We start from the raw sequence: 72,089 nt of genomic DNA on the forward strand, positions 1-72,089 counted from the left end.
CTACAGATAATTGTTGGGATGCTATAAAAGAAGTCCCAAACTTGGATAATTATACTTGTTACAAGGCGCTTGACTGGCTTAATGCCAGAGCAAAGAAGGTAACTTTCTTGAAATTGACAATTGAAGAGCGTTTGGAGTGGATAGATTTTAAAATGAGTGAATAAGTAGTTTTTGGGGACATAAATTAGTAATTAATTTTAGAATTTTAATTTATATTATTAACTAGTAGCGAATTATTAGCTCTTGAATTTTTTCTAGTTCTACAAGTTTTAGATTGTTTATTGAACGCATCTTAATTTTGGTTATAAATGGTATGTTTTTTCATGAATTCATAGATGTTCTTTCATTTTAATTGCTTGTTTAATGTCAGACATTTAAATGTCAAATATCAATATGTATTAAGTAGATGAACAAATGGAAGAAGAAGAATTGCAAAAAGAGTTGCATGAAACCATTGAATATTTGTTGATGGAAATTTCCAAGACCCTCTATGTGCTATATCAGTATATAGCTAACATACATGACAAATGTGTTCATTGTCCCTTAAATAGACAACCAATAAGTACAAGTAGATATGATTATATTCATAGAATATTAAAAGAGAATCCAATAAATTTTCAAGAAATTTATAGAATGTATCTTGACATATTTTTAAAATTATGCAAGATCATTAGAGAAAGAACCTCCTTACAAAATACAAGACACATCTGCATTGAAGAAATGCTTGCCATGTTTTTATTTGTTGTTGGTCATAATACTCGGTGTTGCTTGATTCGTAAAACATTTGGACGACCACATTACAATACTAGCCAAAACTTCGACAAGATGTTGAAAGCATTGAAGAGCATTGCAATAGATACGATGGTCAAACTTGGATCTGCAATGCCAGAAAAAATAAGAGAGAGTACAGGATTTTACCCTTACTTTAAAGTAAGTATGAAATTATTATTATTATTGTTGTTGTTGTTGTTGTTATTATTATTATTATTATTATTATTATTATTGGTGACGGTGGTGGTGGTTGTTATGTTATTGTTATTGTAGGATTGTATTAGAGCTATTGATGACACTCACATTCCAGCTATGGTGTCTGGGTAAGCTAGTAACAGTTATCGTAACTGTCATGGAGAAATTTCTCAAAATACTTTAGTAGTTTGTAACTTTGATTTAGAATTTATATATATACTCAGTGCGTGGGAGGGGTTTGCTCATGATTCACTTGTGTTGACAGATGCTTTATCAAGAAATAATGGACTTAAAGTACCCGGAGGTATTTTTTGTTCTATATGTTTCTTAACTATTTATATTTTTGTAATTTTAAAGAATGTATATGTTACTCATTGGTTACTTGATACTACAAATATGGTTTGATATGTAAATATTTTTTAGTGGATGACGGGTATCCAAATCGATGTCAATTCTTGGATCCTTTTGGAGGTGTACGTTATCATTTTCAAGAATTCACTGGTCAAGGTCGTCATCCTGAAAATGCAAAAGAGTTGTTCAATCTTCGTCATATTTCTTTGAGGAACGCCATTGAAAGGATATTTGGTATATTTAAATCACAGTTCAAAATATTCAAAATAGCTCTGCCATTTTCATATACAACACAAGTAGCGCTTGTATTGGCTTGTGCCGAATTACTCAATTTTCTTCGCAAGGAGTGTCATTCTGATGAATTTTCAATTGAACTAGATAATGAAATCTCATCATCTTCATCATAACAAGTTTATAAAGATGACAACTTTGATCAATTATTTTCTCAAGAACAACAACGAGCGAATGTTAACTCATGGAGAGTATAGCTAATCAAATATGGAGTGATGTTGATCATGTTATCAATAACAATTAGGTTTTTCTTCCATACAAAGACTAATGAAAAATATTAAATTTTCTCAATATTTTGATTATTGTTTATTTAATTTTGATATATATATATATATATTTATTGAATCGACTTGAACAATTGAAATTTAATTTTAATAAATTGAATAATGGTTTATTCATCATTTTTCTTAAATTAAAGTGAAGCTAAGTAGAATTCATTTTTACAAATAAGTAAAAAAAAAAAGCTGAAGATGTTATCCATGTTCAATTACTCGTTCAAAGAAATCAATAAAAAAAAATAACACAATTATACAAGTTATAAAATTCACAAAACTATATGAAAAATATTACAAATACTTACAAAAAGTTCACAAGAATCTATGAAATCTTATTTATAAGTCTGTAAAATTTTATTAAAAATTAATAAAAATCTATAACTTAAATCCATCAAAAGTTACTATAAATCTAGAATGAATACATACTTGTAAGTCACTAGTGGTTTTTTTTTTAAAAATTTCGATCCGCCGTGACTTCCCTTTCGGGGCCGTCGATAGCGGCAGCATCACGCCGTTAAAAGGAATTCACAAGTCAAAAAGCGAATCTCTTTCTTTCTCCTTTGCTCTCGATCGAAACGCATCTCCCCCTTCTCCACCTCCCCACTTCCCTCCTCGCCTGCTCGCCGTGGCTTCGGCCACTGAAATTCAAGCTTAGATCTCGAAGAAGCTTCGATGGAGCTGGAGAAGCCGAGCTCAGAAGTGGAGGAGAATGCCTGCGGAGAAGCGGCGTCGGAGCCTCCTCCCTCCACCTCCTCCTCCGTGGTGGAGGAGGAGATTCCGACCGTGGATCGAGGACACTGGGGAGTGGAGAAGGGTGGGCCGCCGCTACTCGATCCTTCCTCTGCGAGTACTGACGGTCGGTTGTGCTCGCGGGACCTGGCGGGGGCCGCGGCGTCATCGGAAGAAAATCCCCGCTCAGCGCCTATCGTGACAGTCCCTGTGGTCTCCGTTCCTTGCATCTTGGCCCCGGTCTCTTTGGCCGAGTCTCATGAGTCCCAGGGGTTCGTGGTTGGTGATCCTGATCTTTCTTCCTTCTTTTTGTACAGTTTGTATTGCTCAACTCGCTAGGGCTTATAGTTACCTTGTTACCTGATTGTTGATGAGGATTTCCTTGTTTCATTGATCGCATCTCTCTGAGTGATACTTCTGTTAGTTGAGCTGTGATATTGGCGCTTATTGTTTTTTTAGCTATTAATTAGGTCAAAGATCTGACCTTTGTTAATGTAGAATGCCTGATTTTTAACCTTAATCATTGTGGGATTTAATTTGTTTTATTCATTCATCTGGGGGGAACTGATCAATCTGTAGTTTGGAACACCACAAAATTTAAATTAGAATCCTAGTAAAGGATGATTGATTGCTTAATCTATGTGAAGGGAAAACATTCCCAATTAGTACTACCTAGTAGCCCCTCACTATCTTTATATATTTTATTAATAAAGGTGAGATATTACAATTACACCTCATAAAGTCTACATATTTACATGAGTGGCTCATAATAACATAATTTTAAATCTTACATTGTACCCATCTGGCTAATCAAAATGTATCGTTCCGATAAATTACCGAAATTCCATACATCTTGGCACAACTAATTTATCAAGTGTTGTTGTCTCAATTATGTTGATAAGTATCATGTCATACTAATGTTTGACACTCGTTGACATACTATAACATGTGTTAAGATGAATTAAAATAATGTTTGCTATACTTTTAGCTTTTGTCCATGCAATACAATGTCAAAAATATAAAATTGCATATAACCAATAGCATTCCTTATGACAATTAGGTATATAGTTGTGTTCTTTTCTTATTATTCCTTTTCATCTCGTATTACCTTCCTCATTCAATTCTCCATTGATACCATACATCAAAATATCGATATGATACTAAAAAATATCATTCTAGTTGAATGTTTATTTCATCAGGTTTTACCTTTATCCAAAAAAATATCATTCTAATCGATGGTCGAAACTTCGACACGACTTGAGATTTTGAACCTTTTTTAATTCTCCCCTCAAACTAGTTTAAATGTATTAGAGGCCCTAAACTTATTACAAATATATTTAACTTTAAGCCCCATTAGCAATTTGTTCAGCAGATTTACCAATTGATTGTTATAACTAACAAAAGAAATAATAATCTAACTAGATTACTCTTTCTCTCTAATAAAGACAATCAAGCCCTCGGGGCTATGGTGCACGGAATGGCGCCAAGTTGTTACCCAGGCACCGCAGTTCAATCCCCATCTACGACGCATTTGCAGGGATTTTTCCTCCAAATGGGGCGCACAATTATGAGATGTTGGGCTTCTGGCCGCCCGTCGCCAGTGCTTCCCGATTTACTTTTGCGGCGGATGGGAAACTTCCATGGGGCTTGGCCGGTCGCCCCAGGTTTGGTGTTACCTGGTTTAATATTTTTTTTTTCTAATAAAGACAATCAATCTCAATATAATGTCTTAGATTTGAGGCGATATGCATTGTACTTTGTTTGTCACATTAACTTCATAGGCTGTGCTATGGTTTATCCTATTTTCGTCATCAAATGCTTAACCTAAATAAGTTCACATGTTGCTAATACTATGACTTTATATTTGCTTTTGCATTGGACTTTACCACCACGGGTTACTTTATTTCTTTCTTAAGAAATGAGATTACCTCCTAAGAGAACACAATAACCAAATTAAATTAAATTGTTTATTTGTAGAGGAGGCTGCCCAATTGGTAGAGATAACCGAATGATGAGATTCAGCATAGTACTAATGATAGTCTTTCTAGAGGCATTTTTGGAGGCATGAATAGCCAAGAAAGGTGCTTTGTGGTGATAACTTATCACAATCAAGCCACTTGAGATGAGCAAAGCAAGTGCACTTAAAGACCTAGGTGTAACAGAAATATTGAAAGGAGAATAATAAAGGAACTCAATCTCAAATAATGGATGACATGTAATTAATCAGATAGCATGTAGTGAGAATAACATTACTCTATAATGAAAGGGGCACATACATATTCAAGGGCAAGGTTGAAGTGGTTTTTTCGTTCAGCCACACTATTTGGTTGAGATGTACAAGGACATGAAGATGAATGGAAAATGCTAGGGTGTAATAAGAAAGGCTAGGAGGAATGAGCGAAATACTCTTTTAGTACTGGCATTGCATCGAATCTTGACAGAGATGTCAAATTCATTTTTGGTTTCAACATAAAAAGATGAAAAGAAATTAAATAGTTCAATATGGTATTTCATGAAAAATACTATATCTTTCTTGAATAATTATCAGAAAGCTAGAAAGGATTTAAAATATAAAGTTGGGTTTCAGTACTCGAGCTTTAAACATCTTAATGAACCAACATAAAAGGTCCAGGGGCACATTTATTGATGCTCCTAAGGGGACCTAACATGTATTGCCCTGATAAGATTCACACTCAGGAGATTAAAAATTAGAAAGACAAGGTACCATCTTCATCACATGTTGAAGGGAAGGATGACCAAGATGACTGTCTAGCTAGAGATAATAAAGTGTAGCCAAAAGAGCCAACAACAATAAAGACACCTTGAACTATTAAAGTCCATATGAGATATCTTTGATGCACTCACCTTGCCCACTCTTGAAGTTTGGGTAGTAAAATATAATAGAAACATTTGAGGATCTAATAAGTTGACTAATTAACAATAATTTTAATGGGTATATAGGAACATAGAAGACAAAAGACAAATGAAGCAAGGGCTAAGTGGAACATCTCTAATGCCCTTAACCAGCGAGTGTGACCCACAGGCTATCATGACATTAGTAAGAGGCCGAATGTGATGCTAGAGGAGGAGGAAAAAGGGGGGGGGGGATAGCACAATAAAAATAATTTTCAGTTATAAGCACAACAAAAATAATGATGCATTAAAACAGTAAAGAAATAACTCGGAGATTTACGTGCTTCAGAACCTCCTGTTCCTACTCCATGACACCATGACATATAGACTTGTAAGTTGAGTAAGCTCTTGTAGTACTACTACTTTTCGCTTCTCGTTGACCTTCTTGAGCAAGAGAAACCTTTTTACAAAATTTTTACAAAACATAGGAGATGAAATATGATAAAAAGATTTGCAAATTATGGAGCTTGAAGGTAAAGACCTTAAGCTCAAGAAACAAAAGAAAATAAAAAATATTGAAACAATTAGGAGCACTAGGAGGTTGAAACAATTTGACTCACTTCATTACACCTATAATGTAAGTGCCAAATAACCTGTTTTTGCACCCTTGACGCATAGCATTGAGTAACACAATATGAACTTAATTTGAACCTTTGCCAAACACAATAAAATCATATAGTTGGGTTCAACCATTTGGGGTATGATTGCAGCAACTACTAGTAGGACACGTGGGAAATATGAGAATAGAGAAAAAAGATGCATTACCAAAAATGTGTTAAAAATTATTGAGTTTAGGGTCTAGAAGCGTGATTGTGACCTGGAGGTATGTGAGAGGCATGTAGTAGAGGTACCTCTATGGGTGAATGATATAAGAAGCATTAGCAGTTGCTTGGAGCTAAAGAAGCCAAGAGTACTCCTCTATAGGAACTATAATAGTGGAGATGGATGAGAAGTATCAGAATAAGCTGTATGAGTAGTGAAATCCATGAAGTAATTAACATGTATCTTTGATGTGCTTGAACCTTCCACAATAAGTGTATTTTGAGATGTTTTGTCCTCTCCGATCAACTTGTTGGCCTCCATGACCACTTTGTGATCCTTTAGGTGATGAATTAGCTGCGGAGGCAAAATAATCTACCACAGAATTAGAGGAGCGCGAAGCAGAGTCTGAGGCATGCAACATCCACATGTACACATTGAATAAAGGAGGATCCGCCGAGCATTTAGATCACTTATTCAAACTTAGGTTAGATAGCATGAAGAAACATGATGACTAGCTTGTGAATGTGATCCTATATCTCTTGGATATCAAGAGAGATTGAAAGGATATCTTTAAATTTAATCGTGATAGTTTGGAAGCAATCTCCATGAGTGGTCATTTATGTGCCACTCTAGTGTAAAAAAAATAGGTTGCCAATTACACCATCGGTCTATAGATGCCACTCATGTAGATAACCTTTTTTTGGTCTTGTAGCAAAAGAGATAGCAATAGAAGATGCTTATAAGACTACAATAAATTGATTGTGTAATAGAAAAGCAAGAAATTGTGCATCCATGCCCTCACATGTGGACGATTAGACCCCACGACGGACTATTAAACTGAGTGATCTCCAGAACTCAAATAGTTAGGTGTTCTAGTTGATCTTGATCCATAAACTATATGTGAATGGTGACAAAGTAGAAGACAATTCTTTCTTTTGAATTTCTCAGTTGTGATGGTCATAGGTCCTAAAATAGCTAGAATATCCTCCACAAAAGGCATCAAGGAGGTTGAGGAAGAGTTTGACATTTAAGAGTGCAACCAACACAACAAAATAGATTCATGACCATAGTTCTTTTTGTAGGATTGTTGATGGTTTGGCTTTAACCCAACTAGAGGTGGACAGATGTATAGCCGATTCACCTAATTTGATTTTCTTTTTTACACAAACACAATGAAGTAATTGAATACGTGAGTGCTTATGTGTTGTTCGTGTTAAGAGTATGTAATGGAAATATATAAAAGAATTAACAATCAAAGCTAATAAAGTTTGTTTAATGTGGCTTAGAAACCCCGTTCCTAATCCATAACCTATGATTCATCTTATGAGTCACCACATAATGAACCCATTAACAAGAGGTAATGGGGTAAACCTCTTTCAATCCCATGTTAGCTTGGATGTTGTATAATTAATTCATTCTTTGCAACTAGAATGAAAGGCAAAGCTAAAATAAAAGAGAATACTAAGGTGCTTGAGTTGAGCCTTCCACCTTATCTATGCCTTTGGAAAAAAAAATGTAGATCCGCTACATTAACGACCCTTGTAGTGTTGACCCAATGGATATGGAGGGAGGTATATGCAGGTACACAGGCGTCAGACGCATGGTAGGGTAAGAATCGACTCCTGACCATTACGCCAGAGATGCCATGCACCCATCGTCTGCGCTACGCCCTGGGGGCTTATCTATGCCTTTGGAAGCTTTTAGCATAGATGACACAAGATCAGTGGAGCTTTTAGGATGTCTTCATGCATTCCATGCACAACTTAAAACTCTCCAAAAAGCTTTTATAAGTGGGACATATTTTGTCTGCTTCTAATTGACCAAAGGTACTTACTTCACTACTATGGTGGAGGAGGAATGAGATATCCATGGTGTAACATATAGAGAGGTTGTGCCGTGTCTGGAGAAGACACATATGGTTTCGTCGAAGGCAGAAGGGCGAGATGACATGAAGTTTGTGAGAGTGTACCATGTCTGAAGAGACCACATCATGTTTGGAGAAGAAATGGATGGGTGAGTGACAATTAGAAGAAGTCACATCTAGCATAATAGTTTGGAGGTGAGGCGTGCTGGATTCACCTCAAGTGAAGAGAGAAGAGCCGACGCGGATGATTGGCCTAGTTGGGCTATGACTCTGATACATTATATATATATGTTATTAATAAAGGTGAGATGTTACATGTTACAAATGTATCCTATAATTTCCATATTCACATGGTTGGCCCACAATAATCTAATATGCTCCACATCTTAAGTTTGAACCCTTTTAGTATTGTATAAAAGTAGATAGTTTGCAAAGCCTTAACTTTAATATATTTGGAAATATAACATTTTGTTGACTATTTGATCAAAGTACTCATCTCATTACAATTCATAAAAGGATTTCTAGGAGCTTTCACTAGTACTCTTAGAGAAGAGGAGCTTTGGCGTAACAGTGTAAGTAAAGTTGTTATCGTGTGACCTTGTGGTCATGGATTCGAGTCGCATAAATAATTTCTTGCAATGCAAGGTAAAACTGTGTACAATCCAATGTGGTTCAACCCTTCTCTAAGACCTTGCATTCAAGAGCTTTATGCACCAGGTTGCCCCTTTTTTACCACTAGTACCCTCAGACCATGTTATTTGCGGATCAGTAAGATATGAATAATGTCAAATTTTGTTTATCATGCGAAAACTTTCCGCAAGCTTCATTTAGGATATTCCTTGTGTTGGTCTTCTTTTAATTTCAAATTTTATTGAATTATTAATAGGTCAGAAATAATACTGTGATTTCAGATTATTTTGGGAAATAATACTAGAGATGTCATTGTGTACTTTAATCTCTATATTGATACCGATATGTCTTTTCTTTTGTGTCCATTGTTCAACTACAGCGGCAGCTTGCAATGGCCCATCCAAATGTTTTGGCTACTGTCACAGTGCAAAAACAGATGGAACTACAAGTACCATGGCCATCTGCATTGAACTCATCTACAACTATGCTATCTACTTTTGTCAACCCCATGCCATTACAACAAGTGCCCCCACCAACACCCAAGGTAAAAATTTGTTAAGCCTCAACTCATTTTCTTCTCTGATTTGCACTAAAATGGATCTTCTGTGTTGTGAAGAATTGTTATGGAGATGCTTATAACTGGAGAAAATATGGGCAGAAGCAAGTGAAGAGTAGTGAGAATGCAAGAAGCTATTATCGATGCACAGATTCCAATTGCTCAGTTAAGAAGAAGGTTGTACATTGCCCGGATGGTGCTATTATTGAAGTAATATATAGAGGTAAACACAACCATGACCCACCTCAAAAGCATAGGTACATAAGAGATAGAGGACTTCAATCTGGTGAAATCCCTTTTGAAAGTCAAAATTTTGAAAAACCAAACACTGAACCTGGCAAACCAGATCCTCCTTCTATGACTGAACAGAATCTTAGCACTGAAACTTCTAAACAACAGCTGTACTGCTCTAGTGATTGTGAATTTGATGCTGGGACTAAGAGTGAAGAAGATATTTATGATGAATCAGATCCAAAGCGAAGGCAAGCATTTCATCAATATTTGTGTAGTTCTCTTGTGTTGGTTACTTGGTTTTGATTTTTCTTTTGCTTGTTCTGCAGGCTTAGTGAAAATTCTAACTGTTCATCCACACCAATTCAAAAAACAATTCGTGAATACGTCGTACAGACAGAGATTGATGCAAGACATTTGAATGATGGATATAGGTGGCGCAAATATGGACAAAAGTTTGTAAAGGGAAATAGTAATCCAAGGTACAAGTATACAACACTTTACAAGGCCTGTTTTGATATGTTAAATTCCAGCAAAAAAAACAGTTATTTGATCTTTCAAAAACATTTTTTTTTTGCCACCCAACATTTTTGTATCATTCATGGAGTTTTTTTTTCTCCTCGACTTGTTCCAATGTATGCTTTCATTAGTCGTTACACTTTTTTTTTTTAGCATGCCTAATTTAGTGTGTATCATATAATGAGAACTATGAGACTGGTGTTTCAAAGGGAGATACTGGTGAACTGGGCTTTATATTGTTAAGACTTAGAGACAACAATTGCCAGCCTATTCTTGATCTTGATGCCAATCACAACTATTACATTCCGAATATTGTATTCATTTATAGTTGTGTAAATACTATTTTTATACAAGATGAAATTTATATAATGATATCAGCATTTCCCTCTAAGGTGGTGGATTCCAATTCTCTCGTTCTCATTTGGTACTATTCTAGGGGTTGACTTATTTTGCTAAATCTGCTACTTTGTTGATGATTCTACGGACTTTGATCCTTTGTCTATAAATATAGCCTCTCTCAGTGCACTCATACTATGCTTGCTCCCCATGCCACTCGTCTACTCCTCTGGCAATTGCCCCAGGTGCTACTCAGCTTCTCCCATGCCTGCTCTATGCCTCTCCTACACTATTTATGTCTTCTAATTGATCCTACTGTAGTTGCTTGGAATCTCGCAGTTGCTGCTTCCTCACTGATAGAATCTGTCAGCTACCATGAAGGCAATTCTATTCTGTGCTCAGCTATTTCCTCTTCTTTTCACTTTTAAAGCCTACAATTTCAACAATAGGAGGCCACCAATAGCCTCATTAGCTTTGAAGCCACTTTGGCCAGATTGTTGGCGCCCCTGTCCACCCTGACAGCTTCCTCTCTAATCTTGAGGATTGTTGCCTCTGGTTGCCATCACCTTCTACGTTCCTCGCGATTGATTAGATCCTAAATTTTTTTGCTTTCCTGATCCATGTCTTGTTCGCCATATAGATCCACTTATCTTCTAAACTTCTTCATTTGCTCTACTGTCTTTTGCTGAACTTCTTCAGATGTCTAATCATTTTGTCTCCAGTGCGAATATATCATGATTCAGGTGGATGATGACAAAGTCAACATGTCTTCAATGATTAAAATATGAGAAATGATATTCATCTAGAATTTTCATCTAGAAAATTCATCTAGATAGACACATAAATGATGGGCCTACAAAAAGTGAAATGGTAGGTCCCATCATTTATGTGTCTATCTAGATGAATTTTCTAGATGAAAATTCTAGATGAGTATCACAGCTCTTAAAATATACATTTGATTGGCCCAGTTACACTTCAATCCAAGCTTCTATAATTATTTAATGGGGTCCTCCCCATGCAGAATTAGAGAGGTTAAGAAATTCAGACAAAATGAAGGGAGAACTTATACAGAAATATAGGGCCACCTCATCAAGATTATTAAAACAATTTGGTTTTATCATGCATCCATCCCTCAAAATTTATTGCTTAATATTTATTTCTATCATTACATGTTCCTTGTACATTTCGCCATTACATAAAAATGTATAGATCATCCATAGGTCAAGGTGAGCTGTCTGATCTGGCTATAGCTGGTAATCCAAATTTTTTAATTTTGTTGGCCCTGTCACAGATATTTTGTCATTCGAAGTATCTGCAGATCATCCTTGGGGCTATGTGTGCTCTCTTATCCGCTTAAGTCGGTAATTAGAATTTTTTGCAATGTCTAATGATCCATCTTGACAGATAGTTGAGGTATCTTCAACATATTTTTGTCAACCACAGCTATTACATTTCAAATATGTTATCAATTACAGCTGTGAAATACTAATCTACACAATGACACCATATCAGTGAATAATTCCCATCATCTAATTGTTTTACATATGTAATGATTTACTGGGTTCTGATGGTTTCTCTGAACATGTTTTGGCCAATAAACAATAGGAATTTAATATAGATGATGGAAGAGTAATCTTTCTTAGTTAGTAGCAATGACTATTGTAGTACCTCAATGAAACCTCCATGCATGCTAATATGCATCTTGGTTCCGTATTACATCACTTGGACTAGGGCCCTTAGTTATAGATAATCTGATTAAAAATCTATGATTTAGTTTATCAGGTCTTTATTGACAGAACCTAGGGTTCCACACTATTCCTGCATTGTAACTTGGAAAATGACAACAGGTTGAATCTGCATTACTCTATTACTAGTAAATTGTGTTCAGGCATGTTATATGTTTGATCAGTTCTATTCAATAGATTTAAATCTAAGTTTAAAGTTCGAACTTGATCAAGCATTTTGATGGACCTTCCTTGTCAGCTAATATATATTGAGATGGGTAACCTTTACAATGTTTCTTTATCAGAGCACGTAGGGTGTATTCATGCAATATCATAAGTTAGGTTCCAACAGTGTCAAAGGTCAAATGATGTAAATAGAATTTTAAATTGTTGAGGACAACAGTATGTTTGGCAACATCTATGCCTCCATTGATAACTTGTACTTGCCACATTAAGTTATGTGGATAAGTCGCCTTTACTCAGTACAATGTTGTCAATAGTTCAGTGAAATTGAATTATGAGTTGGTATCATATTTATGCAACTAAGCCTTGGGAACAGAGGCAGTTGAGATGATGCATAGATTTACTCAGCTTGGGACAGTGCCTTTGTCCAAGCATCCTGTATCTAGCTGCTAGGATATTCTCTGTGGACCTCAGAAATCTTGAGTGAGGATGACTGTGATGTCCTTATTAGATTCAATGGATACAAAATAGAGGTCTGGATGACAGTAAAAAATTGTCCACTCTCAAGGAGGGTCATTTGATCTTTATTAGGGCAAGGAAACATGTTGTTTCTCGAACCAATAATGGAGAAAAACATGTTGCAAAAATATCTTCCTTTTCGATGACAAGTAAGAAGTTTCTTTTTATGTGGCAACAACTATCATAATGGAGTATGGGGATAAAATATTAAAGCAATTTGGAGGGATGAACTATAATGGTGTATTGTTATTAAAGAGGACAAATAGATCCTGTTATATATATATACACTGATAGGATTCATACATAATTATTCTATGATTAAAGTAGGAACTAAGCTTAATGACACACAACTATTAGTTTAAATAATTAACTCCCTCTTATGTTGGACCATAGATATTATGTATATTTAGTTTGATTTGTTAGAATATAAAAGTCCTGTAATATAGTCACATGAAAATGAGCAAACATTCGATGAGTATGATGAAAAGGCAATATTGTTGCAACAATTGAGAAGCTTGATCGTATGATGCTTTGGACTTATCTATCCAGATTAAGTTTTAGGTGTCGATATTAGTGTTGGTTTTGATATTAGCTCCAATCCATACTTTCTTGGTGCTGAGCCATGTTAACTATCGGCACAGATTGACATGGTTGAGATGGTTAGAATTGTGTGGACATGGTTTTTTCATTGGCTCCACTCTTTTAATGTTATCTTCTCCGGCTTATTTACTTCTATAAATAAGAATATAATTAACTCTATAGTAAGTTGAATAGAAATTTCATAAACAACTCAATTTTTTTTTTTCATAACTATGAACTTCAAACATACCATAGTAATTAGTAAGAGTGTCTCCCCTAATATCTTGTTACTAGGAGACTTATACTAGAATGTGTGTCTTGCATCGATGAGAGAATTAGTTCTTGCAACACCCAATGAGGTCAAACTCAGATATTTTTTTATTGCTCTAATTAATTATGTAGTACCCTAATTTAATCTTTATGAACTAATAGAGGTGCTTTATAAGCTTGGATGAGTTACTTACTATTAAGTTGTCTTAAGCATTATGGGCTAGTAGTTGAGTTGATAAGTTAATGAAACAACTTTCTTATCTAACTGGGCAATAACAATCAGGCCCCTACGAGTTGACATAGTTGGTATCTGCATGGATGGTTGTTTGGTCCTAACCATTTGTATCAGAGTGAACCTAATTCAAGGCATGCCAAGAAATCGGAAAGGGTTGCTTGCGTGATGGTGGAGCACCATTGGACTTCACATGATAATGGTTGGGAATGATTTTGGGCAGGCTATGAATTAAAATTGGGATGGAGATGGGGATACCAATGTTATAGCATCCCAATTTAGTTTGACATGGTGAGTTATGGACTAATAGAGGAGCATTATAAGCTTACATAAATTAGCTACTATTAACTCAGTTTAAGCATTTTGGGGTAGTAGTTGGGTCAGATAAATTCTCTTATCTAAGCGAGGCTTGACAATATTATGACACTCTAATTTAGTTTATATGATGAGTTGTAGGGGTGCTTTATAAGATTAGGTGAATTAACTAGCATTAACTTGACTTAAAAATCTAAACATCTTGGGTAGTAGTTGAATTTGATAAGTTATTGGGTCAATTCTCTTATGTAAGCGGGTTGTGACAATATTGTAACACCCTAGTTTAATCTCATCTGATGTGTGGATTAACAGAGAAGCTTTATAAGCTTAGATGAGGTAGCTTTTATTAATTTTGCTTAAGAATTTTGGGCTATTAATAGGATTTGATAACTTAATGAATCAATTTTCTCATTTAAGTGGATCATGATAATTAGTGTCAGAGCGAACTTGATTCAAGGCATGGTAAGACTGTCAAAGGGTTACCTGCATGATGCAAAAACCACCAATGTATTCGCATGATGATTAGGATGATTCTACGTTATTAGTTAAAGTTTGTTTGACAGGATGCTATACCTTATGTTAGGGATATTGTATCACATCAATTTAGTTCTACATGGTGAGTTATGGGCTAATAGAGTAGCTTTATAAGTTTAAATGAGCTAGCTAATTAACTTGGTCTTAAACATTTTAGGCTAGTGGTTGGGCCTTACAGTCTGTTTGGGAGAAGGTGAGGGAAGGGAAAATAAGGAGAAGAGAAACTTTGAACCTTGTTTGGGAATGAGTGAAGGAAGGGAAGGAAAGGTAAGGAAGGGTAAGCTTTAACCTTCGTTACCCATGGAAAGAGAGATTTTCTTACACCCCGAATTGGGGTGTAAGAAAGGGGAAGAGAAAATAAAAGATTTTTTATTCCAATTTTATCCTTGTTCTTAATAGTTTAAGAAAATTTTCAATTTCTAATTTTGATATGTCGTCGGAGTCCAATTTCCTCGCCTTCTTCACAACTCACTTGTTGCCAAATCATAAGAGGAGGGGATCCGACACGCCTTCTAACTGAATTGAAGGGAGAAATCATTTTTGCCATTAAAATTTAAGAGGATATCTACTATTTTTTAATTTTGCCATAAAAATTTAATAAGTTTTTAAAGAATAGGAATTTTCATTATCAGCGTTATCTTTCAAATTTTTTTATTTAAGGTTTCTAAAATCATTATTTTCATTTTTCTCATTTAATTACTTGATTATCGGTAATTCATTGTTTTATTATCAATAGTATAAAAAAATTAATTTTTTATTAAAAAAAACTAATTTAAATGATAATATAAAAATTAATTTTATCATTAAAAATATCTAATTTATATTTATTAAATAAATATTAATATTATGAAAAATGTGTAATTTAAAAAGTAAAGGTATTTTTGTAACTTTATCTATTTAACCTTCAATCCCCTTCTTTTCCTCCCAAACAAAGTAATACGTTAATGAACCTTCCCTCCCTCCCAAATAAGGAGAAGTTAAATACTTTACTTCCTCTCACTTCCCCTTCCTTTCCCCCCCTTCCCCTTCCGTTAATGAACCTTCCCTCACTCCATCCAAACAGAGGGTTAGGAGTTAATGAGTTAGTGTTCTTATCTAAGTGGATATATTGTGGTTTGTTCTTTATATTAATCTAAAATATCTAAATCTTTATAAATTGTCACTTTACTCTATATACAATTTAGATGTCAAATAAAAATTTGACTCATTTACTTCATCTTTAAAAACAATTTTTTTGCCTTTGCTATGTTAAAAATGTTTTGATATTTTTATATTCAATTAACTAATGTACTCTTATGATTTGAAATTGTTTAACCTTTTGTAAGAGTATTTTAGTCATTTGTGATTGTTCACAGTGGCTTCATCACAAGTGAAACTCAGTTGTGCCTAAGGGTGTCAAAAAGATAGGCAACCTTAACCCTTCTTGTTGGGACACTCCGGAGTTAGAGGGGGAGGGGGTTGAATAGCTTGTCTCGCTCGCTTCGTAGATATTGTTGCACGGATAAACTTGAAGCAAAGCTCCCTAATGTTAACACAAAGAATTTACTTGGTATCGACCTTAAGATGAGATGTCTAATTGAAGGATCCACATACGAGCACACTCTATTATCAAAAACAGTTCTCGGAATAATCCGAAGGTGGAGAAACCTCGTACAAACTTACATAAGCATACAACTCAAAACAAGAAGTAAATACACAAAAATACAAACGAAAACCTTCCTACTTGATCTCTTTAGCTTGTAGATGCCTTGGACCAGTTGGAAAGTACAACAACACTTGTGTTGCTCGAAGTCCGGTGAATAGTAGTGGAGAAGAATTGTGTAAGCGTTGCAGAGAAGAGATACGGTGTTTGAACTCGCCGACGACTTTATCTCTGCGCTTTTATGGTTCCCAATCGATTAAGCCTGCTCCCAATCGATTGCCACATCAGATCTATGCAATCCCAGTTGTCCAAAGCTCGCAACCTGCGCAACAGTCATATCCCAATCAATTGATGAATTGATTGGGGAGGCTTCGATTAATCAACTGATCGATTCAGAGCGCCTCTGTGCTTTCACAGGAGACCTGGAATCGATTGACCAATCGATTCAGGCTGTCTCGTAAAATTACGAGAAAATCTTCCCCAATTGATCAACTGATCCATTGGGAAGCCTTCCGCGCTCACGCGATTTCCTCTCAATCGATCACTTGATCGATTAACCTCGTGTCAAAAAACACGGTGATCGATTAAACTTTGGTTCAATTGATTACCTGATCGATTGACCAACCTAAACTTGCTCAAACTCAAGTCTAAGGTTCCCACATCCAACATCCGGTTAACCATGATCTTTGGAACTTCGTCACTAAGTGTCCGGTCAATCTTTTGACCCACTTGGACTTTTCTCCTCTGCCAAGTGTCCGATCAATTTTTGATCCACTTGGACTTCCAAACGCCAGTCTAGTCAACCTTAACCCACTTGAATTTCCACCGCCTAACTTCACTCACTAGGACTTTCCTTCTGCCTAGCTTTGCTCACTAGGACTTGTTTCATTCACCACTACGGTTTTTCACTTGGCTTCACTCACTAGAATTTTTCATTATCTAGCTTCACTCACCGGGACTTTCCCAAACTACTTAGCTTCACTCACTAGGACTTTTCATCATCTAGCTTCACTCACTAGGATTTTCCCAAACTGCTTGACTTCACTCAGCAGGACTTTCCCAAACTGCCTAGCTTTACTCACCATGACTTTCTCACTGTCCGACTTCACTCACCGGGACTTTCCACACCAAGTGTCCGGTCAACATTGACCTACTTAGATTTCCATCTTATGTCAACCTTCCCATTAGACTTGACCTTACTTAACATCCGGTTAGGACTTCTTAGTCAAGTATCTGGTCAACCTTAACCTACTTGACTCCCGGTCAAACCATCGATATTTCCATATAGATAATTGCACCTGCATTGTACATATATTGTCAAATATCAAAACTCAAACATCATGACTCAAACTTGAGTTAACTCAAGCTTAGTTAACCTGGTTAACCTTGACCAAGGAAATTGCACCAACAATCTCCCCCTTTTTTATATTTGACAATACGTTTAAGTTAGGTTAATCCCATAACCTTAACTTCTTCTTTATGCCCAAGCATGAATGAGGGTTTTCTTCATTTTCCCCTTTTACATAAGGGTTTCACACTCTTCCCCTGTGAATTAATTCCTACATTCTCCTCCTTTGGTACACATCAAAAACTCTTCTCCTTAAAAGTTATCTTATGTCGTTCACAACCTCAGTTGTTGTTCACAACATTACGATAAAGGTCTCATACCCTTCATTGTGCCCAATACTCACCCTAGACCATACTTCCATCACACAATGCTCATCCTAGAGCATTCACAATTATGAAGGTTTACAACCTTCTATTGTTTCATTAAAAGTAAATTCATGCCCCCGCGGGCTGGATCAATCGGTTAAGGCGTGGCATCCTTGCACAATGAGTCGTAGGGTCGAAGGTCCACGGACGCGCACTGGATGAATAATCTGGGCCGGCTGTGTTAAATTCCGGAGACACCACGCTTTACCCGGGTCAGCATTCACCGCTGATTTACCTCCTCCTAGGATCCCTGTGGGGCCAGGCCTAGGGGGCCGCTGGGCGGCGGGACCCGCCTTTGCACAATTAAAAGTAAATTCATGTCTTTAAGGAGTAGCTCTCCCTCAAAACATGCTCTAGCCTTCTTTTATTGCACCAACAATGACTTGGAGTTTCTAAACCTTTAGAAAACCAAAAATTTAAAGTTTTGAGGTTCAAAAATTAATATTGAATTCAAACCTCTACCCATTGTTTCAAGTGCCGTTCCGTGCCGCCCGACACGGATGGTTTTTACCGTTCCGCCGGGCGGCCGAAACCGGCACGGGAGGCATCCCCGTCTCGGCGGCGCCGGAGGAGACGCGAGACGCCTCCTTCGGCGCTGGAGGAGACGCAGGACGCCTCCGGCGGCATCCCGCGGCACATTCAGCAGCGAAGGCGTCGTGCAGAAGGCGTCGCGCGCGATGCCTTCTGCGGCGCCGAAATCGTCCAGCAGGGTCGCTGGACGCTTCCGGCGACCCTTCCGGCGCCGCAGGAGGCGTCCGGCGACGCTTCCAGCTTCGTCGGACGCCCCCTGCGAGATCGCGATGATCGATCGCGGGTGGGCGCGATCTCGCGTACGCAGTACACGCATTTTTTGCGGCGCCGAAATCGTCCGGCAGGGTCGCCGGACGCTTCGGCACCCTTCCGGCGCCGCCGGAGGCGTCTGGCGACGCTTCCAGCTTCGCCGGATGTCCCCCGCGAGATCGCGATGATCGATCGCGGGCGGGCGCGATCTCGCGTACGCAGTACACGCGTTTTTTTTTTTTTTTTTTATGTTTTTAATAATTATTTATTTTATTTTATTAATTTAAACAATTCCCAAGGAGGATGGGTAAGGATGGGTGATATTTCGAAGAGACTTTTATAAACCTAGTTAAATTATCCTAATAAAATATATAAAAATATATTTAAAATTAAAATAAATTAAATAAATTTTATTAATTAATATACTGAAAAAATAATATTTTAAATTTCATTTAAAAATTTTAAAAAATATATAATAATTCTTATTTATATTCTAATATATTTTTATTATTTTAAATTTCATTTAAATTTTTTAAAAAATGTAAAAAAATTCTAAAAAAAAATTAAAAAATTCTAATAAATTATATTTATATTCTGATTTTTTTAAATTTTTTAGTTGATATTTTTTATTATTTAAAATATATATTATTTAATTAATAATTAATTAAATGAATAAATAGTTAATTTATATAATTATTATTAATATAAAATAATATCTTGTATTATTATTATTATTATTATTATTATTATTATGGATACTTCCATTTTAATTTGAATTATTGATATATCAATTCTATTTAAATAAAATTATTTTTAATTATTTTTTCTAACAATATTAAATTATTCAATAATTGAGAACTTATAATAAATCAATATACAACTTATTTTTATATACACAATAAACATATTTATCTTATCATTATTATAGATAAATAAAAAATATCGAAACTATATCGGCACGGCACGATACGATACTGAAATCGTATCGTTCCGGCCTGAGACCGAAACCTCGGCACGGGTCGAAATTTTAAACCATGCCTCTACCTAAACTCTATCTTAGTTTTCCTTAACCATTCCAATCTTATTTTAATCAAGAAAACTACCCTTAAATGTTTATAAATGAGTTTTATAGGGTTAAGAATGATTAATACGATTAAAAGTGGTTTAATGGATTGAAATCAGACCATTTCAGTCAGAATCAGTTTTTCTAATCGATTGAAGTTGGGACTCAATCGATCAAAGCTAATCGATCCAGATGAGGTCAATCGATTGACTGATCGATTCTGCTAACGGAAAACCCAATTCAATTGATTGGCTGATTGTTTGAACTCTCCCAATCGATCGGCTGATCGATTAAGTTTTTGATTTTTCTAAAATATGCTTTTGGCCGAATTTCAAAAATGCCTAAATAATTCTATGATTTTCCAAAAATCATAGAATTTTGACATTATTTAAGTCATATACTATTAGGGAAAAATAGTTTTATAAAAAAATACATTTCATTTTCAAAGATTGACACAAAACTTGAAATTATTGAAAACTTCAATGTTTTGCTCTAGTTTGTGTCTAACTATACAATGGTGATTCCTATCAAAAGATAGTATTCACTAAGGTTTGCTAAAAGCATTTCGAAATGTTTTTCAAAATCAAATTTCCAACCACAATCTTTGGGCTAAATGCACATGACTTGTATGTTTGCTTTCCCCATGATTGGATATTACATAAACTATGTGTTTTGATGAAATTAAAATTCAAAAAGATGCACTAAATCAATATCTTGAGTTTTGTCCATCCTCCTAGCATCTCACTTGTATCTAATGTGCACTAAAACACATACAAGTCACCTTATAGTCCTTGTGAGATGTAGATTTTGATTTTGCCCTAAACTAAGGGATCATGTATTTCTATCTAGACATTTTAAAATTGATCATCTACTTAAGATGTCACTTGTTGATTAATGCCTTTGCCCTTAATTACAAGCAATTTAAAATAATGCATGATGATTTATGGCATACATTAAAATGGAAAAGTTTCAAAAGAAAACATACTATAACTACATAATGTATGTATGACATGACATGATATTTTTATTTTTTATAACAATTATGAATGCAAATTTATGATGTCATGACATATGATGGGTAAACAAAACATGACAATTTGACATAAATAATATACCTAGATTATCTAGTTGCTAAACTAAAATTAATCCTAAGTTGTTCCTTTTTCTCCCAAGAAAATGTCAAAAATAACATTTCTTTGACTTATTCCTACTTGTGCCATTTAATTAAACTTAAATCTTCAAATTTTGGCACACTTACTCTTCCAAAGAGTAAACAATTAGATCTTCTCATTTTCAAGGAGTATAACTACCTTGAAAATGCCCTCCAAGTATCAATTTCTTCAAGATTAGGTTAACTATCCTTCCAATTGGAGTTGACACTCTCTATGCCCATCTAGGGTGTAGAGAGTACACTCTTAGGAATCCAAAATCTATTGGTGCTCCTTCGATGCGCTAGATACTCATTAAGGATAACTTCCTTAGTTACCTTTCTAATGACTTTCCTAGACTTCTTGGAAGCCTTGGTCATGTTAGACTCCTCTAGGTCAACTCTAGGGATGACTTCTCTTGTGACCCTTAGTAACTTTCTTAGGCTTCTTAAAAGCCTTAGTCACATTGGCCTTTTCAAGGTTAACTCTAGGGATGACCTCCCTTGTAACCTTGACTCCCTTGTAACCTTGACTTGACCCCTAGACCTAGGGATAGTTCCATAACTATATGAAACTCTATGGTATGATGACACATCCTTCTTGTCTTTAGATTTGTACCCCAAACCTCTATGACCATTGAATGATTTTTGCCTATCCTTTTTGCCCCTTAAGGATATTTTTCATTCTTCTTAGGGTTTTTTCCAATTTATCAAGGCTTAACCTCAAGGCTTGGTTTTCCATTCTTAAATCCTTAGATTTTGATTTTCCTTGATTTCCTTGAGCATTTTTATTTTTAGACATATATCTAAAATCCTTAGAGTTATTACCTAAGTTATCACCTACTTTCCTTGACTTATGTGTGGTAGTTTTAGCATGATACGCTACATATTTCTTTAACCCTATCATGATTTCCTTTTTTATAATAAATAGCATTAAAATGATATAAACTAGACCTAGTATGTTTGTTATCATGAGTCAAAGGAATTGGTTCAATAAATAATATCTTAAGTTTCCCCTCGACTTGGGCTTCCTCCTTTGACTTTGGTCGGAGTTTTCCCCTTTGGATATTGACTCCGATAATGTCTATTTTGTTTGCACAAGAAACACATAATATGTTCCTTGCCCTTCTTTATCACGGGGCCGATCTTCCTTGGCTTCTCGTTAGCCTTTGTTGCCACTTGACCTTTCTTCTTGGTCAATTTTAGACACTTGTTCTTGTAGTGTCCATTTTTCCTACATTCAAAACATATAATGTGATTTTTATTATTACAATTTAAATTTTTTATACTTTGACATATAGGGATGACACTTGATCCTCCATTTGATTTTGTTTGACTTGTGGAGGTTACATCATCTTCCTCTCCATTTGACCCGGAAGTAGAGGCTTCTTCTTGCTCCAGTGTCAATGAATGACACTCCCTCTCAATCCTAGAGGTGGAGGCTTCTTCATCCTCATACATATGAAACAAAGAGTATACCCCCTCTTTGCCTTTATCGTTACACTCCATTTATGATGGATCTTCTTGAATTTTCTCCTCTTGATCCAATGAGTTGCCCTCTTCGGATTCTTCTTGATTTGGTGTAGTGGAGGATTTTTCATGGATTCTTGCCAACTTGCTCCAAAGCTCCTTAGCATCTTGATAATCCCTAATTTTGCATATGATTGTGGTTGGTAATAAATTAACCAAAACTTTGGTTACCTTATCATTTGCCTCACATCTTAGATTTGCTTTTCGTTCCATTTGCCTTTGTTATCTGTTAGAGTATTAAATCCCTCCATTAGAGCAAACCATTACTCTATCTCCATCATAAAAAAATTTTCAATCCTTGATTTCTAAGAATCGAAGCTTGACGCTATAAATGGTGGAGGTGCCCTTGTGTCATATTCGAGTCAATCTCGAAAATCCATCTTGAAGTTGAGCTTGTTGATGAAGTCTTTGACTTGTTGACTTTTAGGCTTCAACTTTTTCTTCCTCTAGCTCGTTGTCCTTTCCGGCGATGAGTCCGGTGAAGAGCGGCTTAGCTCTGATACGGGACACTCTGGAGCTAGGGGGGGGGTTGAATAACTCATCTCGCTCGCTCACTTTGTAGATGTTGTTGCACGAATAAACTCGAAGCAAAGCTCTCCAATGTTAACACAAAGGATTTACTTGGTATCCACCTCAAAATAAGGTGACTAATCCTAGGATCCACACACGAGCACACTCTCCACTATCAAAAACATTCCTCGGAACAATCCGGAGGTGGAGAAACCTCGTACAAACTTACACATGCATACAATTCAAAAAAAAAAGTAAATACACAAGAATACAAATGAAAACCTTCTTGCTTAATCTCTTGTAGCTTATAGATGCCTCTGGACCAGTTGGAAAGTGCAGCAACACTTGTCTTCCAAGCTTGAAGTTCGGCGAACAGTAGTGGAGAAGAATCGTGTAAGCGTTGCGGAGAAGAGATACGATGTTTGAACTCGCCAACGACTTTATCTCTGCGCTTTTAGGGTTCCCAATCGATTGGGCTTGCTCCTAATCAATTGTCACGTTAGATCTATGCAATCCTAGCCATCCAAAGCTCGCAACCCGCTAACAGTCATATCCCAATCAATTGATCAATCGATTGGGGAGACTTCGATCGATCAATTGATTGATTCAGAGCGCCTCTGTGCTCTCGCAGAAGACTCGAAATCGATTGACCAATCGATTCTGACTGTCTCGCAAAAATGCGAGAAAATCTTCCTCAATTGATCGGCTGATCGATTGGAGTGTCCCAATCAATTGACTGATCGATTGGGAAACCTCACGCGATTTCCTCTTAATCGATTACTTGATCGATTGACCAACCCAAACTTGCTCAAACTCAAGTCTAGGGTTCCCACGTCCAACATTTAATCAACCATGACCTGTTGGAACTTTGTCACTAAGTGTCCGGTCAATCCTTTGACCCACTTGGACTTTTCTCCCCGTGCTAAGTGTTCGGTCAACCTTTGACTCACTTGGACTTCCAAACATCAGGTGTCTAGTCAACTTTGATCCACCTAGATTTCCACTGCTTGGTTTCACTCATCAGGACTTCTCTTTTGCATAGATTCATTAACTAGGGCTTTTCACCTGCTTCACTTATTAGGATTTTTCTTCTGCCTAACTTCACTCACTAGAGTTTTTCACCTGGCTTCACTAACCAGAACTTTTCATTACCTAACTTCACTCATTAGGATTTTCCCAAACTGCCTGGCTTCATTCACTAAGACTTTCCCAAACTGCCTGACTTCACTCACTAAGACTTTTTATCACCTTTCTTCACTCACTAGGATTTTTCCAAATTATCTGGCTTCACTCATCAGGACTTTCCCAAACTGCTCGACTTCACTCACCAAGACTTTCTTACGGCTCGGTTTCACTTATCAAGACTTTCCACACCAAGTGTCCGGTCAATACTGACCCACTTGGGTTTTCATCTTCTACAGACTTTTCCGTTGGACTTGCCCAACATCTGGTTAGGATTTCTCAGTCAAATATCCGGTCAACCTTGACCTACTTAACTCCGGGTTAAACTTTGACCATCGATATTTTCATATGGACAACTGCACTTGCAATCTCCATATATTGTCAAACATCAAAACTCAAAAATCACAACTCAAATTTAAGTCAACTCAAGCTTAGTCAACCTAGTTAACTTTGACCTAGGGAAATTGCACCAATACTTCCTAATTTAATCTAATGGAAAAATTATAAACTAAATAAAAGCATCTAGTTGAATCAAACGAAGGCATCACTAAATAAAGATATCTATGTTGAACTAAATGAAGATGCCTACAGATATTGTAAGCTAAATGAAGGCACCTATATTATGCACTCAATGAAAACACCTGCTTGAATTAAATGAAGATACACGGTTAAAATAAATGAAGACATGATTGAACTAAATAAAAAATATCTACTAAAATTAAAACAATGTATCTGTAATTTGATGTGAAATTTATGGACTAAATGAAGGCACCTATAAAAATTATGGACTAAATGAAGACACCTGCTTGAATTAAATGAAGATACATGGTTAAAATAAATGAAGACATATGATTGAACTAAATAAAAGTCTCTACTAAACTTAAAACAACGTATCTGTAATTTGATGTGAAAATTGCGTATTAAAATAGTGATACTTGCTCAAACTAAACAAAGGCAACTTGATTGATTTAACTGAAGAGAACTAAATTGAAGCATCTGAAAATTAAAAAAAGTATATAAAAAATATTATTTTAATTAAATTGCTTTAAGATCTATACATGATATATGTGATGCACATAAAAAGACCTTTATCAGATTTCGGATGAAGGGTGTCTTCATTTTAGTTTTGTCTAATTTTAAATGAGTTATATCATGCTTGACCCAAATAGCCTTGATCCATGTTGGGTAATAGTTTGTTGGCCAACGTGTCGCCCCAGTGGTAAGTGATTGGTGGTTTGCCACTTGAGGACGTGGGGTTGAACCTCGAGGCTAGTAGGGCGTAAATCTTTGCACCCCGGACAACTCACCCCCATCTAATTGCCACTATACTTATTGTGATTTGCCTCCCTTGTGCTAGTCGGGGCTGACAGGGGTGCTAGGGTCGAGCGAATCACCTTTTGTTACTTGTTGGCCAACGTGCCGAGCTTAAATCGTTAAAGAAAATTAAAATCATAAAGGCATAATGTTATTATTTTCTAAAATTACTAAAATTTTCTTAAAAAATTATAAAAATCATAATTGTTTCTATAAGAACTCTCTCACTCCATCCTTCATACATTTCCACATACATTCCCATTCTCATCTAAACTAGGAATTCTTGTACTTGCATTTATGGCATCTTTCTCTAATTTTCTTTTAATCTCTTCTAAGTTTTCAATTATTTTTACTTTTAATTTACTATATTTTATGCTTTTGTCATCAACGGCATGCCTAAACTTTTATCAAGGTTGTCTACTTTTCCTTGTGAGGTATAATTATATTTTTAAATTTTATTATTTTTATTTAATAGTCAATTTTATTATTAATTTTATTAGTTTCCTATAGAATAGGTTAAGCAAGAGAGAGGAAAATAAAAGATCTTACCTAAATAAAATACATTAAAGATGCATCAAATAAGGTATCAGTGAAGGATGAGGAAATAAAAGAGCGTTTATGAACTATTTTCATTAACTTTTAAATGAAGGTTCAATGACCAACTTAGCTTAAAAAAATTTAAGTAGGTCAGAATAATATAGAAATTTAAATTTTTATTGAAGAATTCAAATTTCAAAAGTGTAACAAATATTAAATGGGATGCAAAATTGAAAAATGGTTAGGCTAGCTGATATTCCAATAAAAATTTGGAAGTACTTAGGGATATTGAATGACTTACGATATTCAATATTGAAAATGAAGAAAATACATGATCATTAGAGGGTAAATACTTTAGGCTCTTGTATAAAAACAAAGGAGACATAAAATTGTGTGAATTATGTGGATATTAAGTTAATAAGTCATACTATGAAACTTTGAAAAAAATAATAGAAAAAATAAGGAAGGATACCAATATGGCCAAAAATTAATTTGGATTTACGCCTAAAAGTTCGATGATAGAAGGTATATATCTCAGGCAATTAATTGAAAAATATCATGAAATGAAACAAAACTTACATATAGTATTCATCGACTTAGAAAAGCTTATGACAAAGTCTAGAAGGAAATTATGTGGTGAATTAAAAAAAAAATAAGGTGTTAGTATAGTGTACATTGAAACAATCAAAGATATGTATAAGGATGTAATGAAAAGAGTGAAGATTCTAGGTGGATTATCCAAAATGCTTCTCATAAAAATATGATTACATTAAGAATCGGTTCTAAGTTCATATATTTTTATGCTAGTTGAGTGAACTCACTAGACACATCCAAGACACGTTACCATAGTGCATGTTGTTTGCATATCACTTTATTTTGGTCGATGGGATATGTGAAGTAGTAAATACTAAGCTCGAATATTGGCGGAAAATATTGAAAGCAAAAGATTTTGATCTTAGTAGTTTAAATTTAGTAGTAGTAGATGTAGTGTGACAATTGTTAAGATAGAGAAGATGAATTATGTGTAGTTGAGAGCTTTAAGTATCTAAGGTGTTTTTTTTTTTTTTTGGCAAAAGGATGGAGAGGTTGATAGAGATGTTTTACATAGGATACAAGTAAGATGGTTGAAATGAAAGAGAATGTCAAGAGTTCTTTGTGATCTCAACATAAATCTAAAGGTTAAAAGAAAGTTTTACAAAATGAGTTAGACCTAATATATTATATGTAGTTGAATATTATACAATGAAGTGAGCACACAAGATGAGAATGTTAAGGTGGATGTGTGAACATACAAGATAAACATGATAAAATATGAGAACGTTAGAGAGAAACTCAGATTGCGCCTATTTAAGAAAAATCAAAAAGACACTTTTAAGATGGTATGGACGTATACTTAAGTGAACAATAAATGTCTTAGTTAAATGATATGAAACCATAACTAATACACATTGAGGAAAAGAAAGATCAAAGAAGACTTGGTTAAGAATGATAAAATTCATTTAAATGTAAGAAATAGAATAATGCATTCCGAGATGTGAAGTGACAGAGAAGAGATGTCATAATTGAGATCTTAAATAAGACGACTTTTGCAGTTTGGATTTTTATCTTTTTCATATTTCCAAATATGGAAAAAATTAAATCAAATAAGAGGTGTTAAGGTTTTTATCATTTTGGCATCGAGGTATTTTTCCTCGGGACCTCTGTCACGTCCCGGAGGAGTCCCTGTCCGAAGAAATTTCGGCAACATCTCCCCTGTACAGCGGACAATCTGAAACTTTTCTACATCCTCATATGCCTCAGCCACATGCGGCTGGAATAAAAAAAATAATAAAATACAACCATACAAACATCCACGCAGTTTATATATAAGTAAACAAAACAGTAATACCACGACTCGAAACCAACCCTACTCCACTACACCCATAAAACACAAATCCGACAAATTCACCTCTTCTGCCGTCCAGGCAGGCATGTAGTAAAACATATCGAATAAAAATCCATCGACATCACAAAATCCATACAATGTCTATACCATCAACTAGAACAAGTTTAGCATAATCTAAGTAAGAAAAACCAAAAGACCAACAATATCTTTGAGATCTGCAAGGACTAGCAACTGAAACTCTCTCCTGACAGCATCAACCTGAAAAATAACAACAATGGAGGCGGGGTGAGTCCAACACTCAGCAGGTACAACTGATATGCAAAGTAGGGAAATGACATCTAGCACTAATCACGCAGATACCCGATATAAAAGGATGAAATGCAATCAAGTAAACAAGAGAAAATCAGATTAACCAGACTCGTATAAGGACAAACAATCGAGGACATAGAAACTCAGATATGTCAAACATAAAGGCCCAAACAATATACAACATATAAACGCAAGAATCACAAACACAGCAATAAACGATCATGCATGATGCTAATGACGCGGCCCCGGTCACCCCGACGCTCTATCATCTCACACACATAGTGAGGCCGAGTGGGTGGGGCTGTGACCTCTGTCGTCACTACTCCCGATGAGTGACCGAGTGGAGGGATGTTGAGTACACCTATCCTCCGACCCCAAATTATAAATGGGGGAGCGCATACACGATGACGGGGAGGAATCTCTGCCGGCTAACACGTTGCATCACGCTACCCATGAGCGGACCAACGGAGTCAAACAAAGTCCCTGCTGTAACACACACTGCCTGAATCGACCACTAACCCATGAGTGGTGGTGTGTGCAGATCCATGTAACTGGTGATGTGCTCAACAATAATGGAGCGGACTATTGCACAGCATGCAATCATATAAATGGTGCATGACACTAACCACAAAATATCCTGGGCTAATCCATATATATATAAAAGTGCACCATAGATCAACGAATCAAATCAAAGGTACACTGAAGGTAGAAAACCTAGGTCCTGAACATGGTGAAGCATGGTATATCACTACCCCCATAAGCATGTATCAACAGGTAAGGAATACATGAGATGCAAAACAAGCAATCAACCAATCATGTAACAGGTATCGGGTAGTGATTAACCGAAACAAATAAGAGAACATAATTATTGCTACTTGTTAAATTCACTACTATGCATATCAAAGACATAAAGTCAAAAGTACCCGCCTCCAATAGAATGGTCCAAATCCGACACTGAGATACTCGTCTCGCGTCAAAGTCCTGTATCCAATAGATATACGATTATTTAGCTAAATTCCTATAAATAGCTAAATAAATTTTTTAACCCTAAATTAGGACAAAAACCCAAATCTCAAAAACACATAAACCTAATCAACATACACATGATCGTCTAATCAAATCCTCCAATTCAGAACATGATCTACAACAAGTATTCAAATACACCTAATCCTTACCCTAATTCACAATCCAAGTGATTGCGGTGAAAGGTTGCTTGCTGCTGAAATTTGAACAAACAATTGTTTGTTGATCTACAGCACACAAAAACCCGCTGTAATTCTTCCTTCAATTCACAGCCCTCACTTCTGTGGACTAAGGTCTTCTGGTGCTGACAAAATAACGCCACAGCCTCACTTCCTCACCAATCCGTGACCTAGAATAGTAGCAAGGAGAAGATCACGAATCAAGATTGGAGATTCCTGCCAAGAATTAACCGAATTTCAAACTAACTTACCTCCCAAGATCGACTAGGGCACGCGATTGGTGGCTAGGGCAGAGGCGTCCGAGGAGAATCGGCAGTAAGGGCTCGGCAAGCAACTTTTGTCGGCTGTGGCGACCCGAGGGCGAAGCGAGTAGAGGAAGACAAGGCTCTGTCGGCACGAGAAGAGAAACCTAGGGCACAGCCGTGACTGGTGCCGGACCTGGTGGCCGGCGGTGTGCGGCTCGGGAGAGAAGATGAAGAGAAAGAAACCGCTCGGCGGTTAGGGCTCGGAGGAATCCCGTCGGCGCGCGGAGGAGAAGCTGCGGCTCGGGTGCGCGAGGGAGAGAAGAAAAACGAAGAAAAGAAATGAGAAAAAGAAAATAAATAAAGAAAATCAACTTTTTCTCACTTAATTGGGTAGCCTAAACCGGCTTTTCCGGGCTTCGTTTTTTTATCCCCGTTAACTTGTCTATACGAGCTTCGAAAAATTTCCGAAAAATTTCTAAAAATTCCGAAAAAATTCCCTTATCAATATTTGCCTATTTTCGGTATTTTACATTCTCCCTCACTAATAAAAATTTGGTCCCCAAATTTCGTTATCTACCATCAGCAAATACTAACAACAGGTAAAGAGTATAAATGCTGAACGGTAAATAAATCACATACCTCAAGTGAAAAGATGGGGGTATCGAGCTCGGATAGTATCCTCGAGCTCCCAAGTAGCCTCCTCATCCGAATGCTGCTGCCATCCGACTTTAACCAGCCGGATAGTCTTGTTCTGCAACTGACGCTCCTTCCGGTCCAAAATCCTGAACGGGAACTGATATATCTGTCAACACAATGCGTCGGGTCGGGTACGTATCTTCTCAGCATAGATACGTGGAATACATAGTACACGCCTACCAAGGACGGTGGTAGTGCTAGCTAGTAAGCTACCGCTCCAATCCTCTCCAAGATCTGGAAAGGTCCAATGTATCGCGGAGCTGGCTTACCTCTGAGGCCAATCTCTTCACCCCTTTCGTGGATGAAACTAGCAGAAATACACGGTCGCAAATGGAGAACTCTAAAAGTCTCCAACTCCGATCAGCATAACTCTTCTGGCAATCCTGTGCCTCTGACACTCTCCGTCTAATAGTACGGACCAACTCTGCCTCATGCTGAGCTCTATAAGGTCCCAACAACTGGGCCTCCCCAACCTCATCCAGAGGGTGGGTGTCCGACAAGGCCTACCTTACAACGCTTTAACGGTGGCCTTTGGATAGCTGAATGCAAACCGTTGTTGTAGACGAACTCTCCAATGGCAAATGGTCCTCCCAACTGCCCCTAAAATCCAATACACAAGACCTTAACAAGTCCTCTAGAGTCTAAATGGTCCACTCTACTGTCTATCTGTCTGCAGATGGAAAGCTGTACTAAATCGGAGCTGCGTGCCCAAGGCCTGCTGCAGACTCTGCCAGAAACGAGACGTGAACCGGGGGTCTCTATCCGAAATAATAGTCAAAGGACACCACGTGATCTGATGATCTCCCGACAAAACAGATCTACCAATCGATCCAGGAAATCAGTCTTCTGGATCGCTAACGAGTGCGCGAATTTGGTTAATCGATCAACGATTACCCATATCGCGTCACGACCTCGTCGTGTCCTCGGCAAACCCACCACAAAGTCCATAGTAATGTGTTCTCATTTCCACTGAGGATTAGGAATCTGCTGAAGTAAGCCGGCAGATCTATGGTGCTCGACCTTCACTTGCTGACAGACAAGACATCTAGCTACAAAATCCGCGATGTCTTCCTTCATGTCGTTCCACCAATAGAAATACCTCAAATCTTGGTACATACGGGTACCGCCTGGGTGGACAGCAAATCATGAGCGATGAGCCTCCGGAAGTAACTCCTATAAGACCGGATGAGACTGAAGTACGCAAAATCTGCCTCGGAAGTGTATAACACCCTCCTCGTCTCGTGTGAACTCCTGGTCACGCCGCCTTAAGCTATCGGCTGCAAATAAATCAGAATACTCGATCAGCAGCCTAGGCTCTCGATTCTCGTTCCGATCAACGATCGAGCAACCATGGTAACCGAGTACCGCCCGTCTGCCCTTACCCTCAAGGCCCAAATCGGAGGAACCTTAAATCAAGTCCGTGACCACAACTCGGGCAAGCTAAAATCCTCCTGACTTCCTCGCTAAGCGTAAGAACCACATTAGCTCTCCCGTGATAGCTAATGGTACAATCATAATCCTTCAGAACTCCATCCATCTCCTCTGTTGAGATTAAGTTCCTTCTAAGTAAAATGATATTCGAGACTCTTATGGTCAATGAGAATCTCAAATGTAACGCCATATAAATAATGTCACAAATCTTCATAGCAAAATAATGGCGACTTGCTCTAGATCATGTATAGTAGTTCTTCTCACGATCCTTCAACCGACGAGAAGCATAGGAGACTACCATATCGTGCAGTATCAAAACCCCGAATAGATGCGTCGGTGCAGAGGACATATCCGTCGTCTCCGTAAGGTAAAATCAAAATCGGAGTCGACACTAGTCTCCGCCTCACTCCTAGAAGCTGGTCTTGCCATCCTCATCCAGTGAACTTCACGCCTTTCCAGGAGGCGTAAGTAGCATAGCAATCCGTGAGAAACCCTCAACGTATCTCCCGAAATATCGAGCCAAACAAAGGAAGTCATGAGCCTTCTATAGACTCCTCACTCCCAACAGAATAACCTCGATCTCCTGAACCACGGATACTCCTACCGGTGACCGCAGTATCTCAAACATCTCACAGAAGACAACCAAAATACGTACTACTGATCCTCACATCTAGACGTTTCCATCGAAACATCTCTAGAACTATACAAAGATGATGTGCGTGACTCACCGTGGATCCGAAATAGATCACAACATCGTCAACAAAGACAATGGAAACCGATCCAAACATCCTGGGAATACCAAAATCATCAAGTCTCTGAAAACATCTAAGGCTTCCCAAACTCTAATGGTAAAATCATGACCCTTAATGTCCGTATCACAGACATTTCTAACCATAAGATCCCTGACAATAAGTCTGAAATATAATCACCAACAATACAAATCACCAAAGAATAGATCCACCAGTGTGAGAGCAACGCTCCATCACAAGAAATACCACATATGTGGGAGCAACGCTCTACCACAAACAATCCGTAATAGGTGGGAGTAACGCTCCACCACAACAATCCAAAATATGTAAGAGCAACACTCTATCACAAACCAACAATAATATGTGGGAGCTCCGCTCTACCACAAACGATCCTTAAGTGTCCAAAGCACCTAACTATCCAACTAGAGGCTGCACGAGATCAGTCAACCACATATCACTGTGGGCAGCCATAAGGTATAACAATCCAGCAATCAAATCAAACTCATCGTCAAATCTATCAACATCGTAGTGAGTCACCCACTAATAAGAATATGGGTTGACAGGGTAATCCAACAAATGACACAATGCAGACACTCCACATCCTGCATTCAACATAAGTAGAATCATCATGCTGCTACCAACAATACATCTGACACACTTGCTCATACAACATATGTATGATTGAGATAATCCTCCAATTTGTACACACCAAACACACTCATAGCACAGGTATAAATCAGTGTGATGCCTCCAACAATACCTACCGAACCCGTGTGCATATATCAACATAGGTATAATCAACAATACACCTCAACAACACTCACATGACATATATACACCTATGCCAAGAGTATAATCAACGTAATACTTCTAACAAATCATAATCGACACGAGTATACTCTCAAAACAATCATATAATAAACAAGATACCTCAAATATTACACCGAACACATCTGCACATATCACAACTCAGATTAAATCGATAAGATACATCCAATAAAACACTCAAACATATGTGCACATTCCACAACATAGTTTTTAGTTGACAAATACCTCCAATAAATAATCAGACATGTATGTCTAACCACTCGGGTATAATCTACTAGAAACCCATAATAATCATATGTATAAATGTGAACGACCCAAAAGATAAAGTCAGAATTCAAGAACATCAAGACATCCTCATTTTTATCCTCAAAAATATCAGCCCACATAATATCAGATGAATAAGTCTCTACTCCCCATGAGAGCAAGTTAACATTCAAAACATCAAATCATTATTTATCCACATAGTCCAATATCAGAGGAAGCAAATATCAATTTTATCATCCTGTTAACTAACCACAACTAACCAGATTTATTAAAATTCCTAGGCACACTCAACCGTAAACTCTCTAGCACCCGATCTATATCTGATCATCAACTATAATCATCAAACCTGTGAATATCATACATGACACTCACTATGTCACCATCAACGACAACCCAAACAATAGATCATCAAAACAAATATCTAGTAATAGATCATCAGATAACCACATAACATTTACTCTCATAAATCATTAGAAATCAACACATCACAATATCTGATCTCACAATATTCCTCAACCTCAAATCATTCTTAACAATGATCAAACATGATAACTCCCCAAATGACCAATTTTCATCGTATCGGATACCCTAATATCCAAAAGATATGAGTATAAAAACTCTACTGGCTAAGTCAACAGGAATATGTAGGTATCATCCATTAGCCAGCTAACAATAGCAGAGGCTGGTATGTGCCTCCATCTCCTACTAGTAGTAACAGAAGCTAAAACTACTGATGGTATGATATGAAAAATCACCAGAGACTATAATCCTTGATCTCTATTAAGGTCAACCATGCTCACTGGCTAACCCATCACATGTAATATGTGTTACAACAACCAGACATGTACTAAATAAAGATTGCTAATACACGTCATAAACTATAAAATTAAACATCATACCTATATGCTGTCTGGAGATGTTCCATCGCTGTCCAGTCCCCAACTTCTAACCTCAAAATTCCGAACATGAAAATCACCGGAAATCCATATAAATCCGAAATGAAAATCCATAACATATACATAATGGAAAATCCGTGCAATCCAAAATAACTACCCAGTTTGACTCGCAAACTTGGGCTAACCCAAATATCCAGAACACCAAAAGCAGGTAACATAACCCGCTCTGATACCAATAAATTGGTATCAGTTAAATCTCAAAAATCCGTAATACAAAAAAAACAACAAGTATCGCCAAACTTGGCGCTCTGATACCATATAAATTGGTATCAGGTTATCCCAAATATCCAAAATACGAAAACAAAGATCGTAAAACTTAAGCTCTGATACCACTAAATTGTCACGCCCCGGAGGAGTCCCTGTCCGAAGAAATTTCGGCAGCATCTCCCCTATACAGCGGACAATCTGAAACTTTTCTACATCCTCATATACCTCAGCCACATGCGGCTGGAATAAAAACAATAATAAAATACAACCATACAAACATCCACGCAGTTTATATATAAGTAAACAAAACAGTAATACCACGACTCGAAACCAACCCTACTCCGCTACACCCATAAAACACAAATCCGACAAACTCACCTCTTCTGCCGTCCAGGCAGGCATGTAGTAAAACATATCGAATAAAAATCATAAAATCCATACAATGTCTATACCATCAACTAGAACAAGTTTAGCATAATCTAAGTAAGAAAAACCAAAAACTAACAATATCTTTGAGATCTGCAGGGACTAGCAACTGAAACTCTCTCCTGACAGCATCTACCTGAAAAATAACAACAATGGAGGCGGGGTGAGTCCAACACTCAGCAGGTACAACTGATATGCAAAATAACATCATGCGTACAGTCTCCTGATATAAAAGGATGAAATGCAAATGAAGTAAACAAGAGAAAAACTGTACTAACCAGGACCTGGGTATAAGGACAAACAGTCCGAGTGACATAGAAATCCTGTATGCATGTCAAACATAGGCGTCCAAACAATATATAGCATATAAATACAGCAAGCACAAACACAAGCAATTAATGCATCATGCATATGATGCCAAACGCCAGTCGATCATCTCACACACAATAGTGAGGCCGAGTGGGTAGGGCTGTGACAACCGTGCACTCTGTCGTCACTACTCCTGATGAGTGACCGAGTGGAGGGGATGCTGTCGGAGTACACCTATCCTCCTACTCCAAATCATAAATGAGGGAGCGCAATGCTCTCAACTCCCGGTACACGATGACGGGGAGGAATCTCTGCCGGCTAACACGTTGCATCACGCTACCCATGAGCGGACCAACGGAGCCAAACAAAGTCCCTGCTGCAACACACACTGCCTGAATCGACCACTAACCCATGAGTGGTGGTGTGTGCAGATCCATGTAACTGGCGATGTGCTCAACAATAATGGAGCGGACTATCGCACAGCATGCAATCATGCAAATGGTGCATGACACTAACCACAAAATATCCTGAGCTAATCCATATATATATAAAAGTGCACCATAGGTCAACGAATCAAATCAAAGGTACACTGAAGGTAGAAAACCTTGGTCCCGAACATGGTGAAGTATGGTATATCACTACCCCTATAAGCATGTATCAACAGGTAAGGAATACATGAGATGCAAAACAAGCAATCAACCAATCATGTAACAGGTATCGGGTAGTGATTAACCGAAACAAATAAGAGAACATAATTATTGCTACTTGTTAAATTCACTACTATGCATATCAAAGACATAAAGTCAAAAGTACCCGCCTCCAATAGAATGGTTCAAATCCGACATTGAGATACTCGTCTCGCGTCAAAGTCCTGTATCCAATAGATATACGATTATTTAGCTAAATTCCTATAAATAGCTAAATAAATTCTTTAACCCTAAATTAGGGCAAAAACCCAAATCTCAAAAACACATAAACCTAATCAACATACACATGATCGTCTAACCAAATCCTCCAATTCAGAGCATGATCTACAACAAGTATTCAAATACATCTAATCCTTACCCTAATTCACAATCCAAGTGATTGCGGTGAAAGGTTGCTTGCTGCTGAAATTTGAACAAGCAATTGTTTGTTAATCCACAACACACAAAAACCCGCTGTAATTCTTCCTTCAATTCACAGCCCTCACTTCTGTGGACTAAGGTCTTTTGGTGCTGATCAAATAACGCCACAACCCCACTTCCTCACCAATCCGTGACCTAGAATAGTAGCAAGGAGAAGATCACGAATTAAGATTGGAGATTCCTGCCAAGAATTAACCGAATTTCAAACTAACTTTCCTCCCAAGATCGACTAGGGCACGCGACTGGTGGCTAGGGCAGAGGCGTCCGAGGAGAATCGGCAGTAAGGGCTCGGCAAGCAACTGTTGCCGGCTGTGGCGACCTGAGGGCGAAGCGAGTAGAGGAAGAGAAGGCTTTGTCGAAAATGGCTAAGGCCCAGGGGGGTGCGGCGCTGCTCTGTGCATCGCCGGCGGCTAGGGCACAGAGACGGCGTCGCTGTGGTGGCGGCACGAGAAGAGAAACCTAGGGCACAGCCGCGACCGGTGCCGGACCTGGTGGCCGGCGGTGTGCGGCTCAGGAGAGAAGATGAAGAGAAAGAAACCGCTCGGCGGTTAGGGCTCGGAGGAATCTCGTCGGCGCGCGGAGGAGAAGCTGCAGCTCGGGTGCGCGAGGGAGAGAAGAAAAACGAAGAAAAGAAATGAGAAAAAGAAAATAAATAAATAAAATCAACTTTTTCTCACTTAATTGGATAGCCTAAACAGGTTTTTCCGGGCTCCGTTTTTTTATCCCCGTTAACTCGTCTATACGAGTTCCGAAAAATTTCCAAAAAATTTCCAAAAATTCCGGAAAAATTCCCTTATCAATATTTGCCTATTTTCGGTATTTTACAACCTCCCCTATAGTATCGTCACCGTTGAGATAACCACCAAGTTTGGGATGGATTGGTGTGATTCCTCTACGCTTAGGACGACAATATAAGTAGGGGATCAAGCCTAATGATGTAATAGGATCTATGTAACTTACCTCACTTAGTGAGATAAAAACTTGGTTATTGTTATTTTTTTTATGTTTATGTTTTTTTGGGAAAAAATGGTAAGAATTCAACTTTTTAGAATTGGTTCATCATGAAATGTTAATGAATCATCCTCAGTTAATAGATGAAGTATTGAAAAGAAGGTTAGAGAGGGGTGGGGTGGTAAATAATCTTATCTACAACTTAACAAGAAGGAAATTTAAACATAAAATACAAACAATTAAGTAAATACACAAAAAAAAGAGTAAGAAGAGGCAATGTTAACTCCAGTTCTTTACATGGTTTGATAGCTCCTAAATTCCTGTTCCATGGCCTTCGAATTTTCAGTAGGTCACAACATGAAATTTATTAATTTTCTTCTTTTTGAAACTCTTAAGGAAGGTGGGAAAACTCCTTACAAGGCCTTGAGTAAAAAAAAAAAAATGCAATTAAAGAGAGAGAGAGAGAGCTTTAGTAGAGAGTTTGACAGAGTATAGTTGCTTTAGAAAAGTTCCTCTTTATAGCTCATAGATTTTATATTTATAGCTTTGGCCAAGCTCTCAAGAAGTCTCTAGAATCATCTAGTTGCCCTTAAATCACGAGTTGACTATTTGTTGTTGGCCGATGTTGGATAACTGCTTTTATTGTTATTTTAGTTGATTGCTCATTCCATCAATCAATTGCCTCTATCTTGAACAAACTATTTTGTTACAACCATCCAACTACCATCACTCAATTGCTCCTATTATACTGCTATATGTTGTTACAATAAATTAACTATTACTCCTGTCGACTCAAAATAAACACTAGATGAATGCTTTTCAGGAGACGATTAAACAGAATGTTTCAAAACAAATAGTAGGTTTCTCAGTTGGCTGGTGCAGTCAACTTATTCATAATTAGTCGATTGCTAAGTCGACTGACACATTCTAAATCATGTCATTTGCTCACTCAGTGAGCAGTAGATTAATAGTTTTAATTCAATTGACTGGAATGGTGACGAGCCAATTTGAAGGCTTTCATTCGTGCCCATGATTAGATGTTCACTCTGCTCATCGTTGCACAAATAAAATCCGTCAAGTCGGCATTGGAGAGAACCCTTCTCTAAGTATAAGACCTTAAATGAAATATTCTTCGACTTGCCAAGCCTTCCATGGGTTGAGTATTTGTCATGCCAATTATCGGATCAATCTTGATTTGTTAGGGACTTCTTCTTGTCAGGTATCTTATCACCACCCTTGATTTATTGGAACTTCTCCTTGCTAGACATTCAATCACCTTTTATCTGTCAGGGCTTCTTCTCTGCTTTGTGACCTTTTCCAGCATACACTTGCCACAAGCTAATTAAACACATTTTTCAACACCCAAGATCAAAGCCGATTGCACCACCAATAGACATAAGTTTTGTTCCAGAATTTTGGGAAATTATTGTTCAAAATGATGAAGAAAGAATCAAATGTAAGAATAACAACAACCAAGTCTTATCCCACTAAGTGGTGTCGGCAAAGAATCAAATGTAAGAAAATTTTGTCATGCAAATCTTCTAGTGGGATATGCCACCTTACTAAGTCAAATATCATAAAATAGAACATTATGTTTTACTATTTGTAGTCTTACTATTCTTTTTCACATGAAATTGATAGAAGACTCACTAATCCTGAATATATGGTGAAGTTTGAATCATCATTCTTAATAATCGATTCTACAGATTTTGAAATTTTTGTTGGGATATATTTACAACTTCTTTATAAGGGAATCTTTAGAAATGCATTATTTTTTTTTGAGATTTAAAATTAAATCTCGTTCTTCTGCAAAGAATTATATTAATATTAATATATGATGTTTGCAATAGTAGCCACTCCGCAATGGATAGATGAAAACTTTTATACAATAAAGAATTGCTAGTTTTAGAAGTGTAGAATATCTTTCTAATACGTTACCATATCCTACTAATATTTATAGTGTAGCATAGGCTTATTGTATCACCTATATATCTTTCTTTCATTACATTTTATAAGACAACAAAAAATGATGTGCCAGTTTAAAGATAAATTTAATTCTATATTAAATTGTAGGCTTTTCCATATTTGTTATGCTTGTAATATTTTAAATGTGTGATCAAGATAATCTAAAACTAATTAGTGAATGCGTACATTAAATTGATGTAATGCATGTTACCTTTTCCATCGGTTCTCTGTGTACTGCAAGAAGAATGTAGCTTGTTTATATATTACAGTGGTTCTCTTTTAGGTTTTTCAAGCTTGGGTTTCTCTGTATATATTTAAACTCAAGATGAGTAGTACACTTCTTGATTATTAATTCACTTTTAGTAGCTAATGGATCTCTTTTAAGATATGTTTACCTACAGGGATGAAAAAATAATAATTTAATTATATTTTCACTTTACTACAATGGATAAGCTATGATAAATGGATGGTAAATAAAGGAATGAATGGCTCGTTCATTCGACGTACTCATTTGATCCGTCCTATTTACTCAACTTGCGCAACCTGTTCAGACAACCAAGTCCAACAGATATCTAGGCCCTTGCAGCTTGTTTGGTTTGTTTGAAAAACCTAGCCTATGCAACCCAATCAACTTGTCCGAACCATCCCTCATCTTGTTTAAACTATTCAATCCACTTGACTCATTCAAACCGTTTGGCCCATCCAACCCAATTAGTTTGTAAGAACTACCTGGCCTGCCCAAGTGTCTCATTTTTCCACGCCACTTGATCAGCATGCTCAGCTTGATGAGAGCACTTGTCCTACTTAACTCTCCCAATTCACTTTGCTTGCTCGAGCTACTTGACTTGCTAAATTAACTTAGCCTGCTTGCCCCGCTCATCCACCTAGGCTGCTCTACTCACCTGACCATTTTGTCTTGCTTGTTTTATTTGTCAGGACCGGCCCATTTAGCCCAATCTACTTCATCAACCCACCCGACTTGCTTGGCCTGGTTGACTCGTCTAACCCATTTGACCCACTTGACTCGCCTAACCTGTCCAATCTTCCAGCCCATTTGATTCGATCAGCTCTTTTGATTTGACTGATTCTATTGGTCTACTAGGCTTAGTTCAACCCGATCAAATCAATTAGCTCACCTGACCTATCTCACTTGATTTGATTTTTTGGGCTCTTCTAGCCTATCCAAATTGTCTGATCGGTTGAGCTTGCTTGGCCTGCTCAGCTGGAGAAGTCCATTTGCTAGTTTGGCTCCTGTATGCCACCTAACCTTTGGCTCAATCGGCCTCATTAACTTATGTTGGTGCTCACAAGTTCATCGTTTAGGTTTGATAACGAGGTCAGTGATTGCGAGTCCAGTGTTCACTAGGTCTGCTAACATTTTGTTGTCGTAAGTGCAGATTATTTCACAAACAGTCACAATTGTAATTATTTTTGCAAGGAGTCATAAATAAACATCTTTTGGTAAGGGCGAACTTTAGTTTTCGTCCAATTTGGGTGGAACCAAAATTGTGGAATAGAGAGATCTATCTTCTATCCAATATTTTATTTTTTTTTTCAGTAGTAAGGATAGAAAATTCTAAACATCTATTCTCTTTATAATCTATCCTTTCAGTTTTCTATCCAAGTAAACAATCCCTTAAGGTTGAGTTTACTTGGGGTGGAAAGATAGAAGGGAGAGGGGGAGGGCAGGGAAAATAACCAAAGAAAATGTAGGAGTGACACAAGCTTCATGTACAATTTTGTAAGTCTTTCCCTCCGTCCCCCTTCCCCCTTCCCCCTTCCCCCTTCCCCCTTCCCCCTTCCCTAAGAGATTGGTAAATTGCTTTTCACAAAGTGCACAATGTGCTGATGCTCTATGAGCTAGAATGTATCATAAACAAATGGTCTAATCCTCAGAGCTTGCCGACTCTAAATGAATGAGATAATAATTTTAATGCCATGTCATTCTTGAAAGATGGGTTGCAAGTCTGTTGGCCTAAGGCTTCCCCTCCTAGGTGTTGGCTGACACCACCTCTTTCTACCATATGGGCATCGACCTTGATACCATCTTTTGCCGATTAGGCACAGGAGTCTAAGACTGATATTGTACTAAATTTTTACCCCTAAGCCATATACTAGTATTTCATGCTAACCAAGACAAGTTCACATAGGTAGTGCTGCATGATCATTTCATTATTATTCTATACTACATGATGAACACACATGCATAATAGTACTGACTCAATTGCTTCACTTTTGTTATTTGCTGTTTTATGTTGTTTTACAACCATCCATTTCCTTTTATATAATGCAGAAGCTACTATAGGTGCACTCATAGTGGTTGTCCTGTTCGTAAGCACGTCGAGAGATCATCACATGATGCAAAATCTCTTCTTATCACTTATGAGGGCGAGCACAATCACCCTCAGCCATCAAAATACACTAATGCATCATCATCGACTGCTATTAAAGTTGCCACAGCTGTTGCTGATGAACACCTTGGCACATCCCCCATTTCTGGAAAAAGTTTGTCTGCCCAGTCACCTCAGAATACCAAAGCGGAGAAAGCAAATAGGGGTTCAAAATTTGAACTCAGGGATGATCGGGCATTGGAATCAACTCAAGCCCATCTAACTACTGCAGTTGAAGAAGAAGCTGCTGATATGAATCTCGAAAATGGAGGTGATCCAGCACCGGAATCCGCTCAAGCTCTTCTGAGCATGGAATTCAACTCATCCTCAGGAGATAGCAGCGGCATGAATAGCTCTGAAGGCATCAAAAGCTCCATGATTAACAAAACTTCAGCTTCAGTGTCTATTCAAAGCACCTAAATCAATATACTTACTGCAATTTTGACGCATGCGCTTTATTTAACTTTTCTAGAGATTTGTTGTAATTGCATCTGTATAGTCTTTCAATGACGTCCCTCATTTAACATTAGTTGGCAATGTCTCATACTCCAATTATCAGGGTTAACTTTGATCTGTAAAAATTTCTCTAATTATTAATCCTGTTACTAACTTTAATCTTGTCGAAATTCTTTTGAATTGCATATAAAGCTCATGGGGATGGTGGGGATTCTAAACTTTCCAAGGATCTTGAATTGATTAGTCCTTTGGATTAGTGTGCTACCTTTATTGTCATGGAGCATGTTGATAGTCTAACTATAGACCTTGGATTGTCTAGCTTTTTGGTGAGTTGGTGGTTAGTAAATTTATGATTGTCTTTTGGTAGGAAATGTTGAAGAATCTTAATTTCTTTAATGTGATTAGGCCCAATTAAATGATATTAATATTTGATAACAAGTCCTAACTAATCTGTATTAATTGATGATATTGTCTTAAATTTACAATTCTAGCCTTTCATTGTTGATCATTGGAAGAGCATTAAGTTTGGTTGTACTTAGAGAATGAGCATAAAGAAGTTGGAGCCTTCATCTTGGTGAAAGTGTTTAACTTTGAAATCTTTTAAAGATATGTATGAAATGTATTTTGAGTCTGACTAGATTCCTATAAGAATAATGATGAGGCACTAAAGATGACAAAATAGGTTGATCTAGCTGAACATGACTTGGGTTGAGTTGTGTACCGCTTAATAAACCGCTCAATATGAATTATCATGGGTCATGTCAAACATAACCTATGTAATATTTTATTGATAAGTTGGATTGAGTTGATGTGTAAAGTTATGGTACAATGGTAGAATACTCCTATAGTCTTTCTTAAGTATCTTGATTATATTTGAAAAATATATAGTTTATATTATTTTTTAATAGTCAAATATCTGAATTATTAAAAAAAATAAAATTAAATTAAAAAAAATGATAAACATGATTCTACTATTTGCCTACCATCAGAAGGTGGGGAGGGAGGACAAGGTGGATCATACTTGGCGTGGTCTATCTTTGTCACGATTTGAATTTGATATTGACAACTCACTTCACTTCCATACGTTTATCTAATCCATCAAGTTTATACATATCTCCAATGCATCATTCTTCAAGCGATAACTCTTCTTATCCAATACCCTATTACCCACATTAAAACAGACTTAGACGCTATTGTAAATATGAGAATTGTGAGTACATTATGATAAATAACAACTAAATAGGGCATATAGAAGCATCGATTTTCGCTGATCTAATACATTTAACTCGTTATAGTTTCCTAAACTATTGGTAGAATTTAAGTAAAACATAAGTTCATTTACCTCAATGTGAAATTTATTATTTGAGACTCGACTTGATTAGTTCCAATGAGTACTAAGAGCAACTTCAACCGGTGCCTTTTACACCATTTTAGTGTAAAAGGGACACCATATCTCCTCCAATGAAGACTCTAAAACTTGCACCAAAATGGTGCAAGTACGGATTTTTTAAATATAATATATTATAATCTTAAATTTATATTTAAAATATTCTTAAATATTATAAATTAATATTATTTAATTTAACTGAATTTATTATGTAAATTTTATATATTATAAAATTATATTAGTTATTAACTTAAATAATTAATATTTAAAATATTTGTTATATTACTAAGATTATAAATATATTAAAATTTATAATATTAGTAATTTCATAACAAACACACAATTAAACATTTAAAATTTCAAAATACATAACACATAGTCCATCATACAATTTAAAGATGCCACAAACACTAAAGTAAATATACATTTAAATAACTACTATAACATTGCAATACTAAACAAATCAATGTTTAATATTCTGGAAAATCACCTCCTAATAAACCACCGAAGTAATCATAAAATTTACCGGAACCATTCAAAAGATCTTGAGATCCTTGTTCTTCTTCTTGAGACGAATTGATCCTAGATCCTTCTCATTGATGTGGAATTGATTGAGATTTTTGGTTTTCAATCCTCTTTTGCATAATTCTGACTTGTTCACCGCGAATAAATTCATGCATTATCGGATCAGCAATGATATTCAAATCTTTGAATAAAATTTTATTCTCTTCCTTGAACATAGCAACGTTGGTATTTCGATCCAACGCCGCAACAAGTTCGTCATTCTGTGAAACCATTTTACTAAATTGTTGTTCATTCTTTCTCTTCAGTTTTGCTTTCTTCACCCCAATAGGTCGTTTAGTTGAAGTACCACCACTGTCTGAATCAGTGATGTTAAGATTAAACGAAGAGACATGTGGAGATGAAGGTGAATAAACATCTTTCTCGAGATTATATGATTGAGAATAATCAACTTGAGCAGTTTGTCGTTGCACTCTCGTAGATGCAGCTTTGATGTTGTCACTGTTGAATTTCTCAATACCTTGAAGAATGCTCCACACATGTCCAAATTTGAAGCCCTTTGAGTAATTAGGGTCTTGTACTAATAATATTTGAGCACGATTCATCTGTAAAAAAATAATACAATTATGAAACAAAATTAATAACTAAATTAGATATTGAAAACAACTTGGATAGTCTACAAAAGGAATAATGAAAATAACTTACAATATCTTCCTCTGATGCTCCACTTGGATTCAATTCTTCGATTTGTCGTACACAACCCTTCAATTTGGAAACAACAGCAATCATAGTATTCATTCTTTTTTGTAATGATCTTCTCGGTCACTCTGAATTTTTAAAATTTGGATCTTGATTAAACTCTATCTCAACTCTTGCCCAAAATTGATCCTTTTTTTGGTTGATTCCTATGATTGGATTTTGAGAAATATGAAGATAAACATGACATAAATGTTTATCTTCTTCAACTGAGTAGAATGATGAACGAGAATTCAAACTCATTTTTTTTCAAGAGTAAAGGTGCATTGTGATGACCATGTCTAGTATGTCATTATATAGGAAAAAATTATGTGCATTGTATAATATTTGTGTGTGCATTGTGATGTCCCGTTACCTACAAAAATAATAGTGTTGTGTGTGCATTGTGATGTCTCATCTTCTAAAATAATTATAATAGTGTGTGCATTGTGATGTCCCGTCATCTACAAAAATAATAGTGTTGTGTGTTCATTGTAATGTCCCATCTCCTGAAATAATTATCATGGTGTGTGCATTGTGATATCCCGTCGCCTGTAAAAATAATAATATTGTGTGTGCATTGCGATGTCCCATCTCCTGAAATAATAATAATGGTGTGTGCATTGTGATGTCCCTTCATATCCAAAAATAATAATATTGTGTGTGTATTGTGATGCCCCATCTCCTAAAAAAATAATAGTGTTGTGTGTTCATTTTAATGTCCCATCTTCTGAAATAATTATAATAGTGTGTGCATTGTGATGTCCCGTCATCTGCAAAAATAATAGTGTTGTGTGGTCATTGTAATGTCCCATCTCCTGAAATAATTATCATGGTGTGTGCATTGTGATGTCCCATCACTTGAAAAAATAATAATTTTGTGCGCGCATTGTGATGTCTCATCTCCTGAAATAATAATAATGATGTGTGCATTGTGATGTCCTTTCATCTGCAAAAATAATAATGTTGTGTGTGCATTGTGATGCCCCATCTCCTAAAAAAATAATAGTGTTGTGTGTTCATTGTAATGCCCCATCTTCTGAAATAATTATAATAGTGTGTGCATTGTGATGTCCTATCACCTGCAAAAATAATAGTGTTGTGTATACATTATAAATACATACCATAACTGAAAACAATTCAATCACATTCTTCATCTCAAAAAATGAGTGCTAAATATGAAGGTACATCAAATTTATCATCCTCAAGCTCTGAATATGATGATATATTTGAAGCACACAGAAGGCTTATCACTCAAGCGATCTACCGAAATAATCAAGTCATTTTGAAACATCTGAGTGAAGAAAGCAACAAAGGCAAACATCAAGGATCTATTCCTGGTCACATAGTGATCCATCGTAATAGAGAAGCTGCTGATCGTAATCTATTCAATGATTACTTTGTCGAAAATCCTACATATAATGCTGCAATGTTTTGAAGAAGATTCCGGATGGGAAGAAATTTATTTATGTGTATTTTTAACGAGGTTAGTAATCATGATAATTATTTTGTGTAGAAAAGAGACGGAGTTGGAAAACTTGGTTTGTCAAGTTTACAAAAAATGATGGCTGCATTTCGAATATTGACATATGGTGTACTGGCAGACGCTACTGATGAGTACATCAAAATAGGAGAATCAACTGCCATAGAAAGTGTGAAAAGATTTTGTCGTGCTGTTGTTGAAGTATTTGGAGGACAGTACCTACGATCACCCAATGCTAATGATGTTGCCAGGCTTCTTCATATTGGTGAGCAGCGTGGTTTTCCTGGTATGTTGGGTAGTCTAGATTGCATGCATTGGAGGTGGAAAAATTGCCCAACAGTATGGGCTGGGCAATATTCTGGTCGCAGTGGAAAGCCAACAATTATTCTAGAAGTTGTAGCTGATTATGATCTTTGGATATAGCATGCATATTTCGGTTTACCTGGATCTAACAATGACATTAATGTATTGGAGTCTTCTCATCTTTTTTCTAACCTTGCTCAAGGTATTACTCCCCCTGCTCGTTATGTCATTCAAGGAAAAGAGTACAACATGAGTTACTATTTAGCTGATGGCATATACCCAAAATGGTTAACACTTGTTCAAACAATTCAAGATCCACGCGGTACAAAGAATAAGTTGTTTGCAATGAAACAAGAGACATGGAGAAAAGATGTTGAGCGAGCATTTGGAGTGCTCCAATCACGCTTTGCAATTATTGCAGGACCTTCACATTTTTGGTAGAAAAATATTTTACATGATATAATGACTTCATGTATTATTATGCATAATATGATAATTGAAGATGAGCGCGATATGAATACCTCAATTGTTGATCAAGGTGAAGTCTCGTCGGCTGTAGATGTTGATACAACAGTAGATGACAATACTCGATTTCAAGAGTTTCTTGCTAGATATGAAGGAATCAAAAATAAAAATGCTCATTTTGCCCTTAGAAATGCATTAATTGAGCATTTGTGGGAACAACTTGGTAATTCTGATAATTAAGATTCATAATGATGTATTATTAATGAAGTGTTATTTGTATTATTAATGAAGTGTTATTTGTTTTGTGAAAATATTTTTAAAAAAATTATCTAAATTGTTTATGATTATGTATTATCTTTAAATATTAAATATTAGTATGTTTATTAAATTATTTCTAACAAAATTATAAAATACTAATTTTAATTTTCTTGTAACCAAAAACATAATATCATAAAAATTAGTTATCATATACAATAAAATTTTTAATTTTAATAGTAATTATTATCGTAATAAAAATATTTAACAAATTAATATGTATGTTGATAATAAATTATAAGATGGAAAATAGAATATTCTAAAGAATATTCCTTTTAGTGTAGGAAATGATGTGCATTGGTTGGAGTTGGAAAAATTTTGGTGCTCAAATGACACCAAATTAGTATTGAAAGTGCACCAAATAGGTTTTGTTGTTGGAGATGGTCTAAGTAATCATAATTCCCATGATAAATTAAATATTATTTACAATTTTCTAATATTTTTATTGTAAATTTTCTAATTCTAAGTTTCATCTATGGCTATACGATTAAAACCTGGATATTTAATTCTAAGATCTAAAATATTAGCTATACAAATAATTTAGAGAAAATTAGACTAATATTTTTTCCATAGATTATATATATATATATATATATATATATTTAAATCAACTATTTTTGAAGTAATAATCTAACCCCATGGAAGTTTCTCATTTGATCCAGGGTAAATCAGGAAGCGCTAATAGAGGTTCATCTAAACGATCATCATTCGTAGACTCGCTTTTCATTGAAGGGAAAATTCCTTGTAATACGTCACAACTGAGATTCGAATCTTAAATTTAGTATCCAGTTATTTAAATTGACTATTTTTGAAGGTAATAGCCTGACCTTATGAAAGTTTCCCATCAGCTATCAAGATATATCGAGAAGTGCTAATGGAGGTTTATCTAGACGACCATCATTCTTAGTCCCGCTTCTTATTGGAGGGAAAATTCTTTATAATGCACTGTAATTGAGATTCGAAGCTTAGATTTTTTAGTTATCCATTAGAGGGTCTAACCATTACACCATTGTTCCGAGGGTTTGAAGTATATTTATGACGGACCAGCTCTTTGGTGGGGTGAGATGAGTCGACTTGTTATCTTGACAAATTGAAAAACTCCCATCCAATCTAAAGCGGATCATATATTAGATGGACCAACTCACGAGTCTATTTAAAATTTAAAAAAAAAATCATATCCCAAAGATTTTAGTTACGGAAAATTTACTTTGAAAGCATCAATTTCAGTTAGTCTCAACCAAATGTATTCCTAAAATATATATTTTAAATATAAATGGATATAAAATGGACACTCATGTTTGATAAAAAATATAACTTTTATTTCAAGATTGCAACAAAGATAAATAATAAAACGATATAAAACTTAACTTACATGTATTTCTTAATCTGTGGGTTAACCTGTGTGGGTCTCGGGCTTAAGTGGGTTGGCTTACTTGGTCTCATCTTAAAATTGATTGATAAAATTTTAACTCAATCTCTTTAAATTATTTAATCGGATGAACCAATGGATTTAATTTAAATTGATGACTCTATCATTCATGGATTGTGGGACAAAATGGCCTGATGGACTCGGGTATAATTTTGCATTTGGGTTCACATCCAATAGTTCCTTGTTGGATCAAACTCAATTGCGCTGTAAAATAGGCCTTAGCTTGGGTCCCAATTTACGAATCCGTGAGTTTGTATTAATTCGGATTTTGGATTTGAGAAGACAAATTCTCCAAATCCAATTTAAAAAAAAACTCTGAGCTGAGAAAGTTTCATCCTTTGCCCTGTTTCAGAGTCAACCTCTCCTCCTAATCGTCGGCCAATTTGATTGATTTAGTGCTCTTGATTCCTCTCCACCAGTACAGTAGAGCAACCAAATCATCCCCTTAAATTGTCTGAATTTATCATCTCACAGTTGATTTCTTAACGCTAAACAGAAAGAGAAAGCGATCGAGCCTGCCGGCAGTCGAGTACGTACATAACTGTGCAGATTGACAGAGATGGTAGGCAGCGTGATGCGAATGTGAAGGTCGAGAGAGATGGTAGCCATGTAAGAATGCACATGCTGTACCCTTGGGCCAATTAATAACTTGCCGAGGAGGTAAAGATGCTCCTGTGCTATGAGAGTTTGGTAGCTGGATTTCTATTTACGAAGGAGGTGCAGACTGCGAAACAGGGGACCGCTCTGCTCTGTCCTGCTCTCCTCTGTTCTGTTCTGCTCTGCTTTGTGTGTGTAGTCTGTGAATTAAAGCAACAGTTGATGAATGATTAGGAAGTGGAGGAAGCGTAGCACGATTGAGAAATGGAGGAGGGACAGCTGGTGGTGTAGGGGACCATGGATCCATTACCCACCTGTCTCATTCACTCCGCCCCCATTGCTCTTCTTCTTCCTTCCTCCTTCCTCGTTGCTTCGTGCTCCGTGCTGCAACTCTTCCTCTCTTCTCTCTCTCTCTCTCACTGACGGCCTTCTTTTTGGTTCATCTATTAGCGGTTTGATTGTATCTGATTTAGAGTGTATTTGCTTTGGGAGGATGGAGGGAAACATAAATGATTTGTTTTCTTTGTGATTTCATTTGGAAAGAATGTAAATGCTTGGTTTGTGATTTTCTTCATGCAATTCACAATATTTCATTTCGTTACTCTTTCACAATATAAATGATTTGTGCTAACGATAAAGCGCTTTCGCAGTTAATCAGACAAATTTCTAACTGTGGCACATTGTGAATTAAGTTTGTCTATGGTTTCACACTTCTTGATTCATCATAAAAAATTTACATAGGATCGGATTCGATCAGTTACTTTCAAAATTAATTGATTCAAAAAAATTAGACATACTTTCTACTCTTACTTAGCAAGGTGAAACATCCAAAATTATATACAACAAAAATACATTTTTTTAAAACCCTCGTCTCCTATTACATGGCCCACTACTCGATCGGTCACTTTTAAAAGCTAGGTGCCTTTCAGGATAGAGAAACTTTTTACCCAAATTATCTTATGAAATTTGCACCAAGAAAGGTTAGAAGATTAGGCTATAGATACATGAGAGACTATCTCAAGAGATTAAACAATAAGAATTTTGCCAACCTTTAAATGTTCTGTAGGTCCCTTTTTCTATCCTTCAACATCTATAGCTTTCACTTTCTATTATGTTATTCTGTCACTGTTTAGTTGATTGGATTTACCATCAACCACCTATTTTCTTGATCGCTATAATATTTAGTCTATCAATGATTAATTATCTTAGTCGATTGACTTTCATCGATTGTTCTCCTAAAGATCTAGGTCATCCAATTATTTTTTTTTTTTGGGATGATACAATAGTTGAGATATTAAGTGTTATTATATTAGATCTTATGGTCAAAATTTGACGTGTCCGAGCATTCCTTTTTCTATATCTGACCATTACACTAACGACTAGTAATTACTCATGATTTATCTCCTCCTTGTTAATTTAAAAATGGATTAATAGAAAAATTAGGAGTGAACGAATCACCTTTTACTACATTAGGTCATTCAATTGTTATAGCTTGGGTGTGTTAGATATACGACTATCATTCAACTTTCTGGTTGCTCATTTGACTTGGCTCCCAATTGAAATATTTTATTTGCTAGCTACCAAAGCAAGAGTCAACTATGTAGTTGACTAAGCTCACTAGTCAATTGAAACCTCGACTATGATCATTCTAATTCTAATGGTTGAGTGTTTGTCAAACTTGGGAACTACCCTCTCTTGGGTCATAATTCTCTCACCTCTTAACTTGTTTATGAGCTTGCCTTCCCCAATTTGACTTTACCATCAAGGTTATCCCCCATTAGGTCTTAAGTTCTCGGATGCACTGATCCCATGACGTGCTCCATATGCCATCTTTTACTCCTTACGTAGTTCAACTTCCTCTAATTACCGTCAGTGTTGCACCTTGATCTTTCTTATTTTGTAGTCCCCTCGAAGGTCCCATTCTATTGTATTGGTGTAATCAACCGCAATTTGGTTCCAATAAACTTGTGTTTTGATGTTTAAAAATATATTTAGTGCAAATTATATTGAAGTAAGATTAAATTAGATTTTTCAAGTAAGTTAACATTGACTACATACCTGACATTGATTGAAGTTAAAAATGAGTCAATATTGATTTATTGGTAAAGTGAGAAGTTCAATAGGAAATCCACAAGAGAGAATTTCAATAGACGTTGGCAAATGAGAAGACCAACTCGAAGTTGGAAAGTGAAAAACCAACGAAATGTTAACAAATAATGAAAGTCTAAGTAAGCCAAAAGAAGATAGGATGTTTGACTCTAGAGTGTTGAACACAATGGAGGAGATGAAAATTTGTTTACAAAATTGTGTTATCGAGACTTGAATTTAATGTTGGAGTAATCGGTGTATCCTTAAGTTTTGATGTTTAGACAAAGAGTTTAACTTATGGTTTGCATCTATATTTGATATTCGTTATTAAGTGTGCAGGTAATAGGCGCAAGGAAAGACCAAGTGTGATTTTAGCAAAGATAAAGTCCAAGCATGAGAGTTTTAGCGGTGTAAGTCTAAACTTGAGGTTTAGCCGTATAAATCCAAGTGTGACTTGACAAGGTGAAGACCCGGAACAAGGGGCTCTTGGCAAGGATGAAGTCCCAGAGTGAAAAACTCTTAACAAGTGAAGTCCCAAGAGTGAAGAGCTTCTTGGCAAGGATGAACACCTAGAGGTAAGGAGCCTCTTGGTAAAGGAAGACTTGACAACAAGGACAAAGCCGAAGGAAGCACTTGAGACAAGACGTAAAGGATGAGGACGCATTCAAGGGACACAAGCCTTATGGAGGAGGTTAGAAGGTAAGGTCAAGGTTATGCGTGAGTGATTGTACTCGGGGAGTAAAATCTTAAATTAGACTTTATTAGTTGATTGGTATATGTCTCAATCGACTGGTGGCTGAGAACCAGTAAACTCGGAATGAAATTCCAAGATTTGTGGTTCTAGGGTTATTAGTCGACTAGTAAAGTTACCAGTCAACTAGTCTAGTTGACTCAGATTGACTGACTTTAATGATAAAATTAGAGGTAGTTAACCCCTAATAGTCTCCAAAGTTCAGAGTAATCCAAGAGTTCTTGATTGAGTTTGTGATGAGGTTTCTCCACTAACAAGGAGGATTGAGCTAGCCAGAGTTCCGGAGACTAATCCACTAACGGATTGAGGGATTGCCCATCTTATGAACAACCGCGGAATAAGAGCATCATCTCCGAACCACGTAAACAAATATATTAGGATTTGTTTTCTTTCTTCTTGTCTCTAGGATTAACTTTCATATTTGATTGTGTGTATTTTTACTGCGCTAACAAGTATAGAAAAGTGAATGAAGTGGGTCACCGTCTATTCATCCCCATAGCCGATGATCAAGGTCCCAATATCTAAGATATCTCGAGTGAAAGCCAAATTTCCTAACCAATTAGATTATAAGAAATTAAAATTTAAATATGTTAGTTAATTATTTAGTAATTAATTAATATTTTTCTTTTACTATGTAAAAAGAAGAGTAAGAAAGTAAATAATTTCTTTCAATTATGTACTAGTTTATTTATACTAGTGCGATTTAAAAGTTAGAAGGAAGAATAAAAATTAATTCTGACTGTTAGACCGATAAATCTAATCATCGTGCGAGAGAGAGGGGGTTTTTATTTTTTCTAACGATTTAGATTATTTGATTCTTCTTTATCAATAATTGTGATTTAATGTTCGTTATTTTTCAAATTCTATAAATAAGAAATGATGATTTAATGTTCGTTATTTTTCAAATCCTATAAATAAGAAAATCATTTGATCATTTTCTCTACTCTTATTTTTCAATTTCAAAATTTAAATTATTTTTGACTTCAATTCTTTAATTATAATGAAAGGAAGAGGTTCATCATCTTGATTTTGGAGGGGCAAGAAAATCCAAATGAGGATCACGATATTTAATTTATCGATAATTAGTCCAAGCAAATTTTGACACCCAAGATATAAGAAAGTAATGATACAATACTTTTGATGTTCAAAATACTCCTTTAAAATCATAGGGATAAGTAGACAACTTAAATTAGTGAAAAATCATTTTCTTTATAAATTTATAATTTATATATATGATTTAAAATAATAATAATCTTGAATCGTAGTGAACCGTGAACTGATGATTCCAAATCGTAAACTGTAACCGTCTGCAACATTAAGGTTAAGAGTCGATTTGTCAGGAATCGTCGAACAAGTAATTTCAAACCATCAAATCATCGAACCGTCAATTTCAAATCATGATCGGTCTAGTCTAAATAGCATTTTTTTTTGTAAAAATTATAATACGAACCTAAACTTTTCAAAATATAAAAGTAAAGCATGTATGAATTCAAATAGGTGCAAGAAACACATTCATATTTGAGATTTGAATAATTTAGATCTATTAATTAGTTTTTGGATCAAAAAACTATTACATGAATTTAATTTGTTTAAAATATTATACGCGTTTAGTGAATTTCGGGAACCAAACCCTCCATATTTGGGATTTTAGTACAAAAGGCAACAACATCTGCGATATAAATCTCTAAATCCTTAAACCATAAAATACATCAAACTTGCCACCAACCTTTGAAAGACTATAGGTACAACCGTACAAGACAAGAATTAATGAAATTAATGAGCAACTAAATACACCATAATGTAAGCGAAAGCCATGATTTTCAAGACGTAAACAGTGGCAAGTGATAATTGACTTAGAATGATTTAATAATAAATTTTAAAAAAAAATTAAAAAAAAATTGTTGTGCAGTGCAGACAGTTTAAATGATTAGAGATCCGAGGAAAAAGGGTAAAAATATGAAAATAATAATAAAAAAAAGTAAAAAAAAAAGAATAATTAAAAAGGACAGCCCAACTCAGGCCATCGGTCACCAACCAACCACTGCAAGTCGTTGTCTCTCTCTCTCTCTCTCTCTCTTCTACAGTTGTGCGCTTACTATTTTTCTACTTTCGACTTCCACTGCTTGCCCAGTCTCCCTTCTCCGGCCATGGCGTTCAGTGCTCGCATGCCTCGCGACTTGGCCTTCGCGGACCAGCATCTGACCGATGGTCCCGCCGCCATCATCGGATCCGTTGATTCCCTCGACAGCGCGGCGGAGCCGGCAGCGAAGCCCTTCGCCTTGGCTGCCGCCGCCGGCGAAGGGGGCGGTCCCTCCTGGCTCAGCGCTTCCTCCCTCTCGCACCACGGAAGCGTCCTCCATCTCCAGTCCCATTCCGACTCATCTCCCTCGCCTGGGTCTGCCGTGGGACAGTGGTTCCCGCGCTTGCCTGTGCTGCGCCGGGATGCATGCGACGACGAGGATCTCGCTGCCGATGACCCCGCGGGGGAGGAAGGGAGCGGCGGAGGGGAGGTGGGAGAGGGAACGTGGCGGAGCGCGAGGTACAAGGCGGAAATAATGGCTCACCCTCTGTACGAGCAGTTGCTGTCGGCGCACGTCGCGTGCTTGAGAATAGCGACGCCGGTGGACCAGCTGCCGAGGATCGACGAGCAGCTGGCGCAGACGCAGCACGTCGTGGCCAAGTACTCCGCGCTTGGCGCTCAGATGCTGTCCGACGACAAAGAACTCGATCAATTCATGGTAAAAACAATTTTTTCTTTTTCTTGATTAGTGATTGTGATTTCAACCAGGTAATTCTTGATTGCTCTGCTCGATATCTGAGTTCAGTGTAGGTTAGAGGGGATGGAAGAGTCTCATAAAAATTCCCCTCACGAATTTTACGGAAAGAATAAAATTCCGGCGCATTATGATATTATCTACTTTTTTTTGCTACTGTCCGCCCTTTTTGCCTTTTTGTTATCTCCTGCAACTCTTGTCATGTCATGTATCACATACAGAGATACTTCTAGGGAGATGAAGGTAGAAGGTTTTTTGCTGTTCATTAACTCCTTTTGTTCCTCAGATCACCAATTTGTGATGGCAGGAATTTTTCAATGCCGACTGCCAATGACCTTTAGCTATTAATCAGTAATGAAGCAACTTCATGTTTGTGCCACACGATATACAAAATTTCAGCAAGAATTTCACCCAAAAATGTGAGGAAGATGGAGCTGGATTCTCATATGAACTTAAGGCTTGAGTGATTTCCAGGAAACAGAACTTGGAATCATTATTTATCCTAATTCTAGGATGGAGACCTAGATTATTCTTTATAGCTTGAATTTTATTTATTAGCATTATTAATTTTCTGCAGCACAAATGAAGCTGAAAAAATAGACACTAATTTTTCTTTTAATGAACCATTAATTGTCCGAAGTTAGCACATATCTTTTTTCCCCTGCGTAGCCATTCTACCATCCATGTCGTATTGGCTACTCGCTACATGACTGTAGATTTGTTCCTGCAGGTCATTGGTCCATACAAATCAGAAAATTTTCAGCTCTTTCAACTAGTTCAATATTTGAAGATACTCAGCACTTAAACTTTACTACTTCATTATGTTAATTGTGCTATTTTTCTTACCACTATAAGCTTATACCAGGCTTTTTATATTTTTCTTAGACACAATATGTCTTGCTACTCCGTTCCTTCAAAGAACAGCTACAGCAGCATGTCCGTGTTCATGCAATGGAGGCAGTAATGGCTTGCTGGGAGCTTGAACAATCACTGCAGAGCCTTACAGGTTAACTTCATTTTATATTTCATCATAGGTTTAGCGTAGTTGACCCACTTAATTCCTACTTCATACCTCAGCTTTGTTTCCTTTTCCCTTGAGTAAATGGGAAGTGATGCCATAACCCAGGCCCAGATGAAAGGTTGAAGATTGATTCAAATCTTAATACAAAACAAAGAAATTGTCTAACCCCTATTATTTGTATAAGCATTAATTTAACCATTAATTAATTCTATAGTTAAATAAATTGAATTAATTAAATTAAAAAAATCATAAAATTTTAATTAATATAATTAACTTTAGTTCACTTGTGCTCACAAACTCTCTTTATTTCTTAATTCATCGTTTCATAATTCTTGTATAGATAATTGACACTAAACCAATTTATCATATTAATAAAAAATGAATCAATGTGCTATTTGACTTGTTCTTAACTGCTAGCCTAATAATTCTACTGTGCCTATTAATTGTGAGCCTAGGCCTAATAAACTCATGTGTGATTTAAGGCCCTAAATAAACCTTATTTTCCAATTTTGCACACCAGTAAATCCTACTTTATGGTTTGCAAGGAATATTGATTGGAAATTGATATGGTTTGGGCTTTCTATTCACTGAATCACTTTCTAGAGCTTAGAGCACACGTTGAGGTTCTTTGGTGGATGTAGGATATTAGATTTCTTGTAGAGAGGAAGATTTGCTTCATGAAAAATTTACTTTTATTATTGGGGACACTCTAAGGTAAAAGGTTAAGGATGAAGGGTAAGAGGACTTTTATGTAAGGTGCGGACTTTTATTATTAAATTTTGCTTCGTTTGTTGGAGTAGGTTTGTATTGAACAATTTTTATTCGTTTGGTCTATTAAGGCATTGAATTTTCATCTTGAGGCGACAAATTCCTTAAGCATCATAAGTGGTGCTCTAATCTCATTTAGGGATACTAGACAAGTTTGATCCTAATTACAATTATTGAGCTACTAACACATACATTCCTATTTGCATTCTCTATTAATCTCCAGCTTTCAACTGTTTGACTGACTATTTGAATGATTTTGCATGTTGATGAAATAAAACGTGTTCAATGGGCACCTAAATCAATGCACAATTCCTCCACAAGAATGATTTAGCTAGGAAAGGCGTCTGACACAGTTTGTGGTATGGCTGCAGGAATTTCTCCTGGTGAAGGCACAGGTGCGACCATGTCAGATGACGATGAAGAACAGGATGACAGTGAAGCAAACATGTTCGATGGCAGCCTGGATGGATCAGATAGCATGGGCTTCGGTCCGTTAGTACCAACGGAGAGCGAGAGGACCTTGATGGAACGAGTACGACAAGAGCTGAAGCATGAATTGAAACAGGTATATAGATGATGAGTGCATAATTTTCATCCACTTAATCGTGTCGATCATAACCGTAACGTATACTTCTGAAGGGATACAAGGAGAAAATCGTAGACATCAGAGAAGAGATACTCCGAAAAAGAAGAGCTGGAAAACTCCCCTGTGATACCACATCAACATTGAAGGGCTGGTGGCAGTCCCACTCCAAGTGGCCATACCCTACTGTAAGTTCATAGATCGCTTGAGAAGCATTGGAATCTTGACCGGAATATGGATTGTGTTCGTAGGAGGAAGACAAGGCACGGCTCGTGCAAGAAACAGGATTGCAATTAAAGCAGATAAACAACTGGTTCATCAACCAAAGGAAAAGAAACTGGCACAGCAATCCTACTTCATCAAGTACATCAAAGAGCAAGAGAAAAAGGTACAAAAAGCAAGACAAAAACATCAAGTTTCTTCTTATCAATTAAAATCGAATTTAGTTTTCTGCTCTTATTTTGGGCCGAGCTTTCTTCTTATACACAACTGCGAAATAAAGCAATGCAGGTGATCAGAAGCAACTTTGACAGCAAATTGTTAGGATCCTCCACAATGAAAAGAAGATTAGTTTTTCAAAGCTCAATAAAACGATGCAGAACGACCAGGTTGAGAATCAAAATCTTTTATCTGAGCCACACTGCAGAAAACTGATAAGTAGTGCTGTAAGATTAGATTATAGACATTAGACTGAACGATCTTCTCGTAGTCTTCTTCTCCTTTTCTCAAGGAAGATGTGTATTTGATCAGGAAGAAACGAGTGTGATTAAATTGAGTAATACTTAATCTTCTCCTCGCACGTTGCACCATGTGCTCTGTTATCAAGTTTTTGGTCGAAAATGATCGGCTCACCTTGCTGTCCTTTCAAGTTGCGTGATTGAGTAGGGTTATCAAATTACCTCTCTCCCATCTCATCATTTTTTTCAATTCGTGGGATCGAGAAGAGGTTTCTTATTATACCTCTCTACCTTGTCGTCCTTCCAACTCTTGGGATTGAGAAGGGTTTTCTTATTACCTCTCCTAGACCTCGTTACTGGTCTTTTGAGTCACGGGATCAAGGTAGTTTTCTATTATCCTAGTCTCGACTTTGTTGGTCTTCCGATCGAGTTGCAAGATCAAGGTAGCCTTGCATAGTCTTCCGAGTTGAGTGATCGAGCTTGATCTTCTCTATTATTCTTTCCCTGATTTTGTTGATCTTCCAAGTTAAGGGATTGAGTGAGTCTTCTTTACATCGCTCTCCCAAACTCATGATCACGGGATCGAGCATCCTCTTAGTGATAGTAAATTACCTAACTGCTGAGGGATCGACTTGATAGTGTTCTCCCCTATTAGAGAATTAGATACAAAGATTTGATTGTGATTTGAATTTTGAAATTGTAAATATTATAATTATGATAATTTATATTTTAATGTAAATTTTTTAGTATAGCTTAGTTTTCAGATTTAAATATTTTTATTCTTTATATAGTTTTCCAATTCAATGGAAACAATACAAGAAATTTTTTTTATCAACTTGTTTATCTTTCATGATTGATATCCTCAGTCTCTTCTTTCTAATAAAATCCTAATTTCTTCTCTCCCTTTTCCCCATGACCATTGCTCAAACTCAAGTGACCTTCTACAATTCTGTCAACCCGACCTCCCCTCTCACCCTCATTAATATTTCTATCAAGATATTGTCGAACTTATCTCCACCAATTGTACCTCTTGGAAACTACAGATTGAAGCTATCCTTATTAGATATGATCTTTTCAAATTTCTTGATGGCTCTCACCCATGTCCACCACCCATTGCTCACGTGAACGATGTTGACACGCTAAATCCAAATTACCTTCCTTCGATCCGATAGGCCAATGTGGCCACTACTTCAGTCTCCGCCTCTCTTGCCTGACTTCTTGATAGTGGTACATCTCATCATGTTACCTCTGCCCTCAACAATCTATTGTTGCATTCTCCATATGACAGTCCTGATGACATTGTGATGGACGATGGTACTGGGTTACATATGAGTGAACATTCTCCATAAGAGCAGCTGGCCTCACCAACTTCTTCCTCTTCCCTCATTATGTTTTTCAGGGTCAAAACTTCACCTTAGTGACATCATCATTTAGAATATTCGTCTGGGTCTATTTTTAACATTTAGCTACCAACTTTAATTTAAATTTATCATTCAGTTTATCACATTCATTTCATTGTCACAATTATTATTGCAATAAAAGTCATAAATTATCATTTTCTCAATCTTCTATTATCTCTATTGCTCATCTGTAAATTATTTTTTCTGATGTCCGGACCTCCTCTATATATTCAGTTTTTCCACACTTTAAAGCTCTTGTTGTGGCATTTCATGCCTCACATCACCACCTCACATTCCATAACACAATGGTTTCTTTGGGCATCATCGTCACATTATTGAAATTGGTCTTGCTCTCCTATCCCATGCCTCTTTATCTCTTACTCCGGTCCTATGCCTTCTCCACTACAACTTATCTCATCAATTGCATGCCCACTGTAACTCTTCATATGATGTCTCCTTACCACAAATTGTTTGATTTTCCTCCCAATTACTCCAAACTTCGTACTTTTGAGTGTCTCTACTATTCTTAGTGCTGAGATTCAATCAAAACCCCACATTGGAAAGATTTGGTAAAGATCATGAGTTTAAAAGGACGTAAGATATCTCTATTGGCATGAGACCTTTTGGGGAGAGCCCAAGAGCAAAGTCATGAGGACCTAGGTCTAAAGTGGATAATATCATGTCATTATGGAGATATGTGAACATCTTTTGGGCGCAACACCTAGCTTCATCCCTACTCTTCTCACAAACTTGATCCTCGTTATGCATCTTATTTTTTTCTTAGATATCATCAATGGTTCGCTTAGGCACAACACCTTCAGCTACCCCCTCTAGCACTCCAGCACAATCGACACCACCCACCCAACCTATACCTTCAATCCGACCACTACATATTATCAACCATTCTCATAACAACATCCATAAACCCATCACCAAGCTCAACTAGCCCATGAAATTGAACCAACCTCTGTAACCCAGGCTCTCAAGGATCACAAATGGCGTTAGGCCATGTCGAATTTGATGCTCTTATTAGCAATGACACTTGGGATCTGGCTTAGTCATTAGCTTAGAATATAGTTGGTTACAAATGGATTTATAACATTAAACGATTAGTTGATGGTTTTATTGACATGTATAAAGCTCAATTAGTAGTCAAGGGCTTTCATCAACGACCTAGTGTTGACTATCATGATACGTTCAACCTTGTTGTCAAACCAATTATAGTTCGTCTTGTTCTCTCTCTTGCTGTCAGCCATGGCTAGTACATCCGCCAACTTGATGTTAATAATGCCTTCCTTCAAAGTGCCATAACAGAGGACGTTTATATGATGCAACAATTATATTTTCTTGATACATATTATCCTTAGCATGTTTACAAATTGATGAAGGATATCTATAGTTTCAAACAAGCTTCTTGTGCTTGGTATAATAAATTACATTGTTTTCTCATTACTTTTGGCTTCTTCAATAACACTGTAGATACTTCTCTCTTTATCATCAATTGTATAGTTTTCACATTATATCTTCTTGTATATGTTGACAATATTATCATCACCAAAAAAGACACGAGCTATTCAACATTTCATTGATCGACTAAACAAGCGGTTCTCTCTTAAGGATCTTGGCGCCTTGACTAAATTTCTTGGTATCGAAGTATTCCCTCATCCATTGGGTTTGTTACTTTCTCAACATCGTTACATTGCTGACATTCTTGCTTGGACCAAGATGATAGATGCTCATCTAGTTTCCACACCAATACCTACTATGCCTACCCTTACACTTCATGATGGCACAACCCTCTCTGATCCGTCTGAGTATTGTATTATAATAGGTAGCCTTTAGTACTTATCTCTTACTTGTACTAACATTGCTTATGTGGTTAACAAGCTATCTCAGTTTATGTATTGTCCTACTAATGAGCATTGGAATGCAGTCATATGTGTTTTAAGATACCTATGCAACATTATTGATTAAGGCATTCTACTTCATCATCAATCATTTTTTTCTCTACATGTCTTTTTAGATGAAGATTAGGCTGGAAACAAAGATGACTGTACTTCCACTAGCATGTATATTGTTTATCTTGGACGAAATCCTATTTCCTATAGTTCCAAGAAACAACACACTTTTGGTTGATCCTCTACTGAAGTAGAATATCGCTCCGTTGCTGCCACGGCTGCCGAACTACGTTAGCTGTCTTCCCTTACGGTGAGCTTTGTTGGTGAAATCGATCTCTAGAGTTTTGATATTTGTTTGAAATATATTTAATAGAGTTTAGTCAGGTCAAGGTTGACCAGATGACTAGCAAGGGTTAGTCCTAACTGAAAGTTAGGCGAGGAAAGTTCTAACCGAAGGTTAGACATGACTAAGAAGTCTACCGAGAGTGGCTAGTCTTAACTGGAGGTTAGACAAGGAAAAGTTGTAACTGGAGATTAGGCAAGTGAGAAGTCCTAACTCGAGGTTAGGTATGTGAGAAGTTTATTGAGTAACTACTGCTAACTAGAGGTTAGGAAAAAAAAAAGTCCTAACTGGAGGTTAAACAGGTGATAAGTTTTAAAGGAGTGAAACACTGCTTTACTTTACTATTTTATATCTATTGTGCTAATTCAGTGTTGTAGAAAAGTCTTAGTGGATTAGGTTGATCAGACATTAAGTAGGACCAAAGAAAGTCCAAACAGGTCTAGTGGACCAGATGTTTGGTGGGTAAGTTGAGGTCAACTCTTGGAGTGGAGTGGTGAGATCGTGCCTCAATTGAGACAAATCTTAGGCACTGTTCCAACTAAACAAATCAACGAAGGTTTCTAAGTTGAGATCAAGACAATATTAACTGTCATATTCATGCATCTATAATATTTGTTAGGACCAATATGATCCAGAGGAGGGGGAGTGATCAACTTCATTTGCTTATTGATGATGATTTGTAGCGGATAATCGAAGTGAAGACTCTACAATGCTAACACCCTTGATTTGACTTGGTATCTACTTTCTTGAGGTGACTAATCCAAGGGTCAACTCTCTTCACGATCTCATCCACTATGAAATCACTCATTCTCGGAAACAATCCCGAGGCAGAGAAGCCTTGTACACTTGTTCTCACAAGAACACACAAATACAACAAGAAATGAAAGCAAATACAATGAATATATAATGTTACTTGAATCTTTTTTTTTCCACTTTTTTGTTGCTTAGAATTGTCTCTTGTAGACTCGGAAATGCAGCAGCACTTCACCTTGAGTCTTCCAAGAATTGACGGAGAGTGCAGAGAGAAGAGCTACCATTTGAATTTTCACAAATGCCTTTATACGTCGCGATCTAGGGTTCCTAATCCATTGACCTTACCCTAAATCGATTGCCACATCAGATCTGAGCACATCTAGTTGTGCAAACCTCACAATGACTCTTTTTTTCTTTCTCCCAATCAATCATCTGATCAATTACACGCTTCTAGATTGATCACCAAATCGATCTCGATCGTCTTTGTGCTCTCACAAGGAAGCTACCGTGCTTCGCAAAAAACTCCTCTTGATCGATCAGACAATTGATCAAGAAGCTCCCGTCTGTCACGATTTTCTCCTCCCAATCTGATCGATTGAGAACCCTTCTGTTTGCTTGCGACAATCTCCCAATCGATCACCTGGGTTCCGGCTAAATCGATTACTCGATCGATTCATCACCTCTCTTTGCGATAGCACTCCCAATCGATCCATTGATTGATTGATACTTATGCCAATCAATTACCCAATCTATTGCTCTAACCCTAACTCACTCAATTTGAGTCTAGGGTTCTTTTGCCTAACCTCCGATCAATTGTGACCTGTTGAGACTTCTCCACAAAGTATTCGGCAAATCCTTTGGCCCACTTGAAATTTTCTCCTTGTGTCAAGTGTCCGGTCCTTCATGACCCACTTGGAATTTCAAACATTAGGTGTCCGGTCAACCTTTGATCCACCTGGATTTTCTAATATTTGGCTTTACTCATCAGGACTTTTTTCATCTGGCTTCACTTACCAGGGTTTCCTCACTATCTAGCTTCACTCACTAGGGCTTTCCAATTGATTGATTTCATTCACCAGAACTTTCTATCTGCTTAGCTTCATTCATTAGGACTTTCTAACTGTCTGACTTCACTCACCAGGACTTTTCTCACTGCTCAACTTCATCCACCGGTACTTTTCACACCAAGTGTCTTGTCAATATTGACCCATTTAATTTTTTTCTTCTGCCAACCACCCCATTGGTCTTGCCCTTGTCAACGTGCATCCCCCCTTGACCTTTCTCATATATTGTCCAACAACATATTATCCAAACATGTTGTCCACAACATATTGTCTAAACATCAAAACTTAAGCTCGACCCACTCGAGTTTAGTCAAACTGGTTAACCTTAATCCGGGGACTATTGCACCAATAATCTACCAACAATATTGTCTAACTCTATTTTATAGGATTACTATTACTATTATTTCTACCTATGCTAACTTTGTGTCGTAAATAAACAACGTCTCGAGTTGACCAAGGGTTCAGTCAACTAAACATAGGGATCACTTCACTGATCCGACTAACATGGCAGAGATCAGATCAAAGCTTGGCTAATATGGTAAATAGTAGGTTTCGTCAATGGATCAAGGTGATCAGTCGACTGAACCATAAAAGGAAATGACAGACGATCAGATCGAATTGCACAGAAAAGGAATACTTAGGCTTCCATCAATGGATAAGCTAGATCAGTCCATTGAACAATGAGATTAATGGGATCGGACAGATTGGATCATCGCAAACAAAAAAGGGCACGAAGATTAGTCAACTGAAAGGAGGTTTCGTCGATGGAATATGGTTTCAGTCGACCGAACAACGCCAATAAAAGGTCTAGAGTTCCAACAGACCTTCTCTGTTCGTAATCAATTCTATCTGTTATTTTGTTCGTCTCCACTACTACAACTTGTGCAAGCTACAACTACTACGACGCCATGAGACTTTCGACAATCTACGCTTCACTCATATAATTGTTGTAGGTATACTTTATTGTACTTTCATAGTTTGTTACTATATATTTCATACTTATACAAATCTGTTTCTTCTCTGAGAGTTTTTGGAGAGAAGAATTATATTATATTAACTATCAAAAGCGATTAAGGATTATAGGCCTTGGAGTAGTAGTCGCTGGATTGAGAATTAAGTAAAATCGAAATATATTTTTCGGACACATAGGTGATAAAAAAATCATTGAAAAAATATATTAACTAGAAAAATATTTGAGGACATTTATATAATTAGTACAAATGTATGAACACACAGAAATTGATTTCATCCAATTCCGACCTCTCTAGGTCTATCAACCGGCTTCGAACATATAGAATCAAAGTTTGCAATGAATTTAGAATTCGTTACAAATCTGCAATGAATTTTTAGATTTGTTGCAGATTTGAAACGAATTTCTAGATTTGTTGCAAACATTTGCAATGAATATTTCAATTCATTGCAAATTTGCAACGAATTCTGAAATTCATTGCAAACCTTGGTAATGAAAAAAAAACTCTGAGGCCGGTTAATGGACCTAGGGAGCTCAGAATGAGATGAAATAAGTTCCTATATGTTTGCCTCATTCTCATGATTATGTAAATGTCCTCAAATAAATTTTCGGACTGAATACATATATTTTTCATAGCTAAGTTAAATAGATGTTTTTTAAATGAAGTTGAACGTAATAGAGTTAGAAAGGAAATTGAATTTGTTGAACTTGTTAGAGTTACAAATTAATGCAAATAGCTTAGAATGGAACAAAATTAGTTTTTATATGTTTGTATAGTTCTCCTAATTATATGCATATCTTCATAAATCAATTTGACTTAATATATTTGGAATTGTGAATTTTTAAACCCGAAATATATTTTTCGGACACATAGGTGATCAAAAAATCATTGAAAAAATATATTAACTAAAAAAAATATTTGAGAATATTTATATAATCAAGACAAATGTACGAACACATAGAAACTGACTACATCTAATTCTGACCTCCCTAGGTCTATCAACCAGCTTTGGATATATAGAATCAAAGTTTGCAACTAATTTAGAATTTGTTGCAGATTTGCAATGAATTTATGGATTCATTGCAAACATTTGCAACGAATATTTGAATTCGTTGCAAATTTGCAATGAATTCTGAAATTTGTTGCAAACCTTGGTAATGAAAAAAAAACTCCGAGGTCGGTTAATGGACGTAGGGAGCTTGGAATGAGATGAAACAAGTTCCTATGTGTTCGTCTCATTCCGATGATTATTTAAATATCCTCAAATATTTTTTTGATTGAATACACATATTTTTCATAGTTAAGTCAAATAGATATATTTTAACTGAAGTTGAACGTAATAGAGTTAGAGAGGAAATTGAATTTGTTGAACTTGTTAGAGTTACAAATTAATACAAAGAGCTCAGAATGGAACAAAATTAGTTCTATGTGTCCATATGGTTCACCTGATTATATGCATGTCTTCAAAAATCAATTTGACTCTATAGATTTGTGAATTTTTAAACCCGAAAGGACCTTCACATGGCCAGTCACCGGTAGGACCTTCACATTCACCTTCCCCACTCCATTCGCCGGTAGGACCTTCCCATTCACCTTCTCCACATTAGTCGTTGATACCCGCCAGACACTCATCTGCTGAGATTATTGACACTCGACCGTATATAATTTTTTGGGAGACTCGTAAGTATTAAAAATATTATAATTTTTCAATCTTCTTAATTATTTAACGTTGTTTATTTGTAACTTTATGATAGGTTCTAAAATTCTGTAAGTGTTATTTGTGAGATTAATCAAATTATGAATAACTATTGGAGAGGGGACTCCATGTCATATTCAAGCACTCCAGGACCCACAAAAGAACTCTGGTGGCCCGAGTTTAAGGTATAACCGATTAATTTTATATTTGATACAATTAAGTAAATATATAATCAATTAGTTTTTTTTTTCATTTTTAGCGGCAATTCACTTGGGATCCTTATCAAGAGATGGAAATTAGAAGATTTTTTTTTTTAAAAAAATGATGATCACATTCAGCGTGTATTGAATCATGCCAAGAATAGTGGAAAAACCCATCTTCATCACATCAGATAATTGGAATAAGATCTCCAATTATTGGCAAACCGATGAGAGCAAAAAAAGGAGTCACCAGAATAAAATGAATCAAGCATATAATTCTGAAGAGTCATCTGCAACATATGCCAGAGGATCTATAAATATCGAGGAACATTCATGCAGATTAATAATTTTTTAACTCTACATCTAGTTTTTTAATCTATTTCAAACTGTTACATTATTTCTAACTATATTATTTTTAGTCCAAGGAATTGGGAAAAGAGTCAGATTTTATAGATACTTTCATTCAGACTTTTCAAAAAAAAACAAGATAAAACTTGGAGCGCAAACAGAGCTAGAACCATTAAGGTTTGAGTTAATCTTTAATCTTAATTTATAACTTAGATTTTTTTTTTAAAATTTTGTACTTGCTATAATTAAAATTTTAATTTTTCATAGGAGAGATATGATCAACTATCGCTATTACAGAGAAGTTCAGGTGATGGCGATGACAATGCCCTATTTGAGTCGTCTATTACTAATAATTTGGAGTTATGGCTAGAGGTGCCTGGGGAAGTTACAGGGGGAAGAATATTAGGTATGAGTTCTATGAGCAGAACCCATTATGTTCCTCATAAATCTTTTTCTTCTTCTACCCCACCAGCAATAATGGCACAAATCCATGACTTAACTAAAGAAGTTAGTAATTTAAAAGGCATAATACATGAAAGGGATCAGCAAATTAAAGAAATACAACAATAAAAATTACAAAGAGATCGGAATATAATAGCAATGCGGCGACAATAAGAATTTCTTATGTGACAATTTCAGCAATTTAGCTCTGGTCCAAGTTATATTCCTCCTAGTACTGGTGATGATGCTACCGAGGACGACAACGACGATATTACATGAATGTTTGTAATTAGTATTTTTTTATTTTATTGAGATTAAAAAACCTTGATTTTTATATTTTTGATTAGCACTGTTATTTTATTTCAAACATGGTTAGTGAGGCTAAGATTGGAAATCCATGTAAAAATAAGTAAGTTTATTTTTGTGTTAGTTTATAGGATTTCCATTTTGTTAAAAATGATACTTTTTATTTGTTTATTTTCTGATGCAGATTGCATAAGAAGATTGGAATGAGAATGATCTCTTGAGTACCAGATTATCTTTTATTTTAACTTTTCCTGTTTTTGAGATATTTTGGTATGAGATTGTTGGATATTATGTTTGTTATAACTTGGTTGTATTTATTTTTGTTGTTGTATTGTTGACTATTCTAACTTGGTTAGTTGTCAAATCTGCAACGAATTCAGATTCATTGCAAATCTGCAACAAAGTCAGATTTTTTTTAGATTTGTAATGAAATTATGAATTCGTTGCAATTTGCAACAAATATAAAAATTCGTTGCAAATTATGACGATTTTTGATATTCGTTGCAAAAAATAGATTTTTAGTTGAAGAAAGGTTTGTGATGAAAACTTTTTTTCGTCTCAAAATCAGCGACAAATTTTGCAACAAATTTTTAGTTTTTTTTGCAAAATTTATGGATGACTAATTTGCGACGAAAATTTTTTCGTCGCAAATTTCGTTGCAAATACATTTTGCAACGATTTTTTTTTGAAATTCATTGCTAAATTCGTTCATAAATTACTAAGTTTTTGTAGTGTCATATTAAAATTATCATGGGGTACTAACAATATCTTAATCTCTTTTCTTTAAATTTCAACCTTCTTCAACTATCTGGAGCTTTGATCATTTGGGTTGCATAGGCTTGTATTGCATCATTGAAAATAGTCACACCCTCTGTAACATTTTGCCATGGTTTTTTAGAGTTCTTGTACAACGAGTGAGAATCTCAAAGATTCTCGTAAAGCATTTTGTTTGCCTTTGGGCATTCTCTTGTTGGGCTTTGGGCTAACTTTACATCAACTTCTTGTCTTCCTTTCTTGATTCCATGCCTTGATATAGGTTTGCATGGGTCAAGTTGGAGGCTTTAGCTTAGTTTGAAGTGGGGGTACAAGTCATAGAACACCCACTTTCTCTTTTCTCTCTAGTAATTCTACTAATGCACATCCAAAGTTCTAGGAAGCTATACTACACGAAGGCTCTAGGAAAAAAAAGTGTACGTCATTCAATATCCTATCACTCGTGGCTTAGTTCTACTACTATATGGACTACAGCTATAAGTTGACTTGATCCTTATCAACTTTTGATTGGTTAGGTTTGAAATCACCCAAATTATGGATTCTATTAGGTGTTAAATTGTAAGTCTAATTGATTGCATGGGTATGTAGATAGATGATGAGGCGAATATAGGTGGCTCCCACATAGGATTAGAAAGTCAATCTTCCGATTAATGTGACAGTCAAAATCTAAGGTAGGTCAACCTGAGCGAATTACCAATTGGGACATCAAAAATTACCATCCAATTAGATAGCCCCGATCCCATGGGTCATATTTCCTCCGTACTTCACTTTGCTAGCTCAGAGGCTACCATTCAATTGGACAACCCAGATCCCATGGGTCATGTTTCTTCTGTACTTCACTCTACTAGCTCAGAGACTATCATTTGATCATACAACCCTAATCCCACGGGCCATGGATACTCTTTCCGTACTTCACTTTGCTACTCAGAAACTACTATCCGATTGGACAACCCCGATCTCACGGGCCATGACCCATGACCCTTTCATACTTTACTCTATTAGCTCAGAGACTACCATTCGATCGGATCCTCTCGACTCTCATCCCATTAGATTCTCCCGACTCTAGAGGCTCAACACCCTTCAACTCCTTATAAGATGATCAAACATATAAGAAGACTCGTAAGCCCATGATTAGAGATTGTGCTTCCTTTTATCACCCTATTATCCCACTATTGGGGCCAGACCCAGAAAGCCCAATGAGCCATTCGACTCATGAGTTTATTTTATAATTAATGTTGAGCGTAGAGTTGTCAGAAGCACGCGCGACATTATCTTTGTACATATATGGGATATGAGTAGTGTATGGATGATGAGAGTGCGCAATACAACAAAAAAATATAATGATGAAACTTTTTTCTTATCATGATATGATATTTCATTAATAAGGAGATTACAAAGGTATTATAAAGGGTCCATCCCCGTAGGTACTGGTATGTTTTTTTCTTTGCACACATACCATATTGGTCTATTGTTCATCTTCCTGATCTTCTTCCACTTGGCTAATTCGAATGTCGGAATAGCTGTGCTAGAGACCAGTAACTTGCTTAGTAAGGCACCTTCTTCCTCCACCACTCAAGGTTTTCTTCCGGTCAACTTTGAAATCATCTTACCGGTAATCCAGCTTTAATTGATTTCAAACCGGATGAATAGATAATGTACAACAAGGGGAACTTGAAATTTTCATATCACTCCATAGTCCATACTACTTGAAGACTATAAGGAGGAAAAAAAAACAAGAGTGGAACAGATCAAAATCTGTAAGTTTTCAGCTTAAAGGAGATCTAAAAGGAGTGCTCTTCCTTCGACTGATGTTCTTGGCCATCGAGGCATCATCGTAGATGTTGCTCGCTGCAGCCGCACAGTTAATAATGTAACGCTCGTTTCTCTTCACGCGAACAATATTGTCTGAGCTCAAGTTTTCAGAGTCCGAGGATCCGACGAGCTCGTCGCCCTCGACGATGGTGGAGTGGGTTGTTTCATTCACCTCTTCGTCGTCACGAGGAACGTGGAAATCGGGACTCAGCTGCAAAGTCTTGCATTTTCTCAAGTATGGGGAGAGATCCTTCTTGAGCCCCAATAAATAGTCCACCTATTGATCAGAATATATAAATTAAGCACATCTAATGATTAATCTTGGTATTTAGGTGGAATTCAGATCACAAAGTCAGTGATGAGAAGAACTTTGGATTCGCCGGAATTACCTTACATTCCAAAGAACAGTGAACGTAGGGATCCTGAAGGCACCTGTCGCAGGAAGTGCAAAGGTTCCCGGACCCCTTAAACTGCCTATTTTGGGGCCTCTTCTTCAGAAACACCACCTTGGAGCTATTAATCGTGTAAGACTGCACCAACACAGAGACGATCGATCGATCAATCGACTAGCTTGATCATACATGCAGTGTAGAGAGCGAGTGAGCAAATTAATAATGTATATAATTATTATGTACCTGAACATTGGAGCAGTCGATGAGCTTGTCCAGGTCCTGCAGCCTGACCACGTCATGGTAGACGTAGCGCCGGACCTGGACCATCCGGTGAAACCGATGGGCCGGCACGCAGTGCGGGCAGATGCCGGTGCAGCAGTCCAGGCAGCAGATATTCTTCTCGTTCTTCTTCGCGTGCGCATGGGCAGAACATGGCACGAAGAACTTCTGAGAATCCAGGGCCACTAACCAATCTGGCTTCCTCATCACCTGCACAAGAATGGATCGTTAAGTTTGCTAGGTAAATTATCTGTGCAATGACATGATCAGAGCTCAGATGATCAGTTAATTACCATGGTCGATCAGTAGCAGTAGAAGTAAAACAGGATGTGCTTAGCTTGAGGTTGAGAGATCTAGGTTGCAGGAGAAGACCAAAAGGCAGCTAGCTAGCTAGCTGTATATATTTGCTTCATTGAGTGGAATCACACTGTTAAATGTTTGACTAAATAATCGCCCCCTTCGATGCTTAAAATTCTCACAGTAATTAATGCAACCAATACGTGTACAATAATCAAATATAATCTTCGCCCATGGTGGTGTGGTGTTTTTTGTGTTTTGTTTTTTTTCCCCGATGCATCATCAGCTATACATGTTCAGTTGAGTCCATGCTCCTTCCTTGGCCTAAGAGCTCTTCCAACATAAACAATGTTTTAGCCATATGTTGAGGTGTTTGCATGTCTGATGTCTGTCCTCGGGCCACATGAGCCTAGCTACACCGTGTCTAATTGACAGTCAATTAAAGTGGACTTATTATATGTGTGGATTGCATTGGTGGAAGAGAGTTCATTGATGTTTCATGGGTATTTCAATATACATAGAAAGCCACTATACTCTCCTCTTCTATTCACGACTCCAATTTGAATTAATTTGTTTTATATATATATATATATATATATATATATATATATATATATATATATA

The 72,089-nt window shown here is 36.6% G+C and overlaps 5 protein-coding genes across 8 annotated transcripts; 3 read left to right on the forward strand and 2 right to left on the reverse strand.

Annotated features, from left to right (window-relative positions):
• Positions 1 to 2,415: 2,415 nt before the first annotated feature.
• On the forward strand, positions 2,416 to 42,752 carry LOC122009078 (probable WRKY transcription factor 33). Of its 3 annotated transcripts, none has more exons than XM_042565080.1 (6): positions 2,416 to 2,891; positions 9,161 to 9,325; positions 9,398 to 9,819; positions 9,898 to 10,050; positions 11,715 to 11,784; positions 42,041 to 42,234. In XM_042565080.1, exons 1-6 carry the CDS (start codon positions 2,556 to 2,558, stop codon positions 42,050 to 42,052), a joined length of 1,158 nt encoding a protein of 385 aa, XP_042421014.1. In that variant the 5' UTR covers positions 2,416 to 2,555; the 3' UTR covers positions 42,053 to 42,234. The 3 variants fall into 3 exon arrangements, with proteins under 3 accessions (XP_042421014.1, XP_042421012.1, XP_042421013.1); XM_042565079.1 differs by lacking the exon at positions 11,715 to 11,784 and adding an exon at positions 4,058 to 4,276 and having other exon boundaries at positions 2,440 to 2,891; positions 42,041 to 42,752; XM_042565078.1 differs by lacking the exon at positions 11,715 to 11,784 and having other exon boundaries at positions 2,417 to 2,891; positions 42,041 to 42,752.
• Positions 42,753 to 44,573: 1,821 nt separating this feature from the next.
• On the reverse strand, positions 44,574 to 45,291 carry LOC122010807. Its single transcript, XM_042567280.1, has 2 exons — positions 45,208 to 45,291; positions 44,574 to 45,107 (listed from the first exon to the last, which is right to left on the reverse strand). The coding sequence occupies exons 1-2, from the start codon at positions 45,289 to 45,291 to the stop codon at positions 44,574 to 44,576; spliced, it is 618 nt and encodes a 205-aa protein (XP_042423214.1).
• Positions 45,292 to 46,801: 1,510 nt separating this feature from the next.
• Positions 46,802 to 47,464, forward strand: LOC122010808. Its single transcript, XM_042567281.1, has 2 exons — positions 46,802 to 47,006; positions 47,226 to 47,464. Exons 1-2 carry the CDS (start codon positions 46,802 to 46,804, stop codon positions 47,462 to 47,464), a joined length of 444 nt encoding a protein of 147 aa, XP_042423215.1.
• A 7,256-nt stretch (positions 47,465 to 54,720) lies between these two features.
• Positions 54,721 to 58,623, forward strand: LOC122009079 (homeobox protein knotted-1-like 13). 2 transcript variants are annotated; one of them, XM_042565082.1, is made up of 6 exons: positions 54,721 to 55,406; positions 56,328 to 56,448; positions 57,603 to 57,796; positions 57,871 to 58,002; positions 58,066 to 58,202; positions 58,325 to 58,623. In XM_042565082.1, the coding sequence occupies exons 1-6, from the start codon at positions 54,816 to 54,818 to the stop codon at positions 58,326 to 58,328; spliced, it is 1,179 nt and encodes a 392-aa protein (XP_042421016.1). In that variant the 5' UTR covers positions 54,721 to 54,815; the 3' UTR covers positions 58,329 to 58,623. The 2 variants fall into 2 exon arrangements, with proteins under 2 accessions (XP_042421016.1, XP_042421015.1); XM_042565081.1 differs by having other exon boundaries at positions 54,723 to 55,406; positions 58,317 to 58,623.
• Positions 58,624 to 70,450: 11,827 nt separating this feature from the next.
• On the reverse strand, positions 70,451 to 71,375 carry LOC122010809 (protein RGF1 INDUCIBLE TRANSCRIPTION FACTOR 1-like). The gene is made up of 3 exons (XM_042567282.1): positions 71,133 to 71,375; positions 70,887 to 71,027; positions 70,451 to 70,774 (listed from the first exon to the last, which is right to left on the reverse strand). The coding sequence occupies exons 1-3, from the start codon at positions 71,373 to 71,375 to the stop codon at positions 70,451 to 70,453; spliced, it is 708 nt and encodes a 235-aa protein (XP_042423216.1).
• Positions 71,376 to 72,089: the final 714 nt, after the last annotated feature.

The sequence above is a fragment of the Zingiber officinale genome, chromosome 8A, assembly GCF_018446385.1.
Source record: "Zingiber officinale cultivar Zhangliang chromosome 8A, Zo_v1.1, whole genome shotgun sequence".
NCBI classification, from domain to species: Eukaryota; Viridiplantae; Streptophyta; class Magnoliopsida; order Zingiberales; family Zingiberaceae; genus Zingiber; species Zingiber officinale.

Bases quoted from the DNA above. Each gene is read 5' to 3' on its own strand.
- LOC122009078 (XM_042565078.1), top strand. From the start codon at position 2,556: ATGGAGCTGGAGAAGCCGAGCTCAGAAGTGGAGGAGAATGCCTGCGGA. The intron at 9,820-9,897 runs GCAAGCATTTCA...CTTGTTCTGCAG, and splicing joins GAATCAGATCCAAAGCGAAG to GCTTAGTGAAAATTCTAACT. The intron at 10,051-42,040 runs GTACAAGTATAC...TATATAATGCAG, and splicing joins AAGGGAAATAGTAATCCAAG to AAGCTACTATAGGTGCACTC.
- LOC122010807 (XM_042567280.1), bottom strand. From the start codon at position 45,291: ATGATTGCTGTTGTTTCCAAATTGAAGGGTTGTGTACGACAAATCGAA. The intron at 45,108-45,207 runs GTAAGTTATTTT...ATTTTTTTACAG, and splicing joins GAGCATCAGAGGAAGATATT to ATGAATCGTGCTCAAATATT.
- LOC122010808 (XM_042567281.1), top strand. From the start codon at position 46,802: ATGGCTGCATTTCGAATATTGACATATGGTGTACTGGCAGACGCTACT. The intron at 47,007-47,225 runs GTATGTTGGGTA...ACCTTGCTCAAG, and splicing joins TGAGCAGCGTGGTTTTCCTG to GTATTACTCCCCCTGCTCGT.
- LOC122009079 (XM_042565081.1), top strand. From the start codon at position 54,816: ATGGCGTTCAGTGCTCGCATGCCTCGCGACTTGGCCTTCGCGGACCAG. The intron at 57,797-57,870 runs GTATATAGATGA...ATACTTCTGAAG, and splicing joins TGAAGCATGAATTGAAACAG to GGATACAAGGAGAAAATCGT. The intron at 58,003-58,065 runs GTAAGTTCATAG...TTGTGTTCGTAG, and splicing joins CCAAGTGGCCATACCCTACT to GAGGAAGACAAGGCACGGCT.
- LOC122010809 (XM_042567282.1), bottom strand. From the start codon at position 71,375: ATGAGGAAGCCAGATTGGTTAGTGGCCCTGGATTCTCAGAAGTTCTTC. The intron at 71,028-71,132 runs GTACATAATAAT...GTGTTGGTGCAG, and splicing joins TCGACTGCTCCAATGTTCAG to TCTTACACGATTAATAGCTC. The intron at 70,775-70,886 runs GTAATTCCGGCG...TCTGATCAATAG, and splicing joins ACTGTTCTTTGGAATGTAAG to GTGGACTATTTATTGGGGCT.